Source organism: Saccoglossus kowalevskii, chromosome 2, assembly GCF_978046115.1.
Source record: "Saccoglossus kowalevskii chromosome 2, keSacKowa6.1, whole genome shotgun sequence".
NCBI classification, from domain to species: Eukaryota; Metazoa; Hemichordata; class Enteropneusta; family Harrimaniidae; genus Saccoglossus; species Saccoglossus kowalevskii.
In genome coordinates this window covers 13312285-13374497 of record NC_140642.1, presented here as the reverse complement: position 1 = coordinate 13374497, position 62213 = coordinate 13312285, and the positions used below count along the sequence as shown (strand labels likewise).

The following is a 62213-nucleotide window of genomic DNA, read 5'->3' as shown; positions in this document are numbered from 1 at the left end:
CGGGAAAGTATATATTTTTAGAATCGCCAGAATTCAAGCTTTTCACAAGTGTATTTTGCATGCCCGTATCTGCATTCTACGACGCGTTACTCAATCAAAGGTGAAAAATTACTTTTTCTGTAAAAAAAATAATTACGCATTTATGCTGGCGATAAGAAGTATTTTTTTCACTTTTCCTAGTTGTTCAATAGTCTGGTAAACTGAATGTGTCTGGTTAGTTTTATTCAAGCAACGCGTTTTAAAAAATAGTGTCCTGAATTTCAATTACTGTTTTAGTCGCATTGCCCCCAACTCAAACCACAACTCGTTGGTAAATAATCGATGAAATAGTTTGTCTGGACACATTCAAGTTCCTCTCATTGTCACCTTAAAGCTGTGAAAATTTGGTGTTAATCCGACGACAATAAGTATACGTTATTTTTTGTTAAAGACCTTGTATTTTGAAAAACATAAACTCCTAGAAAACCAAAAAAATAAAGGAATGGGATAGCTATAATTGGATAAATTCGGCATATGAAACACCAAAATCAATGATTTTTTTCAGTGGCTGTGTGACCTTGTGTCTGACACATTCATATGCAAATGCTAATCTGTGAAACAAACAGGGGCGGAGACAAACCACTCAAATGTTTGGAATTTCTCATTGTGTGTCAGATAGCTACTGATAACACGTCCTAACATTGCTTTGTCTTGAGTTTATCTTTGAAACTTATAGGCACACAGATTAAACCTGTGTTGTTGATTTTGGAAAACACTACTGAGGCTGCCTTGCTTCCCTTCAGAAAATCTACATTTTAACCGACTTACATGACATTCTATGTTATATTGACTTTATCATATGAAAGATTATGGTGCAGTTCATCAATTAATAAATAAATGTGAAAATTGTAATTTTCAAATAATAGTCTCGCTACCTTAATGGAACAAGCAACCAAATGTATTATCTGTCACTTGTAGGATGTCGTGATACTGTTTATCGCATAGGAAAATATTTGTTATGTTCATATCATTAATAATAAATAAAAAAAATACATAGTACTTTAAATCGTCAAATTGGTGACAGAAAGAGTGGACTGTAAACTACTAAAACAAGATACCTCATAACGATACGTTGATACGAAACGAAACAGATAAATAAGATGATTGTAATGGACAGACGGATGATTGTAAAACATGTAGGACACTTCATAGGTTCCGAGTTTCGTTTTTTTTTCCATTGTCAAGAAATATTATGTTTTATGTGTAGTTTTATCTATTTACAATCTGTCACAGATATTCCACGCATGTTATTGAGATTATTGATATGTTAAGTTGGTTCTATTATCACCATGTTCGAACATTTTGCTGGAGTGCAAATGAAATGAGATCTGTTTCTGTGTAATTTCTAATTTGGTATCGATTTCGTATATGACATTTCTACATTGTACAACACACAGTAGAATCACCGAATTTTGTGGATTCATAGAGCGCAATTTCGTCTGCTATTTTTGTCTATGATCATCACAATTCCCCCCATATAACGTTACACTGCCTCCCCGGGTGAGATTTTTTTCAAAAGAAACAGGTTAACCAACCATCATAGAAATCCATCAAATGAAACTCTCAATCCGTATAAAACTGCATAAGTGGCAAGTATCAACATCACATTGTCGTAGGAATCGGACGATGTGCTACCATGCTCCTTGTACTACAATTATAATACACATTGATAAGCCTTGGGAAAGTCCTTTATAGCTGCCTACTTCGTTTATTAATTTATTGTTTGGCATGGTAGTTTTATTCACTAGTTACAGTTTATACTCTCCTATCTATTTTGTAAATTTGAGAATGAGGGTAGGGGAGAGAGAGGGGTTACATCATCAATCAAGAAAATTACTCGTAGTTACTTTCAGTCGCCTCAGTTGTCACGAAACATACATAAGCAGTAATATTGTAGAATGTCATGATTTTCTAAATAAATAAATAAACATCCCACTAAAAGTCTGTACACTGACAACCTTGGTAACCATCGTAACTTTAACATTTGGGCAATTATATGTTCGTTTCAACGGAATGTGTTCATATCACCTTTTAATATCTTTTTTTTTATATCTGAGATAGTGTTCTATGTAAATGTGGTTACCATAGTGACTAATCCCATTCTCCTCAGGTATACCCTAGAGAGGAATAAGTGTTTGCAGAACATTGACCGTGACAATTATCTGCATTCTGATTTACGTGATTCGTTTACCAAAATATTTGCATCTAGCCAATTATGCATATAATTATACATATAAATAACATCAGTCGAATAATAATAATAATAATAATAATAATAATAATAATAATAATAATAATAATAATAATAATAATAATAATAATAGTAATAATAATAATAATAATAATAATAATAAGCAATGGATGTTAGCGCACACTTAAAGCAATTTGTCAAATGCCTACTAATTTAAAAACAAAATGCGTGTTAGTGTCTTGTTATCTCAAGTGATCTGGAAAAAGTACAACGAACCTTCTAGCTTATTTCCAATGATCATGACGGGGCTTTACAGTCGTCATCGCAACCTTCCTGTAAGTGTAACATTTAAAAGCAGGGTGATATTTCAGTTCAATCGCTCACTCACCCAATCCCTATCATTGCATTAACCGTACAAGTGACTTGGTTTCCAATACTAGTAAGGTAGAAGCCTAGTCATAATTGGTCATGAATCGCGTGACAGTGTTCATTACTTTATTATGTACAATCATAAAGCCAATGTCCCATGGTACAAGTAAATAACATTACTTTGTGTGTTACAACACACGTGTCCCAATGTTTCTTGAAAATTGCTATTTTTAGAAAAAAATCCACAGAACACAATGTTAAAGAAAAATTGCATTTTTGACACTTTTTAAAACCCCGATTTGTTGAATAATTCAGAACAACAAAAAGTACTCCATCATTAGCAATATATATTTTTTCAGCCTATGTCACCAGGTTAGATTTTGAGATATTGCATAATATCTCTGTCATAGAAACCTGTGGTAAAAGCGTTATGATAGTGTCAAAATGGCTACTTTCCACTAAAATACAACCATTAATTTCTCGAAAAAAAGGCTGGTGACTCCTAACTTTTTTAGCGCAATATCCTTAAATTACCTTGGAGTACATTTTATTGTAAAATGAATAAATTCTGGGTATTTTAATTTATGAGTAGGCTTCTGCCTCAAGTGTGTTTCGTGTTACCGTGGTCAAAAACAATCGACAACTGATGCCCATTTACTTTAAATTACTGTAATACAACTAGTGACCTCGCAAGTCCAACATCGCTACATTTATCATATAAATGATGGTAATAAAAAAAAACGTTCCGGAAATGCTCATATTGTGAGTGTTAGTTGTGTAATAAAAGGTTTTGGTAATTTTAATCGTCTACTGCAATTCAATTTCATTGGAAGGTTCAGATTTTTGTTACACGTTCACGGGTAATAATGTCTACACTCTAGATATATACATGATACAATCACAGGTAACAGCCCACAGCTTAACACAAGACAACTTACATAATAGATAAACTATTTTATAATGACTCGCGTCGAATGCATAGTTTACTACCCCCCCCCCCCCTTCACTCAATGACCTCAAAAGATTATATTTGAAAAGCAAAACACACTATTCAAGGATATCTAAATATATACCAAGCATTGCATATAAATACTTTATAGTTGCTGTTATCGATGATAGTAATGTAAATAATATACGTCATAATACACAAAATCAGAAGTATGTTCCGATTCTGTCTTTCAAACACATTACAACAACCTCTTGTATTATTACTAACTGTGCACAACGATGCACGCACACGTAACGGTTGTACTGAGTTTGTGACGTTGTTACTGGTGATCGGAATGCAATACACTCTGAGAAGCGATATATTTTGAAATAAATGTCAGAGGACTACATTTTATCAACTGGAGTCATCAGTTTATTGCGGAGATGTCAAGAACATTTTAGACAGACTATATCTAAAGTGAGTGGTGATCATCAGTCAACCACAGAGTTATCGGGTTGTCAAGTTGCACTTTTTTACATACGATCTACTTTTAGCAAGAACGAAGTGTGTGTTATTCACAGGCAAGTTATGATATCATTAAACGACTTACATTGCCTTTATCGGACATCAAAACTAAAAAAGGAACTATAGAATGACTGTCACATGTGAATATTTTAAAATATAATTATAGACTATTTAATAGCATCTGTGTATATTTTTCCCACCCGGTAGATAACAATTCAACTTAAGTAAATCAATTCGTCGTTTAATGGCTATTAAGTGAGTGAGGGTATTTGGTAGCGGTTATAAAACCTCTCTGGGGAAAATTAGTATTAGGCGGCGGATAATAACCGGACGTAAGTGGCTACGACCCATTCCACATAGCTTAACTCATCGATGGGCGTGTCGCACGACAAACAACTATAGTTACTTCAACTAGCGATAACTAGCTATAATACCGACCATAACATCATAAACAAAGGAAAATACAGCCCTTTAAGTGGTTCTTTGCACGTACGCCGATTTACGAAACTAAACGACATACCCAGCGAGTGGCAACGACGAACGCGTCGACAACGTCACGTTTTTATTCAAATTTCGAAGCGAGGTCACAGGTATTCTATAGCGCAAGATATAACACCGAGCTTCAGCCAATCAGATGCCTAGACTCAAACTGACCACGTTATAATTCGCAATAACAGATGATTAAATCAACACTCGTGCAGAACAATACCAGGAAACTCGCATTAGTGACTCGCCACATCCGTCGAGTTAGAAAGATAATTTTATTCAAATAGGATATATTTCTGTTCATTCATATGAAGCTAATTCCTTTCCCAAATTAGTTAAACACATATATAATAATATAAGTATATTATAAGTAAGTTAATTCCCACATTCCGTTGGCAGAGGTTCTTTCAACAAAGCCTAAAATGAGTCAATAGTTCCAATTATATTTTAAGTTAAACTGGGAGTAAGGAAAACTATAGAATAATAACAACCACCTATAGGGTGGCAAAGCTTATTTGCTATGCCAGCACAACACAGCTGGTGCATACATACAGTATGCATACTGAGTAGCGACATGGTCTTCTCTCCTACAAACTATTGATATTATTATACACATCATATATGTACACTCGAATTACAAGGAAAAATATACATGTATCCAGTACACCTACACATTTATAATGTTATATCGTCTTATGCATTTCTGTTACGGCGATAATTTACGGTCATCTGCTAGTGCCCATAGCTGTGTGATAGATTTGAAATATGTCCTTGATGTGAAATCTAATGGTTCGGATCGCTGGTTCGACGACTCCCTTAGTGAGCTGTATATTCAGCATCGACAAAAAGAGCACTTATTGCCCACTTGCCTTGCTCGCGATATCCTGGTTGGGATTATGGCGTCCAGTTGAAGGAGACGTAAAATTCGCGTTCTCGCGAGCTGTTCCCTAGTGCGCAGAGAGTCCTTGTTGTATTGAGTAGCGGATTACCACGGGATGACTATAACATACCCTAAATTAGGGGATAAATATACGAACTTTCGATACTCCTCGCTCGTGTGACGTTATCTTGGCCTCGTGACTCCCTGTACAGCTTCCATACACATGTGCACGTTGTCTCGACTGAATGGTGCTAACTGATAATATCTGTTTATTGATTTTAGACTGTTAATAGCCCCGTCCACACGACTACAATGCCGGACAATTGTGTCCCACGGTGCCGAAGCTGTGTTTGTTTTTATAAGATATTACATTAAACGATTTTCTGTGCCATGATGGTCATAAAGTGCTCTATTGACTAACTATTGTCAACACCACCAAGCCTAGGTATGTACAGTGAGTGAAGGGCGAATACTTTGTATATATTAAAGCGGGAGGGTCGTCACCTGCGAATGCTTGAATTCAAAGCGACGATCACAACACACGCTAAAAACGCAAAGGCTCATAGGTAGACGCTCGTTTGTAAACAATGGCTCGCTATGGCCATCCGACGCATGCGCAGGTGACGACTCCCTCGCTTTAAAACAAAAACTAAAAACAAAAGCTCACATTAGATTACAGAATTACCGGAGTACTTTCCAAGTTGAATTGCTATTTATGAACTGCCTTCTTGTATGTTATACATCATGGTGAGTGTTGTAGATCTTGACATGCTAGTATCGATTATATGTAAATTTGTGCATTGTGTCATGCATGTTAATATATATACACTTGGAAACGCAAATACAACTTGGCAAATAAAACGACTGGTTGAAGTTTACATAATTGATTCGTCGTGTGTGTTTTACAGTCCAATGTGTGCTATGCGTAACTACTGAATAAGCAAAGGGGTGTTCTAGCAGCATTCTGTTTACGTAAGGTTCGACGATATAATGATTCCTATTTCTAATAATAACATACGCTAAGGCAAATGAATACGTTTGGTGAACTCATTTTTAAATGAGGTTAAGTAAAGGACAAGGATGCACCTATATTTAATATTGATTCATCTGAGACTTCTCTGTGGCGTACGTGCTGTCGCGGTTATAATCTAATCTAATATAATCTAATATAATATAATTGTCGACATTTGCTGAGGGACGGCCGCTTAGGTATGTGCTCTTTAACTTGCGGCACATGAACCTAAAAACGTTAGGTAATCAAACAAAAATGACGAAAAAAGTACGTTCAAGGTCATCATTTTTTCTTAGCATAAAAACGATTTGCTCCCTCGCTTATTGTGACACCCTCAAATCAACTGATTTCCATTCCCCCCCCCCTAGAATCAACAATGGTATATGCCTCCATTTTACGCCGAGATCGATGCGCGGTGTACTGTCTGAGTGCATACTTTGAGGTATCCTCGAATAACCTTATTATTATACATTTTTTCCTTTCAAGGATACACCATGGGAATGCCGAATTCCAAATTGTTGAGAACAGAATCAGCGAACTTCTTTGTGTGTTGAATCCGGTCAAACTCTGGTGCCAGCCGTGTTTGTTTTTATTATTAGAGGACGCTTACGTGAGTAATCATTCCATATTTGGAATTCGCATTTCTTAATATGGTAAGATGAAAATACCCCGTAAAATACCGCAAAATAACGATACGCTGCAACTTATGGCATTACGGTGACATGTAGTATGTACGCCCCGTGTATGTACGTGTATCAGTATATGAGAAACGGAAAGTGGGCAATGGTTGACGTAAACTATCTAATATCAGAGAACTACCAGAATGACAGGCATACAGGAGTAGATATTACATGAATAAATACGATACGATACGATCGTTGTTGTCATTCAATTCACCGAGTGATATATGTATCACGGAAAAAATAACCATCATGCAATTAATAACGAATTGAAAAATAGAACACGGTAAGGGCATGGGTGGTCTACACGTCGATAGAAAACATTACAATATCAGTTACATCGTTCATAAATCCAAATCTGATTATTCACACTTTTTAAGTGTAAACTATATTTAGATACAAACGTTTTATGACTTATCATATGTCAATCCACGCCCACGTGCTTGTACATTTACATCTACAAGTCTCGAGGCTGCACAAGTTTTGTCATCGTCATCCATAATTGATAAATATATAGCATAAATAAAATAGCAAAAAAAATCGTCCATTAACTCAGAATGTTTATATTGGATTAAAACCACCATGATGGATCCTCACCAGGGCACCTACAACTCGTGATATGCGATTGATTGTGAACTCAATTTCAAATTCTTAATCTTTCTTCCCTGGATCTAATCTTTATTACAGTTCTGGTAACACTATTTTAATTAAAATAAATCAAATCTACTATAATCAAAGATTGTACACAATGATTTATGTATTTTCAAAAGAACTGTATTGTCCGTGTCAGATTAACAATATATATCTCATATCGCAATAAGATAGGCTTTATTATTGACACACAATTTTATTAGTTATCTAAGTGCTAAGATCTATTCACTACCAGCACAATTAACTACGGTTGAGTGTATACTAGAAAAAGCGAAGAACAGATTATATGTTTTCATAACAACAACTGATCTGAATAATGAACATACGGATACTACATTATTCATATTTAAAGTAACGTTGTATTGGGAGATGTAGTTTTAAAATTGTCTATACTAGTGTATATAAATACTAATATTCGCCCCATCGAATCACTACTGTGGTGATTAGTAAAGAACTGTGTTGTTATAACCTATGACGTCTCCGTGAAATAGAATACATCAGCCAATGTGTCTCCATGGCAACTCACAAGATCAAATGTACAGCATTAACCTAAAATAATGTTTAATCAAATATGAAGTACACAATCACCAAACAACCTTCAGCCGCAGATACAAATAGACCCAGTTGTTTAAATTAGCTACGGTAGTTGAATATCTCCTTCCGTTTGGGTCACGTGACTATGACGAGTCACGTGGTCACGCGAAATGATTCCACCTCAGGCAGTCAGTCAGTCAGTCTGTGTAGATACGTACACGCGAAAGGTTGGTGAACGACACCGCACGGATCTGCTGTAACTATATAAACTGTGTATTCGCCTCGATTCGAGCAACATCAGGGGTTAATACAAATGTGGAGAGCTCTTTTTTAAGAGAGTGGAGCAACGTGAAGCTAACCCGGACAGTAACTGTTTAGAGAACGGTTTACTACTGGTCTAACCTGCACCTCAACTATAGCAATTACTGCTAGTAATTTGACTCATAGACATGGGATGCAGCAATTCAACGGCAGACAAGCCGAAATTGACAGTTGAACAGAAACGCCTGATTATCGATTCGTGGAAAGAATTACACATCGATCTCGAAAGAATAGGAATGCTCATGTTCATGGGGTGAGTAATATTCCCGTGGATGTAAGATTTTAAGAATCAAATTCGTATAGAATCTTCGTAAAAAAAATATCAAAGATAACCGTACCAGCCACATATATGTATGTGTGACGTGGTTCATATATTTACATTGGGAATGGTCCCTATGGATACTGAAAAAAAATTAAGAACTAAAACAGTACCTGGTTATATGTCATTATAAAATTGGTTATTGGCAATTAATTTACCAGACTAAAATTCACTCACAAAAGTATTTGTGTAACAATAAAAACACTTTAAATAGATGGTTAAAAACGGGGTACTTCATACTATATCTGTATATCAAAAGACAACACGGAATACTAATTTTGGATTTCTGTTGTCGACCATGTCGACAATTAATACTTAAGTGTGAGTCCCGCTTTTAAATTTAACCCTTTTGTTGTGAGCAGCGAAATTCCGGTTAATGTCTAATGTGTTTCATACGATTCGTGCATAAAATAACACCAGCAAACTCGTAGTGCGCTTAATGCTTTTTCTGAACAGTTAGTCTCATTATATTTAAGCTTCCGCAATCGATATTTTGTGTGGGGATTGGGCAAACAACAAATTCTTGGTTTGGAGATATATAGTATGTGAATTGGGATGCAATCGGTCGAATTAAGTGTTTATCATGTCAGTACACGTCTACATCGAGGCGCTTTTACGTATAGTGTTGAGAGGGAAACATGACGCATACTACGTAGATTTGTGGGCGGATAGTTATTTCAAGGGTCACCTTCAACGAAGATCGATGTAACCGATCTACGTAACGTAAGACGAAAGCAAATTTTGAAACATAGAAATACATATAACCTAAATCTATTTCCATGTTCAAATCTATTATAATTCGGCGGCTGGTGTACCGCGTCACGAATTGTGATAATTTAATTTAAATAATTTAATATAATATAATAATTTAATATACAAAACATAATTGTTATACTAACAACTTTAATTTACATTAAATATATTCATTATTAGGGTTCTTTCGGGCACTGATTACAAATATGCGATCAGTCAAGTTGTCCCAGTCAAGTTGGCAAGTTGTATATTTCACAACAAAACACACTTTTAAACGTTTCGTTTTTGGCGCCGCCATTTTTGATTCATAATGCATCCTCATATTTTGCTAAGTTAATTGACACTTCAAAACACAAATGGTCCGCCAAATGTGCGATATAATGTTAAGAAGCGCAACTGCGTTTTCAGACATATTCGCGTCCTACCAGAGAAACTATTTTCACACACCATTGCATCTTTGCCAGACAAGAAAACAAACAAAAATATGATTATTTATTCATGTATATACATAAATAAAATACATACCTTACATTTAAAAACAAAATACAACGACCTTGCAATAATTTGAGCACTAGTATCAGCAAACGGGCGCCATTCGCCTGTAGTCTACAACGGGTGGGAAGCGGCATACGCCAGGAAAAGAAGCACACATCCAGAATGATTATATATATATTGCGATACTCGGTTATCTAAAGATGCCCTGTCAAAAACATCACGTAAAAGTCCAAACGCGTAATATAATACGTTACCGAAAATAGCATACAGCGCGCCAACCAGCTGATTATTTGCAGCTGACGCCACACAATGATGTGCGCATGTGCTGCATAACCTTTATACGTCTGGAACGTGGATTTCAGTGACTTCTGTATTATAAGGGCAACTCTTCAATATGTTTTACAATATTATAAATCTCATATAACTGACTTCGCAATTCCCACTACCTACTTCGCCTGTTAATGAGTTTCCAAACGAAAACAAAAACAAACAAAAAAACGTCAAAGCCAGAAACACCGAATTTCTCCCAAATTTCTATGATGTTCTTGATAAGAATATAAACTCAGTTCAGCGGCTGTTTATTGGAGTCTTTCTTGTGATAAACAATTAGGATGTACATTTTTTGATGACAAAAGAAAATGGCGATAATAGCCTTAATCGGGAACTGCATTTCAGAAACGTAATTTATAAATATGCATAACAATTTGCCAACATAATTACGTACATGATATGACACAATTGTGTCAATATTTCACTTTTATAAATATATGTTTCTTTGAAATGTAGAACAGTTGTTATCTCGCTAAAATGTATCAGAGAATTAGATAACGAAGCTAAACGGGGAATTAGTCGAAATCAATTAGCAACACCCAGTGGAACATAGTCGGGCTTGTACGTGACTCAAATATACTTCCTATACTCTAAGATGAAATTTTCATGCAAAAAACGTAATTTACACAAAACAGAACGTTTTTGTTAATTTTTTTTAGAACGAAATTGTCCAAAAATCAGGTTGGTGTTTTAAGATCGGGCGGCAGACCTCTGTCAACTTTCTGTGTATGTTTCATTTTGTGAGTATCCTATTGGTTATACATCGCCCAATATAACTCTATAGCAGAGTTTTGTTAACATCGACCTCGAACATATCAGTGAAATGAGAACGTGAAGGGCTTTAATTGGTGTTTAATTGGCATGGCCCATGCAATTGTCTTCATTCAATAACACGCGGAACTAGTTAATATATTTCTTAAATTTATTTGTAAAATCAAATAAAGTCAAATTATGTTCGTTTAGTTAAGGTGGCTTATTGTGTACATGTACAATACCCCGGGCAGTAAATCAAATCGCAATTAGATGTACATTCGTGTCGTTCAATGATACAGAAATGTTCAAAAGCACATCATTTATATATATATAAAATGATTTCTCATAGTACAAAGTCGTGGCTTGAAATGCAATTGAAATACATGTGTTACTAGGTCAGTGGTTCACTGAAATCGTTAATGGCACACCACAGGCACCATTTGCCCAAATAGAAGATAATCGATAAAATGAATGTACGTGGATGACTAGTATTGAAGTAGGTATGATTGATAACGACTGGGATCACGTCGATTTCGTCGCAGTAGAATATATTGCTCGAACGTGTGCAGTTTATGATGATTGGTTAAAGTATACCAAACTATGGACGAATCACAAAACTACAATATCAATATCGACTTTGTGAAATACAAGGGGGAAAATATACTTCTTAATTTATAGTGGAAGACAGTCTTGTTGATTAAGAAAACGCACGTGAATGTGCTTATCGGAACATTAGCCGCTAGGACAGCGTCGATTAATGCAATAATACTACTTTGTGCTCTTTGCTATTGTTCTAACAGTGCACTAATATCGATGGCAGGTCATTTCCGCTATAATTAACTAGGAAAGTACTTATTCTTTGATCTTAACAGAATCCGTTTATTAGTGTTTTTGTTCTCAAAAAACTGTTTTTCATTACGAGGCAGTTGTCACATGATTCAAGTGGAGAGCATAAGTTACCCCTCACTAATTATAAATGAGACATGTATTCACAGCATCACTCTCAATTGGAGCCAAACATTTCCAGCCCGGCAAGCTGTGTAGATGAATGGTAATTCCACTGAATTAGCTAAACGTGTGATTTACGGTTGAATGCAACACGTAGTTCACTATGATACCTAGTACGTAAATCAGATGTGGTTTCTACAGGTCATTGGTTCATTATCCTTCTATACAAATAGAGACACGTAACACACGTACGTTATGGTAGCACACAATCCGCTATGGGCCTGCAGAAAATCGCATAAACTCGCAGTATTGTTATATTCAAATAATGTAACTCGGACGCTAACGGTAGTTAACGGTCTGTGTCTGGTCTCGGTTCTACTTAACATCCTCGGCTCCACGCACGGGCCTTGGGCGCTTACTCAAACCTCGATCCCAAACAGGCCCTTAAATACCGTTAAATTACTGCACGCGATGTAACTCATTGTTTTCTCTAGATATTGCACGCACACACTCTTGACTGTTTTCCATATATTTATTGAAAATATCGCAACTACCCGGCTTAGGTTTGAGCTTGCATCCGCAAGCTCGAAAAGTAATATATTTTGTCATTTGATCTAACAGAAATTTGATGTCAGGGATCGGAAACTGGCGTTCAAGTGTATATTTAATATGTAAAAGTGAAATTGGAAACAAATCCCCAAGCCCAATCAGTTACACGTGATTGGCCAGTACAAACTCCAGAGGTGGTTGACGTACTGTAAATTAGATAATGCACTCGTGTCGTGCATCTGTTCACATATTTGACCTCCACTCGAGCCTACGTCCTTTGTATCGGTCAAATATGTGAACGAGTGTACTTCACTCGTGCATTATCATTTATTTAGCGTCCCCATAGCCGTTCTTATCATTGCAACACTGCGCGTGAATTAACTCCTTGTTTTCATGGCACATTCTCTTACCGATTGTCCCAGTGCGGTGCATTCCTTTGGAGCAGTCTGTCCACCCGCCATAAGGATACAACATCAACAATCGTGTCCATTTAAGATACCGTGACTGCCTGTGTATTTCATATTTTTGAAAAAAAAGTACCAACATTTGTGGCTATGGTACTAGACGTAATTGCAACGTTTCTGTTGGTTGAATATGTGAACAAATGCACTCCACTCGCGCATTACCCTTTACGCAATGCACTCAATGATGACGTTTTCAGGAAATAAAATTCATGCTAATTATTTTAATATGAAACCATATATTTTATGAAAGCTCACAATTCACACTAATTATTACTCCGCATGGTCACGTGACTTTTTATTTTACTTACAAAATGTAAAATAAATCACGAGAAGCATAACAGCGATTTTACTAATTTTGTTTTCAATGTTTATTTTTGTGTTTCCGCCAAAATATGTTGTTCATTTTTATATTCAGGTGAGTAAATTCACCACAAATCGGTTAGACTGTTTATTCATATATCTAACATCTACAATCTCCGAAAAATTAAAGGAAACTGATGATAAGTGACCTCATTGGATTGACAATTTTGATTGCAGAATATACAAGATATACACTAATTTGCATATTGATAGAGACATAGCGTAGTTGCTGCATAGATGTATTTCATACTTGAATGTAGGATGATTAAATGCAAATATGCAAATTAATTTATCATAATAGTACGGCTTGTCGATTTTGACCACTGTTTTAAGTATGCTTCATTTATAATAGAGCTCTGATCTTTTCTAAGAATATAGAATTATATATATATCTAATATTCTATAATGTTATCTGGAGCCAAAAAAGGTACGCTTGAAATAGACATGAATATAGAAGGAATATAACATCGAAAATCGAAACTTGATTTATATCATCAATCAATTTTAAATTGCAGTGAAACGATGTCGATTGGAAGAGTGCTACTAAATGTATAGAATATGCATACTTTTTTGTTTGTCAAATATACAGTGCGGTTGAATGGTCTTTTAAGTTGATGAATTAATATGACATGTATAACATATTTGACATTTGTGTAAAATATTCATGGATTGGATTGGATGGATTGGATTTTTTTAAATAAGATCATAAACCTTGATCACGTGTGTTCAATCTTTATTGGTAGGGTCAGTATCATCTAGGACCTCCGATTTTAGAGTCCAATCCAGGGCGAATTTAGAAGTATCAGTGCCAACTTTCACCTTTGATATGTTAAGTTAAACGTAACGATATTCATTATAAGCGTCACCGTACGCGTCGAGTAAGTAACATTTCTGTGCTGTTCTTGTAAATGTACTGATGAATTGCATGTTTTGATGACGACAGTTCTAAACACGTATTTACAATTACAAATATTGCCATTAACAATTATTTAATTAAAGGCATATTACGTGAAGTATAAATACGTAATACTCGAAATTGGACCTTTCAATCACGGCAAAAAAAAAAAAAAAAAAAAATCTTTGCCATTGTAAACAGACCTATTCGTATCTCACTACACACCTATAATGGTTTCCAAAACAAAGGACAGGAAATAGCGTGTAATAGAGTATAATATTATACACGATATGTCAGTAATATGAGTGATCACTGCAGCCTGTGCAAAAATAAAAACATATGATATTAAACCACGTAAACATGTTTGTTTTTTCTCCTCTTAATAATTACACTTTCCGGTCATGAATATATTGTGTTTCGCTGCTCTGTCGATAAGGCAAACGAGCGTCCGGTGATTTGGTGTACTTCTCAATAACAATGAATCGGTGTATATTTGCAAACATACAGTAAACATACTTATACTGACTTGTGTGGCAGGGAAAATATACCGCAGGCAAGATACACCAGCATATATTGCAATAATAACAAGCACGAGTCGGGGAATGGGAGTTCTCCGATCGATACGTGGACGGTGCCATTGTTGCCAGTATTATGCAAAACAAATCTGGCCGTTTACCTCATAATTTGTTTTTTCAGAAATATACTTTACTGACAAAAAAAAATGACGGAAATTTTGTTCAGCTCACCTCGTAATATGCTCAATAAACTGATTAATTAAATCACGATGTTCGCCATTGAATATTTTTTGCGCGCTGCAAACCTGCCATGATTACATCAGTTTTACTTTGAAGTAAATTGGCAGGAATATGTCAGTATAAACGGCAATTACCTACACCCAGTGTTTGATGGCTATGCACGTGTCAATCACAATACGATGCCGCCAAAGCAACAAGTGACTCGCAATATTATTTTACGAAGTCATTATAAGGTTGAGATCACTCTACTGGAAATGCAGGTTATTTACTCGCTTACTAATTTAATTTCAAAAGAGCAGTGATTGTCAAACTCCGGGTGAACTATTCGTTTCAACGAACAAAATATATATATATATACGCTTGTTACACAGATGTGTACAAATGACGCATTCTGGGTGATTAGTGAATTCTCTGATCTGAGAGAACAATACAACCAATGTGTTACACACTTATCCTGTCGTGCTGTCGTTTTGTTTGATCCGGATACACACTCTCTGCAACATGATTGACATCTTTAATACCCCATTATAGATACGATGAGTGGGTTGTCTGTTTCTGAATTCCAAAGGCATCTAACATCTGTAAAATAATATAATGTGACAGACGCAATTGCCTAATCGACATATATATATATATTTTGTTGAATAGATAGCAAGCGCGCGAATATGTCACATATACTGCTATATCTTTTCGATCTTACAACTGTTGCGCTAGACTATACATGCCCAACATCAGATACGTGTTCAGCATAGATTACATCAACAAGTAACTGAAACAGTTCTGCCTGAAATAAAGATACATTTTAGTTCGTTAATGTTCACGATACAACTCAAATCACTATAAACGATTCAATTACTGTGATTTATACGAGTTCTAAATGGAATCCCAAAAATGAACGATGATTAGTGATCGCAAGTATTGTTCAGTTCCATCTCAGCAAGGACATCTTATGTACATATATTTCATTTGCATATGAAACAGTATGTTGCATCATTGTAAACTGTCTTATGTTATACAAACTAGGTTCCGGATCGAGTCATGTTGTTCAACAGGTCACAACAACGTTACAGTGTTAAAGTAGTGGATTTGTAAAAATAAAATATCTGCTTTGTCTTATAGTTAAGTCTTATAGTGTGGTAATGGTTAATCACACCATTCTCAATGGATACTGAAACAATAATATTGGTATAACTTTGGTTATTTGTCATTAGTGAATTATGAAAATGGTTAAATTATACTTTGCACTATATAGTTCAATAGACAGTGCAGAAAACTAGAGTTGTCACTGACACGCTCTTGCATAGCGAACGATACACATAAAACACAATACGTAGACAACATGGATGGAGATTATTCACTTTAAAAGGGTTAAAATCGAAGTAGCTATTACCGACCTAACGACCTACATATAATTACAAAAACAAATCATGTAAATTTAAAACACATATTATCTAAATCCGATTCTATTTTTAAAATTTCATATTCAGTATGATTGGAACCCGGTTTACCTCATATATGCGAGTTATTGTAAGAATAATACTAATGCCCGAAAGTTGCTTGATTATAACATATTATATTTATATTGTTTATAAGAACATAGTTGTCCTAGTAACAACCTTCGATTTTAACCTTCGTGAAACAAGAATGCGAATTAATTTAATTGGTGTTTAATTGACAATGACGGTGTTGTATGTAGCTGCCTGAGAAATTTTCTCATTTGTCAATATACTCATTAAAGGCCCAATTCACTTGCCCGGGGCAAGTGTGAATTGGAGGTGTGGCTATTCTAATGCATGGTGTTAATCACTTGCATAGCCTAAGACGCATCCTGTTTCAGCGTCCAACATCACGTGACTTTGATTGACAGTAGTAATTATTCAAGATTAGTCGCGCATCCCTTTCCCCGGTTCATGTTTTTTTACTTTTATCCGCCAAAATCTCAGCTCGTACACTATTTATTGTCATAAATACTACACACAGTCACTGCTGTGATATTCATAGTCACATGCATCCACTTTGGCACGACATAATAGACATGTAAGTTTGAAAAAACACGTTTTTACCGGAGCTTGACTGGAGCTGTTTACTACAGCGTGACAAGCAAGGAAATAATCCCTATTGTTTAGGAGCGTATTTATAGTATACCTGGGCCTTTAATGTATTGAAGGACATGCTAGTTAGTTAATATAATTGTTATACTCATTTATGAAATCGAATAAATACGTTATATTACGTACGTGTCCAATCTCCTACGACAGTGAATTGAATAATTACTGACGTGTACGTGACGTGCAATAATACTGACATTTATCATATACGCAACTATGATACCCGATGTGCCCTGTTGTTTGTTGAGTGCTGAAATATTGTGCCAAGCGACATCTTTCAGCCCAGTATTAATTCTTTTACCCCAGTGTTGTTATTAAAAATAACAACGGCTCACCAAATCCAGTTTTTTGCAACCTTGCCAATCACTTCACTTCCGCTTTCTTGAGGTAATTTTTGTGAATTTATGAATTTATTGCTAAAAGAGTTAGTTGCAAATATGATAAAGGAGGCCATGACGGTTAATAACGTAGACGATTGGTATAACGCGCCAGAAAATATAATTCTTGTTCTAATTGGTTATCTCCGACATTTGTAATATACCGAGCAATCAGCGAATGATATATTTGTTACAGTTACGCTAAATATGCACACAATTTATACTAAAACCACTTCGCTGGATTTCTCTAAGCACATGAATGTAACTGAAATTATGATTGCAATTGTGAATGCAATTTAAATATGTGTAACATTTGCCAAATTTCAAGATAATCGATCGAGGGATATGAATGATTAGTGTCAGAAGATTGATTGATGACGATGGAGAATATAGCTTTTGAATTTCTAGTTCATTTTCCAGAGTGTTGTCTGATCCGGTTAGACGATCAAATTTAACATCGTAAAGATAATTATTGGCACATAGAGAAATGTGAAATTATAGCAAAACTACAGCCGAAGAATATCAACCAGGAAAATACATGTATTGGGAAAGTATTATAAGTTAATTGTATAATATTAGTTTAGGGTTGTCCGTGTTAATAGGGAAAACTCAAGATAATTTGCACATGCGTTCACTTGAACAATATAATTAGTTGGTAACCTCCATGATTGCGCATTCCACCATAGTAGTAATCGCGAGGAGACGGCTTACATCGATCACTTTAGGCTCAATCATTAAAATTCAAAAGAGTAATGCACTTGAAACAGTACGCTTAATATATGTACTTGTAGCAAGTAGATGCAATCGACAATCAAAACATGATTTATTTATAACTTTAATTCATTATAATTTAAGGCCGTAACGCAGATGCCGAACGTATACATTTGAACACATGGACAATATATATATATTTTTAAATAACATAACGACCTTTCATAAATTGATTTGACATATATATAATTTGTGTACTGTTTGTAAAGTTTGTTTGTATTATACTATAAGATTATAAACATGTGAGGTATGTCAACTTTTAGCCAAGTCAGCGCAGAATATTCGAGAACATTTGACCACAATAGTAGTAAGCCCGTGTCAATTGTTAGATTGTTAAAATGTGTTTTTGTTCTCTTCGTGGCTATGAACAATTGGTTGGGGTTCCCGAAGTTGTAAAATCGACCAACGAGGCAATCATGGGACATGCCCGGTCACCTCAAACCAGGGGATTAATAGTGCACGTACTCTGTTCATTTTATCCTTTAGATAAGCAATGTATTCATTATGTCTCTCAAAGAATTTGAGTAAGTTTTGTGAGTGGGTGAATGATGTACGTGAGCTTTGTCACGTTTAGCTGCGCAGGACTGCTTAGAATATGAACGACCTTAGAACATATAATATGTCACTTCCTCATTAAATCATTATACTAAAATATGCATTGATGTGTCAAATACCGAATACCTACACAGGAATGCAATATAATTAAACTCTAATTCAACTCAATTTAACTGCAACTTTGTAAATGTTTGCGTTTTATTTGAGTTCAATTGAAGTAAAGTAGAAATAAAATCGTACACATTCTTACTTGATTTTTAATAGTTGTGAAGCAAAGCTGAGCTACGCAAACGTGGATTGAAATTTATTAAATCGTAAATCGTGAATTGTAAATCGTAAATCGTAATTAGCGATTTAGTAGTGACCACACACAATGACGAGTATAATCGCTAGATCAATTTTATGAGAAACCTATCGGGAATTACGAGTACAAAACTGAGTCGATCAAAAGAATCGAATTATGAAACGATAGGGGGACCACTGCTACCAGCAACTGGCAACGATACGAGCAAAAAGGGTAGGCATGTTCTGTCGGCGCAAATATCAAATCAATGTTTCAATGTAAGATGACCTTTTTTGTGACGTTCTCGCATATATTCTGTCAATGACTGTTCTAAACACGCACTTTATCTTTATCAATACCTACATATCCTGTGCCATATTCAGGTCGACGTGATCCATAACTGTATGTAAATTTAATTTATATAATTAATGTATTTTGTTCGTCGTATTCACGGATATATTTCATTCTATGAAATATGCTTCCGGTGACATATGACAATGCTGGGTGATGGTTGATTCACGCTTAATTGAGTGTCGCCTTGAATACACAGTACCATATGCCGGTGTAGCTGCTGCATGTTATGTCAGTAATATGAGAGTTCACTGCAGCCTGTGCAGAAATGAAAACATAATATATCAAACTACGCTGTACATGTTTTTCATCGTAATAATAATAATAATAATAATAATAATAATAATAATAATAATAATAATAATAATAATAATAATAATAATAATAATAATAATAATAATAATAATAATAATAATATTTGAACTTTGCGCTATGTGGGAATCGGATTTGTTCGAATTAATTTGTTGTTCCACGGCTCGCTGAACCGACCATTGGGAACAAGCTACACAGCTATCGTGTCTATTCTACAGAGATGTACTTCACGGATAAGAAATTTTTTCGGAGAACAGGCACATGAATTTTAGCGCACATGATAGACGCTTATGTTTACCCCAGCTCTTTATATTGGTAAATCGGCGTGGGCGGTAAACATAGCAATTGTTGATCATATAAATAAAATTCACGATATGTCCCGTCAAATCACAAGTGATTCGTCAATATATGGACGAGGAAACGCTAATAGGAAAACAGGTTCTTGCAATACAATTAAATCCTCTCTTTGTATCCGATTGTTAGACAGATGTGAACAGATACATAATGGATAATCTCTTTCGCGACATTTAATATAAACAATATATTTAATCTTTATCGCTGTCGTTCTGATTTTAATGTGCACTCCAAATAACAACTGCATCTAATTTGTGTAAAATAATAGAATGTGACAGACGCAATAGTTGTACATTTATATTCAACCCACTCACCATACGTTGTTCTATTGAATTAACGCACCACGCCTCTTATGCGATGTACTGCTGTTCTATCCAGATAATACGACTGTTGCATTAGACTTTATATGTTCAAAACAACATGTTTCTATCAAATAACTTGCCTAATTCCATGGTGCAACGCAATATATGACAAATAGAAAAGCGGCACATTTCGACGTTACATATTGCCAAACCTATTCTTCATGTACGCGCTGCCTGAAAGTTGCCCGGAGTTTCTGGGTTCGTATATAGATAAAAACGGATTGTTCGTAAAAATGAGTTGGAAAGTTCATGTATGTATTTTCGGAATTAGTATTCAGTCTATCCAAAAATTGTTATGTGATGAAAGTATATTATCAATCGTCGATATTGCAAAAGAAGCATCGATTCTCGCCTGTGGTTCGGATTGACACTATTTTTATTATTAACAAGACTGTCTTGTGGCGGAGGTCTGATAAGTATCCGAGGCGCGAAGGTTATGAGTGCCCAAGAGTCCGTAGATGATATACTATAGTTATAGATACGACATGTATTTCAATTATGACACAGAATTCTAAAGGTTATGTATACCCTGTCCTAAGCCACCTTATATTTCTCTCCATTAGATAGGAATATACCAAGTTTTACCGATACTCTATGCACGGTGAGTCCAGTTTACCTCCCACATACATTGTCAGAGCGTCCGGATACACGTACATAACAGTGAATCATCTACAAATATCAATATAGGCCAATATCATATTGCGAGACATTAGTAAATTTCATTTCCAATGGCGTATAATGGTGGAACTTTAATATGCATACAACATCATGTATATTTCATGGCTTAGAGTATTCTGATACACCTCATGCCTAATAGTTTAAAATTACTTTATCCCGAAATAATGCTTACATGTTCATGAGAACGTAAATGCGCCCAAGAAATAATAACACTGACGGATAAATGACAACCTTACCTCTCATACGAATATTTGTATACGTTCTGGTATACATACAATAAATATGAACAATGCCGTGTTTGTATTGTATTTACTACTGCGAGCCAGCACCAATCATGCAAAGGAAACTTTATACTGAAAATATTATATTTCCTCGAACCTTTTCACTGAAAAGTACTGTTCAGCTGAAACCACATTTCAACATGTAAGTATACATAATTGTTCTCAGAAATATCAACTACAAAAATTACTGTAATGCTTCACGAAAAACACGGAACTTCGGTTAAAAGCGTTTCACCACAGATCCCAAACAATAAAATTGTGATGGGTACTGGGTAAACTAGCTTTTACCAAATGTGATAAAAAGAAATTGCAAATGTTAAACCAAGATATTCGCTTTGTTTTGCGTACTCTATTGAGTGCTACGCTACGCTGGTAATATAATCACATCTTTATTTATTCACAAAACATATTGTTTTTAATGTATGACATCGGAAGTGAAATAACGTAAGACAAACAATATAACCAAATAATTAACAGCCATAAACATTTCAAAGTAAAATAATGCATCAAGATAAAACAACACATTATTACCGTGACGGAATTACTAATTGAAAATCGCATGCTAAACCATACACGACAACGATTAGCTGGAATCCGACAACACAATTGGTTAACCGAAATCAAACGAATCAATGTGATATTACGTTACTGTAATCTACACATTATATTTACATGTCAGATGATTGGCATATTGCTTTCGCTTGTGAAATAATTGGTTATCAAACGTTGGAAAAGTAATCCTTAGGCTGTATCCGGTCGTGATTACTAATAATAATATTTAAAAATAAAACCCTTGTTCATATCCGCAGGCTATGTTAGAATGTTTATGGCGATAATACCAGGCTAATACCGAAATGTGCTTGATTGACTTTTATCATGAACGATATTAATACTTTCATTTAACACAGCGCGACATAGGATTAAACAATTATCGGAGAGAGTCGATTGTTCACTATATATATATATATATATATACCAGCCAAAGAGCTACGTTTTAACGACAATAACAAAATATTTACTTCTCGTAGTGTTTCCTAAACTAAACTACAAACACTGAAACGGAACGAGAGGGCGGAATTGAACTCATGCTATCAAAGTTGAGCAAGTAAGTCCGCTGAGCAAGTTGTTGTTGTTTTGAGGAGTCTGATTTATTAATAAGCAGGTTTTTATTCAATTTGTATGTTCGAGTGAAACAACGTTTTAAGATTGAAGAATTAACTTACCAATTTAAATGCCAGGCTATAAGTGTATAATTAATGGAATTAATTGCAATATTAATGAGAACGCATGTACTACTAAATGTTTATATCAAGGACACACCAGCGACACACTGACGCCATTTACTGTCATACTTGAGACGTCACGCGAGTTCACGCAATTGAACGCCGTATACCATGTATGTTCTATCCACTACATATCAGTTCGTGTAAGCTTTCCGACAGTGAAATTCCGCTGCGCGCTTATTGCAATATACATCGTCTCAATCGCGCGCAAGGGCAGGAGGGGTCACGGTAATATACTACGCCTCTCCGTAGGTAATTATTCACATTGGTTAAAGAATCGGGAGATCGATGAATCCAAACCCCGACCTTGCTTATACTTGCACTATCACACAAGTTATTTGTCGAGTTCTGCCACGCACACGGGTCACTGTGTTTATTAAATGTAACGCATATATAAGCACAAATAAATGGCTTTACCCAGCATGATATCCTTTTAAAAACGGTCTAATTTGAATAACAACTCTAATACTACGGGATGTGGCGTTTAGACTCTTTGCAATGTACACTAACTCTGTAACAGGTTGCATGACAAATTGTATTTTTCTTTTCACTAAATGTCGTCAAACAACTCAATACGGGTTTATAGAGAATATACAGAACATGAATGGCATACTAGATGTCAGAAAACTTCTAATGTAATGTAATATCAGTAACCATAACAAAACGTCCTTGAGATATACACGTTCTACTGTGATTCAATAATGAGTAAATTTATAGAAGCCGGGAGACGTATATCAGAGGAATGCCATAAAACAAATTGTAATATTATATTTTCCCATAAATGAATCGGAAGTGACTAAAATTGGCTGTTGATCCCACATGATACGAATGCCGAATGACTAATTTGAATTATTAATTGTTATTCTAAGCGGATGATTTAGTTCATGGTAAACTTGGTTTCGCATTTTGAACGAAAGGTTTAACGCAGCAGTACTATCTGAAAACACTTCGAAGCCTCATTGGAGTACGAAAAAGCCAATATGAACAATCGTTTTATAATTAGAACTGAACAAAAATTTACAGGTAGTACCAATTTACATATACATACATACACACACATGCAACGTAAATGTGTTTAAATCAGTAACACTCACAATCGGAATATATTTTGAACGCCTGTTAAGCTTACATACATATCAGCCAAACATATACGGAAAACAAACAACGAAGTATTCAGAAAACATATTGCGGAACGTTGGGGATTAATTGCTTATTGCTCAGTACTTCTGCATTAGACTTACATATTCCCTAGCGGGCTACCGGTAGTGATATCATCGTCGTTATCATGTTAGCAAATCATAATGAATTTGAATGTAGATAACAGACAGCAATGCCCACAGCATTCTTTTTTTATTTCACTTTAGCAGACACATGTGACAGTTTCGTTGATATACATAACGATAATTACCAACTTTGAATAACAAAATTGAAAAGAAATATATAAGTAAATTTGATTTTTTATAGCACAATTTTACGCTGGAGATTCGTGGTATAATTACCTAACATAGATAAATACTGGTACGTTGCGGCCATTGATTTGTAATAGACAAGTATTAAGGGTGACGCGGTGAGTCATAACTATCCGTCCCCGTTCCCCGACACCCTCGTTCGTATTTGTTCATTATAAACAATCAAATTCGATTTTTTCTCATGAACTACTGGATCATGCATGTGCAGTCAATCGATGCAAATGCCGGTATCCATGATTCGCTGATGATGCGTGTCAGCAACAGGAATAAACGAGTCTGTAATTTACTAACCTAACCAAGTAACATATCGCGGGCACCAGCAATCCACAAATTAATAATTTGTTTTTGAAATTTTACGACTTGAAATGTGAGAGATGGAAATTTGTTCGAAATGAATGTTTATTGTACCGTCTTAAACAAATCACAAATAAATAAGCATGCCAGACTGACAATAACTATTTTACTGCCAGTTATGCGCAAGTCCGACCTTCACATTGCGGCGTGTGTGCATGGTTGTTTTTAATTATCTTGCTATCTATTTATTTATTCCATAACGGTAAGACTGTTTAATTCCTGATTTTAATCAACGTCGCTTTTTTTTTAATTTAAATCATTTAAAAATAATGAGATATAATCACTGGACAAAAAGAAAATTGGGAAAACCCGCGATTTAATATCTAGATATTCCTAAATGTTCCCTGTGCCAAAAAATACAGCAAAGAAATTACTGCAAGCCATATGGTATAAGGTCGTTTGTCAAAACCAGCACGTTAAATTTATTCAAGTTATTTGTTTAATGTTTGGATATTTGTATTGCTCTTTGTAAACTAAAAACAACTATGTATGTTTGCGTGCTGACATTGTATTACGCATATGTGTACACCATTTGACATTATGGTACGTACTTCGCTTGGCTTTTATTGGGAAATGAGTTACAAAGTTTATTATTCAATTGTGAACATATAACTAGACAACCAGCATGTTTAATAACATACGCCATACATATTGTTATTGATAATTAGAAGATATCCTTACATTATATGTGCAGTCAGTGCAACTGTGACTTTCCAATTCTTTCGATTAAATTAGATGATTAAAATTTAACTATTTGTATACACGCATGCATTTAACATAAAACTAATCTGTTCTTTTGATAATCATAATCATTTTGGCACTGTATTTACAAAAAACCCTACCCGTATTAGTTTGAGCAAAGATTAAATCTTTTTGAGATTGTCATTTAGCTTCAGTTTAATTTACGCCTTTTCTTTGAATTTAGGCTATTATTATTAATCTGAATAAAGGTACAACAGGAAACATGAGACGAATGCTGACATGGCGTGACGTGTTGAATCATGTCAAACACTATTTAGTGTTTGATACTTGCTTCCTGTTCAACGGAATACGAAAATACAACGATGTGAAAAGAAAACTTCGTCGTAGATGTCCTGTGGGATGATAGCATGATCATTAGAACTGCTCTCATAGATATGAATTCAATATGAATTCATGTAATCGGAATGATACACTCATATTCTCACTTGGTGCTATTTATAATATTACAGTTTGAAATTTGAAATTATACTTAATTATCAAAATAATTGTCAATAAATAATTGTTTAATTAATTACAATATTTCAAGGGGGAGGTGTCAATGTCATTTCATTTGGCCATCGTTATTCTCCCCATACTTTGTTATGACAGCCTCGCTATAATTTCGGAAAATATCAAAATAGTGGCTTAGCATGCTTGTTGATAACTCATGTGTATATAACTGGTGAGCGCCTCAAAAATACAGCGCATCCAGTTAATGTGGTTGTCTGACACGTACAAACGACTTCTAAAAGCAACCGGACCAGTCGTCTTGCAGATGGCTTGACAAACTAATAGAACACCAAATAAAACTAACTCGAAAACAAAAAAAATGTCAAAAGAAAACAATCCTGGAACTAGAGATCTTACATATGGACGCAGTGAGGATTTGTTTGTGGTGTGCCGTGGTGTGTCTATTACTAAAATTGGATTGTATTGAACAAAGAAAAGCATAGGTTTCCGGTATGGTGGGCTTAGAAAGAAGGGATACAGCTCACCAACTGGCGTTATATAACAAATTACGTGCTCAATAACAAATCTGCTGGATAACATTTAATATGTACACATTGGATTGAAACTAGTACGAAACAGACGACTATGAATAGACTATACGAGACAATTTACCTTTATTGCGCCAGACATATCTGTGTCGGTTGGCCTGCGCTGAGAAAATTGTTTTGATGCAATACTATTATCGATCGTCACCATAAATAAAACAACAGTCGTGGACAGTTCTCAATTGATTTTGATTGTATATTGCAAAGCAGAATCGAACGACCCTGACCTCATCAACTAAAATCACTTAAATGTGCTTAACTGGCATGTATATTGAAAGAGCTTTCACCAGAACGCCATGGCAGTAATCTCATCGAAAGTTATAATAACCGCAATATGGTCATACCTTACGTGAGGTGGGAGGTCTGTATGTATGTTTGTTTGTTTGTTTGACACACGTGTTGATAATTATAAACACTACTTCCGGCCTTAAATCTTTATCTGTCGCATGTAACATTGAATGTCACCGCTCTTTACGCATCAAATATCAGACATCAACTGCTAACAAACCTGATATGGATTGTGAATAGTATTTTAATCACAGCTTGATAAAATGACAGATTATTTCACAAATGATATGAACGATTGACATAAAGAGCATATTCACAGCTTTGACGTCAGTACTTTCTTCAAGACATATAAACCAAACGACTAGTATGTAAGACAGATTAAACAGTATTAGTGAGTATTTTATCACTGGTCTTTTTTATAAGATCTCTGTATAAAGTTGTCATGGCAACGATCTTTACAACGATAACCCCCCCCCATCATTCTATATATCAAGTAAACGTACTTGATATTACTTTATATTACCATTCAGATTTCTCATCTTTCACAAAAGCAAGAACGGTACGAGTATGCTTGCCCGACACGTGGTTTCGACATTACAGTCACATCCCGAAAAAAAGCCCGTAACCTATACCGCGGCACTGCAATCCGGTATACTCACTTCAAACGAACATGACCGATGTATGGTACTACATAAATGAGAATATATGTAACCTTTGAACCCGTCACACATATGTATAAATAATCGACGATGCGCTTATAATGTGGTTAAGCATGGTAGTATTATTAAGTGGGTTCATCGCGAATGGCATCATGTGTGCATTATGTCAGTAACTCGGGTTTTATTAAACGGCAAAAAGAAAAACGTACTTTCCACATGTAATAAATATTACCTTCTGAATTAGTAAATTCAATCAATACACTCCCACACACACATACACAAAAAGCATGCGAACGTCGTGGCACCCGATGAAAAATAATTTAATAATCATACAATTCGTGAGTTATTACCCTGGTGATTTGTATACTATGGTGAAATAATGAGCATAAAATATTCATACTCTCCGTTGTTGAAGCTATCCCGGATTTGGAGAGCGTGTTCTCATAGTTTGGTGAATTGAACTGCACAAATCTCTCGCTAAGCTACTATCGCTAATTTCCCTTGTGATTCACATATGAATCATACATACGTTTTGAAGAAAAAAAAGCTTTTGCATAACATGCCTAGTCTAAAAGTACGATTCATGTACGACAGTATATTCTATGTATATTCTATGAACATTGGTCTCGTACTTTTAACAGTAAAACAGCTGCACCAGCCATACGCTATGTAGTGTGATATAGATAGATATAGATAGTGTGGATATCTTTTACCCAGCCATTCTCAAAGCTTGGAATCTGGTTTTGACAAAGGGAAACATACGTTTCTATATTTACATCCTTACAAAACAAGGTATATTTTTCATGCAATTGACTCGTGGTCGCTGGATGACTGTTTTAAGGTGCATCACGTGTTGTCTGACAATATAACTAAGCGTGCAAAAAACCAGTACTGTCAAGGACACAGCCATAGCTTCCGGATTCCTGAAATCATAGTGTGGAGTGGTCTATAGTATGCAAATGCGATAATTGTACATGACCAGATGATTTGGTTCGCTAGTTTTTTTTTTTAGAAAGAAGTGATCTTTTGTGCCAAATTGCCTTAAGGTGTTGTCACTGAGAATTTCCTTCTTTCCAAGCAAGATAATCGCTATACAATTGTTTTGGTAACTGAACACGAAGTATATTCTGATGTCCTGTGCGATCATAGGAGAGATAGTTCTTTATTTTCTCCAATATAAGCGGCCTAGTGCCGTCAATATCAGGCTCAAGAAAACAACAATCAGCGACAAATGTTACACCGCATCATAACCTTAACCAAATCAAATGTTCGAACTCGAATATTCTTTTTACACGTATAAATATCTTCACGTAGTGCAACTAGCCGGATGGTTCCGACTTGAGCTTCTCAGAGTTAAGGACAATACCTACTTCATATAGACATGATCGAAGCTAATACTAACAATAATGGTGTTAGGGCATACAAACATGAACCAAGTGACAACACTTTTTGAATCTTCCTTCGCTTAGAAAGGAGTATGACCGCTTTGGCCTACTATGACCAAGGTGACAATAATTATTTGGGGTAATGTAACCTTCTGAAGTCTTTTATGATTCTCAGCTTCTCCACGTCAGAGGTCGGTGTCAGTTTAATGTCAGATGCCAGGATAATGCAAAGATCAACGTGCTGTAAGCGTTTTTGAACTCACACGACGCGGATAATCGGCTTAGATTAACGTATTAATTTAAAATATATATTAGCCTTAGTTGGTTGCAATTACGGCAATGGCTAGTACCCTGGGAGAACGACATTGATTATAGTTTATACCATAGATTATTGTTGTATGATCTTTATAGCCAGAGGATATGACCAGCTTCAAGTTCACTGAGCATATCCGTTCTTTATAATAACGTGCCCATATATTAATGAATGGTTAAGAAAGACGTGTATTAGCCTTTTAAAACCTAGATTTCAATGGGTCAATTTTAATGTCGCTATTTGATAATGTACTGTACTTAGGTTAATATGTGACACACGGGGGGGGGGGGGGTGCGTACGTTACATATAATGGTTGCCGCATGCCATATGGTGAAATAGAAAGATAATTCATCATTAGCTGTCAATGTATATTTCAAACTATTGCCAGCTCGTCGATCTATCTAGGTGAATGAATGCAGTGTTGAATAGGCGTGAAACAGTTAAAATTAGGTGGTTATGAAGTAACGTATTGACAACTGTTGAACAAATATTTATTAATTTAAGAAACTAATCACAACAGTGTATGAATTTTACACGATCAATCATTTATTATACATTTATAAGATACATTCAGTTACAACGAAGAATGAAGTCTTCATTATTTATAATTATATTCAATTACTATGACACAATTGTAAGATTCACCGAACGATAATATATTATGCAGTAAGCTTATTGATATGTCACGAAAAACAAACTTTACTCAAACTATCCACGTGGCATACAAATAAATTAGGATTTAATCCAATGACACCTAGTTTATTTCTGACTTCCTCCAAGAAGTTGAAATTACGTATATAACATAAGACCTATTGCTGAAGAGAACAGCTTAGAGCTTATAATAAAGATTATAACCACTTATAATATATTCCATACCCTGTAGTAATAGACCTAGTCTCGCGGCAATAACATGGTGCAGAATGGGAAACCTTTGCTTACTCACTAGTACAATCTAGTACAAAAATGGTGCACAATTGGACACTTTTGATTACTGCCCACGTCCTAGTACAATCTCAAGACATGATACACAATTGGACACTTTTGATTACTGCCCACGTCCTAGTACAATCTCAAGAAATGGTGCACAATTGGACACTTATGATTACTGCCCACGTCCTAGTACAATCTCAAGACATGATACACAATTGGACACTTTTGATTACTGCCCACGTCCTAGTACAATCTCAAGACATGGTGCACAATTGGACACTTTTGCTTACTGCCCACGTCCTAGTAAAATATCAAAACATGGTGCACAATTGGACACTTTTGATTACTGCCCACTTCCTAGTACAATATCAAGACATGATACACAATTGGACACTTTCGCTTACTGCCCACGTCCAAGTACAATCTCAAGACATGATACACAATTAGACACTTTTGCTTACTGCCCACGTCCTAGTACAATCTCAAGAAATGGTGCACAATTGGACACTTATGATTACTGCCCACGTCCTAGTACAATCTCAAGACATGATACACAATTGGACACTTTTGATTACTGCCCACGTCCTAGTACAATCTCAAGACATGGTGCACAATTGGACACTTTTGCTTACTGCCCACGTCCTAGTAAAATATCAAAACATGGTGCACAATTGGACACTTTTGATTACTGCCCACTTCCTAGTACAATCTCAAGACATAATACACAATTGGACACTTTTGCTTACTGCCCACTTCATAGTAAAATCTCAAGAAATGTTACACAAGACACCTATTTAATGAGTTTTATCTAGTACAAAAATGGTGCACAATTGGACACTTTTGCTTACTGCCCACGTCCTAGTAAAATCTCAAGAAATGGTGCACAATTGGACACTTTTGCTTACTGCCCACGTCCTAGTAAAATCTCAAGACATGGTGCACAATTGGACACTTTTGATCACTGCCCACTTCCTAGTACAACCTCAAGAAATGGTGAACAATTGGACACTTATGATTACTGCCCACGTCCTAGTACAATCTCAAGACATGATACACAATTGGACACTTTTGATTACTGCCCACGTCCTAGTACAATCTCAAGAAATGGTGCACAATTGGACACTTATGATTACTGCCCACGTCCTAGTACAATCTCAAGACATGATACACAATTGGACACTTTTGATTACTGCCCACGTCCTAGTACAATCTCAAGACATGGTGCACAATTGGACACTTTTGCTTACTGCCCACGTCCTAGTAAAATATCAAGAAATGGTGAACAATTGGACACTTATGATTACTGCCCACGTCCTAGTACAATCTCAAGACATGATACACAATTGGACACTTTTGATTACTGCCCACGTCCTAGTACAATCTCAAGAAATGGTGCACAATTGGACACTTATGATTACTGCCCACGTCCTAGTACAATCTCAAGACATGATACACAATTGGACACTTTTGATTACTGCCCACGTCCTAGTACAATCTCAAGAAATGGTGCACAATTGGACACTTATGATTACTGCCCACGTCCTAGTACAATCTCAAGACATGATACACAATTGGACACTTTTGATTACTGCCCACGTCCTAGTACAATCTCAAGAAATGGTGCACAATTGGACACTTATGATTACTGCCCACGTCCTAGTACAATCTCAAGACATGATACACAATTGGACACTTTTGATTACTGCCCACGTCCTAGTACAATCTCAAGACATGGTGCACAATTGGACACTTTTGCTTACTGCCCACGTCCTAGTAAAATATCAAGAAATGGTGAACAATTGGACACTTATGATTACTGCCCACGTCCTAGTACAATCTCAAGACATGATACACAATTGGACACTTTTGATTACTGCCCACGTCCTAGTACAATCTCAAGAAATGGTGCACAATTGGACACTTATGATTACTGCCCACGTCCTAGTACAATCTCAAGACATGATACACAATTGGACACTTTTGATTACTGCCCACGTCCTAGTACAATCTCAAGAAATGGTGCACAATTGGACACTTATGATTACTGCCCACGTCCTAGTACAATCTCAAGACATGATACACAATTGGACACTTTTGATTACTGCCCACGTCCTAGTACAATCTCAAGACATGGTGCACAATTGGACACTTTTGCTTACTGCCCACGTCCTAGTAAAATATCAAAACATGGTGCACAATTGGACACTTTTGATTACTGCCCACTTCCTAGTACAATATCAAGACATGATACACAATTGGACACTTTCGCTTACTGCCCACGTCCAAGTACAATCTCAAGACATGATACACAATTAGACACTTTTGCTTACTGCTCACGTCCTAGTAAAATATCAAAACATGGTGCACAATTGGACACTTTTGATTACTGCCCACTTCCTAGTACAATCTCAAGACATGATACACAATTGGACACTTTTGCTTACTGCCCACTTCATAGTAAAATCTCAAGAAATGTTACACAAGACACCTATTTAATGAGTTGTATTCAACAGTTAAACGCAATTTTATATGACTGAATACGTGGCGTATAACATTTGAATTTATTTCAATTGTTGCGATCATACGATCAAGCTTGACTGTTTATACATGTTGTAGTTTAGTAATGTATTTTACGTAGTCCCTAACTGAAAAAAAAAACATTCATTCAAAGTCCATATTCTCAAAGACGGAGCTGCATCACTATCCCACAAAAGTTGTCAGGACCAATCACAAACAAGAATAGACAATGAATTTTCGGATAAACACCCCACTCTAACGAACAAAATCAATTCTCTTTTACTGACTTCCTGTTTCGGTCCGTCTTTGGCAAAGAAATGTAATCTGTAGGAACATTTAGTCGCGGTTTGACCCACATATGGACGCCAGCAGAAAATTAATAGGTTTCATTCATTAAAAACAATACTTGCTGGGAATTGCTTGCTTATTTCCATTTTCATTATGCATTTACAAATGGCCTTATGTTGCCTACGTGTGCCGCGCAGTCATACGAACAACACAGATAAAGTGTGTAATATTAAAAATATTACATTCTTGAATACTTCATATGATAAGTATATACCTAATAATTTACCAACGTTACTATTTTGTATTTCAGAATGTTCGGTACGCACCCGCAAACAAGAGAATTCTTCAATTTTCGTGGCACGTCAGATGATCCCAAGAATACTCAACGACTCCGAGAACATGGACTTCGATTTATGAGTTTGGTGAAAAAGATTTTGGTTTTTATCGACGAGAAACCTCGTCTCGACGCAATGCTATTAGATCTTGGGAGACGACATCAGGAATACAAAGCTGACTTCAATCTTATTGATGTAAGCGTTAAATTGGCACATTGTTGTTTTAATCAGGTTCTGTAATTCGTCTCTGAAAAAAAATTATATCAAGTTATCAACAAGTTAATACAATTATATTTTTTTTTTACTTCAGGTTTTTGGAGAGCAATTCATTCTTTCTGTCAGGCCCACACTAAAGCACAGCTGGAATCCAGACGTAGAGTCCGCATGGGCACAATTATTCAAATACATTTCCTATATGATGAAAAAAGGCATGATGCAAACCGATAAAAATAAGTAATTTACTGTGGAATCACGGCATCGAATCAGAAGAAAAAAACTTAACCGCTGGACGGATACTTATGACGATAGCAGTTCCGATTTCCGACGATACTTTTTTATAAATACAGTTAAATTGTCTTGAAGAAAAGACAATGAAGAAAATGAAACGACAAGGTGTATGATTTGTTAGTTACATTTGAACTGTGTTCAGACATGTGCGTGACGGTTAATTACGATATGTAATGTATTATAAAATGAGTAATTCCAATTTGTTGATTATTGTTTTACTCACTCAAATTGAATCTTAGTCTACCTCGAAATCTATATTTAATGTATTCGAAATAAGGAAAATATTTTACATAGCATTTGGGAAACAAATGAAACAAAAAAAACATTCCCCACTTAGCATTCAGTCATATACGTATCCATGCTGCGATATAGTAGTAGTACATTCACGTATTAAATCAATATATATATATCACATGTTTAGACAGTTAGATTTACAAATGACAGTCGGAATGACGTGTGTGGCAGGTAACGGAAACGTACATTTCAGTAGAGATGATAATGATATATTTCATTAGTGTAGCGTGTACTAATCTCCACGCATACACACAGAGAATGTCTTGCGTAATGCCATTTTTTCTGATATACATGATATAGGGGGGATTGAATAGTTAAATAAATAATTTGTTATCTTTTTAATCATAGAAAATGATATATGTAGCATGTATTTTACGTATTTACCGCCTTCAAAATTTCTAGACGTATTATTCACGTTATTACATGGTGGAGTTCTACTGTCATTGATTGACAAGAAGATAGCGATTGTTGTACATTCAACAACTTTTACCATTAACAGGTGCACTTCATTCATTTATTATCCAGCAATAAATTTACTAAACACTATTTTAATCGATATCACACTCCCACGTCAGAAGCGTGTTTTTTTGTTCACATTTTATTTTTCTAAGCAATATAATCCAAAGAATATTTTAATATTGATATTCTTTATTTTTTCTTAGCATTTTTTCAATAACACATTTCAAAGTACCAAACATTAAACTGACAGACAAATTGTAGAACACCTTTTATTTGTTGAAACCATTTATCGAATAATTCTCACAAGCTTTTTGTTTTTTTATTTTTTTTTAATTTGTTTGCGTCTCGAATAAGAATTAATGTTTTTAATAAACATGACACATCTTATTTGCATACACAATCGTACCGCGTTGTAATGACACGTGATATTACATTGTTTCGTCGCAGATTATTTACAAAAAATAGAGTCTTAAATGTTACACACCAGAGTTTTTTTTCAGAACAGCTGAACACAGCTCAGTCTAATTACTGTATATAAAGAAACACATGGACATCTTTCCGTTGCAAAAGCTATTATAAGACAAAATCTATAAAAACTCTACTGGGCATATTACTGCACATATTTGTAATGCAATATTTTATATAATGGGAAAATAATACCACCCTAAAATCTGACTGAATTTACAGTATTAGTATTCATTTATTTCATTTCATTATTTCATTCCTTGCAACGAGCACTCTTTTGAGATATGAAGAATTGATTTCACCATTTTTGTTTTCATTTCTAATATCCATACAATGAAAGTACGATAGACATGGCAAATAACGTAAATTCGACTGGAACCTTCTAAACCTTTTAATTATTCGTCCTAATGTTATCCGTCAAAATGTTAGTGCAATCTTTTGCATATTTGTAATTTTCAGTTTATGGTGTGAAATGTGTCAAAAGTCGACTTTGTGGTTAGTCCTGAACATTATGTATTTACGAGGTTCAACAAGCAAACGACATTATGAAGACATATATGTTGTCACTGTCATGCAGTGCCTATAAACGTGTATATGTATAGATCAAACCAATCAAACCAAACTGACATTGCCCTATTGATGGGTATAATAATCATTGAGTGGTCAATTCTGTCAATAACAATGTAAAGTAAAAAGTTTATTTGCATCCACCACATGTTTGATTAGTGCGGATGCAGGCCTAAAAACCATTTAAATACTAGTCGAAGCAATTGTTTCAACAATTCTCAGTACACGATAAATAAACAATCAACTACAACCATCTTTCCAAGTATGAGTGAACCACACTTGATTAAAGGAGCAATCACGCTTATGCGACAAATACAAAATAAAAATGGTGACATTACTAAAGAAGAATGTTGCAATTTACATCCGAGAATAATTATAGACGACCAAAGTGAAATTAATTATTATTATTATTAAAATCACAAATAGGTATGTATGATAATCATATCACTTTATGATAAATTCAATAATAATGTGGATAGGCGACTTTATTCAAATTCAAAAAAGTAATCCTATCATCCGCTGCTACGAAAAAAGAATTTATTTAACTAGTCCACTCTAATAAGTTATATTAACTATTATATTGAAATATAATATAAAACGTTTCCCATTATCCAGTGATACATCGTTACTCAAATATTTGCCAAAAAATCGTTTAGCATTTACAACCGTTTGTTTAATCTATATAAAAGCAAAAGCATGCTTTCGATTATACGTTTATCACCAGTTGCCCAGCATGATGTATTTTTCCCATCATTTCAAATTACTATTTATTACTTTCTACTTAAAACATTTGGACATTGTTTTTTTTTATATAAGCTTTATCCAAAAACGAAATATTTCCATATAAAGCACATAAACGTCTTCTTAGCTGTCACTGTATTGCAGTGTTTGTTACATTGTGATATCCATTCAGTATGAATTTATAAAACATTATTATGATATTTTCAACCAGTATGGTATTATTACAAGAATTTTACTATCAAAAATACGTAGAGCAATGACTGGATGACCCCCTCCCTCCCGCGCCTAATCTAAGTAGAGTTTCCGCTTGAAACTTATAATCCTCGATTGTACATAGTTATCTTTCAACCTCTTTTTGTCAAACTTTCACCCAGTTAATGCATTTTTGGTGTCGTTTTTCGAGAGACAAAGACGATAGAACCGAATCTTGTTGAAGGCCAACAATAATTTCAATAGTTTTGTGACACACTTGGGAGTTTTCGATGCTACTTGCACTTCAAAATCAAAGGCTTTTTACATTCAATGAAGGCACAAAATACTACTATTGTAAAGGTAGACATTGTTCTGATTTACAGTATTCGAAATTTTCCCGGAAACCCAACCAGTTCTTTCACTAATTTGTTATATTGGTAAAAGCCATGTGTATAATTTTAACACTAATATACCCCTATAATCTTAACACTAATATACCCCTATATTCTTAACACAAATATACCCCTCTAGTCTTAACACTAATATACCCCTATAGTCTTAACACTAATATACCCTTATAGTCTTAACACTAATATACCCCTATAGTCTTAACACTAATATATCCCTATAGTTTTAAGACTAATATACCCCTATAATCTTAACACTAATATACCCCTATAGTCTTAACACTAATATACCCCTATAGTTTCAAGACTAATATACCCCTATAATCTTAACACAAATATACCCCTATAGTCTTAACACTAATATACCCCTATAGTCTTAACACTAATATACCCCTATAGTCTTAACACTAATATATCCCTATAGTTTTAAGACTAATATACCCCTATAGTCTTAACACTAATATACCCCTATAATCTTAACACTAATATACCCCTATAGTCCTAACACTAATATACCCCTATAGTCTTAACACTAATATACCCCTATAATCTTAACACTAATATACCCCTATAGTCTTAACACTAATATACCCCTATAGTCTTAACACTAATATACCCCTATAATCTGAACACTAATATACCCCTATAGTTTTAACACTAATATACCCCTATAATCTTAACACTAATATACCCCTATAGTCTTAACACTAATATACCCCTATAGTCTTAACACTAATATACCCCTATAGTCTTAACACTAATATACCCCTATAATCTGAACACTAATATACCCCTATAGTTTTAACACTAATATACCCCTATAATCTTAACACTAATATACCCCTGTAGTCTTAACACTAATATACCCCTATAGTCTTAACACTAATATGTACCCCTATAATCTGAACACTAATATACCCCTATAGTTTTAACACTAATATACCCCTATAATCTTAACACTAATATACCCCTATAGTCTTAACACTAATATACCCCTATAGTCTTAACACTAATATACCCTTATAGTCTTAACACTAATATACCCCTATAATCTTAACACTAATATACCCCTATAGTTTTAACACTAATATACCCCTATAGTCTTAACACTAATATACCCCTATAATCTTAACACTAATATACCCCTATAGTCTTAACACTAATATACCCCTATAATCTTAACACTAATATACCCTTATAGTCTTAACACTAATATACCCCTATAGTCTTAACACAAATATACCCCTATAGTTTTAACACTAATATACCCCTATAGTCTTAACACTAATATACCCCTATAATCTGAACACTAATATACCCCTATAGTTTTAACACTAATATACCCCTATAATCTTAACACTAATATACCCCTGTAGTCTTAACACTAATATACCCCTATAATCTTAACACTAATATACCCCTATAATCTTAACACTAATATACCCCTATAGTTTTAACACTAATATACCCCTATAGTCTTAACACTAATATACCCCTATAATCTTAACACTAATATACCCCTATAGTCTTAACACTAATATACCCCTATAGTCTTAACACTAATATACCCCTATAGTTTTAACACTAATATACCCCTATAGTCTTAACACTAATATACCCCTATAATATTAACACTAATATACCCCTATAGTCTTAACACTAATATACCCCTATAGTCTTAACACTAATATACCCCTATAATCTTAACACTAATATACCCTTATAGTCTTAACACTAATATACCCCTATAGTCTTAACACAAATATACCCCTATAGTTTTAACACTAATATACCCCTAAAATATTAACACTAATATACCCCTATAATCTTAACACTAATATACCCCTATAATCTTAACACTAATATACCTCTATAATCTTAACACTAAAGTACCCCTATAGTCTTAACACTAATATACCCCTATAATCTTAACACTAATATACCCCTATAGTCTTAACACTAATATACCCCTATAATCTTAACACTAATATACCCCTAAAATCTTAACACTAATATACCCCTATAGTCTTAACACTAATATACCCCTATAGTCTTAACACTAATATACCCCTATAATCTTAACACTAATATACCCCTATAGTCTTAACACTGATATACCCCGTATATAGTCTTAACACTAATATACCCCTATAATCTTAACACTAATATACCCCTATAATCTTAACACTAATATACCCCTATAATCTGAACACTAATATACCCCTTTAATCTTAACACTAATATACCCCTATAATCTTAACACTAAAGTACCCCTATAGTCTTAACACTAATATACCCCTATAATCTTAACACTAATATACCCCTATAGTCTTAACACTAATATACCCCTATAATCTTAACACTAATATACCCCTATAGTCTTAACACTAATATACCCCTATAATCTTAACACTAATATACCCCTATAATCTTAACACTAATATACCCCTATAATCTTAATCTTAACACTAATATACCCCTATAACCTTAACACTAATATACCCCTAAAATCTTAACACTAATATACCCCTATAGTCTTAACACTAATATGCCCCGTATATAGTCTTAACACTAATATACCTCTATAATCTTAACACTAATATACCCCTATAATCTTAACACTAATATACCCCTATAGTCTTAACACTAATATACCTCTATAGTCTTAACACTAATAAACCCCTATAGTCTTAACACTAATATACCCCTATAGTTTTAACACTAATATACCCCTATAGTCTTAACACTAATATACCCCTATAATATTAACAATAATATACCTCTATAGTCTTAACACTAATATACTCCTATAGTCTTAACACTAATATACCCCTATAATCTTAACACTAATATGCCCCTATAGTCTTAACACAAATATACCCCTATAGTTTTAACACTAATATACCCCTAAAATCTTAACACTAATATACCCCTATAGTCTTAACACTAATATACCCCGTATATAGTCTTAACACTAATATACCCCGTATATAGTCTTAACACTAATGTACCCCTATAATCTTAACACTAATATACCCCTATAATCTGAACACTAATATACCCCTTTAATCTTAACACTAATATACCCCTATAATCTTAACACTAATATACACCTATAATCTTAACACTAATATACCCCTATAATCTTAACACTAATATACCCCTATAATCTTAACACTAATATACCCCTATAATCTTAACACTAATATACCCCTAAAATCTTAACACTAATATACCCCTATAGTCTTAACACTAATATACCCCGTATATAATCTTAACACTAATATACCCCTATAATCTTAACACTAATATACCCCTATAATCTTAACACTAATATACCCCGTATATAGTCCTAACACTAATATACCCCTATAATCTTAACACTAATATACCCCTATAATCTTAACACTAATATACCCCTATAGTCTTAACACTAATATACCCCTATAGTCTTAACACTCATATACCCCTATAGTCTTAACACTAATATACCCCTATAGTTTTAACACTAATATACCCCTATAGTCTTAACACTAATATACCCCTATAATATTAACACTAATACTAATATACCTCTATAGTCTTAACACTAATATACCCCTATAGTCTTAACACTAATATACCCCTATAATCTTAACACTAATATACCCTTATAGTCTTAACACTAATATACCTCTATAGTCTTAACACAAATATACCCCTATAGTTTTAACACTAATATACCCCTAAAATCTTCACACTAATATACTCCTATAGTCTTAACACTAATATACCCCTATAGTCTTAACACTAATATACCCCTATAATATTAACACTAATACTAATATACCTCTATAGTCTTAACACTAATATACCCCTATAGTCTTAACACTAATATACCCCTATAATCTTAACACTAATATACCCTTATAGTCTTAACACTAATATACCTCTATAGTCTTAACACAAATATACCCCTATAGTTTTAACACTAATATACCCCTAAAATCTTAACACTAATATACTCCTATAGTCTTAACACTAATATACCCCGTATATAGTCTTAACACTAATATACCCCTATAATCTTAACACTAATATACCCATATAGTCTTAACACAAATATACCCCTATAGTTTTAACACTAATATACCCCTAAAATATTAACACTAATATACCCCTATAATCTTAACACTAATATACCCCTATAATCTTAACACTAATATACCTCTATAATCTTAACACTAAAGTACCCCTATAGTCTTAACACTAATATACCCCTATAATCTTAACACTAATATACCCCTATAGTCTTAACACTAATATACCCCTATAATCTTAACACTAATATACCCCTAAAATCTTAACACTAATATACCCCTATAGTCTTAACACTAATATACCCCTATAGTCTTAACACTAATATACCCCTATAATCTTAACACTAATATACCCCTATAGTCTTAACACTGATATACCCCGTATATAGTCTTAACACTAATATACCCCTATAATCTTAACACTAATATACCCCTATAATCTTAACACTAATATACCCCTATAATCTGAACACTAATATACCCCTTTAATCTTAACACTAATATACCCCTATAATCTTAACACTAAAGTACCCCTATAGTCTTAACACTAATATACCCCTATAATCTTAACACTAATATACCCCTATAGTCTTAACACTAATATACCCCTATAATCTTAACACTAATATACCCCTATAGTCTTAACACTAATATACCCCTATAATCTTAACACTAATATACCCCTATAATCTTAACACTAATATACCCCTATAATCTTAATCTTAACACTAATATACCCCTATAACCTTAACACTAATATACCCCTAAAATCTTAACACTAATATACCCCTATAGTCTTAACACTAATATGCCCCGTATATAGTCTTAACACTAATATACCTCTATAATCTTAACACTAATATACCCCTATAATCTTAACACTAATATACCCCTATAGTCTTAACACTAATATACCTCTATAGTCTTAACACTAATAAACCCCTATAGTCTTAACACTAATATACCCCTATAGTTTTAACACTAATATACCCCTATAGTCTTAACACTAATATACCCCTATAATATTAACAATAATATACCTCTATAGTCTTAACACTAATATACTCCTATAGTCTTAACACTAATATACCCCTATAATCTTAACACTAATATACCCCTATAGTCTTAACACAAATATACCCCTATAGTTTTAACACTAATATACCCCTAAAATCTTAACACTAATATACCCCTATAGTCTTAACACTAATATACCCCGTATATAGTCTTAACACTAATATACCCCGTATATAGTCTTAACACTAATGTACCCCTATAATCTTAACACTAATATACCCCTATAATCTGAACACTAATATACCCCTTTAATCTTAACACTAATATACCCCTATAATCTTAACACTAATATACACCTATAATCTTAACACCAAAGTACCCCTATAGTCTTAACACTAATATACCCCTATAGTCTTAACACTAATATACCCCTATAATCTTAACACTAATATACCCCTATAATCTTAACACTAATATACCCCTATAATCTTAACACTAATATACCCCTATAATCTTAACACTAATATACCCCTAAAATCTTAACACTAATATACCCCTATAGTCTTAACACTAATATACCCCGTATATAATCTTAACACTAATATACCCCTATAATCTTAACACTAATATACCCCTATAGTCTTAACACTAATATACCCCGTATATAGTCCTAACACTAATATGGCCCTATAATCTTAACACTAATATACCCCTATAATCTTAACACTAATATACCCCTATAGTCTTAACACTAATATACCCCTATAGTCTTAACACTCATATACCCCTATAGTCTTAACACTAATATACCCCTATAGTTTTAACACTAATATACCCCTATAGTCTTAACACTAATATACCCCTATAATATTAACACTAATACTAATATACCTCTATAGTCTTAACACTAATATACCCCTATAGTCTTAACACTAATATACCCCTATAATCTTAACACTAATATACCCTTATAGTCTTAACACTAATATACCTCTATAGTCTTAACACAAATATACCCCTATAGTTTTAACACTAATATACCCCTAAAATCTTAACACTAATATACTCCTATAGTCTTAACACTAATATACCCCTATAGTCTTAACACTAATATACCCCTATAATATTAACACTAATACTAATATACCTCTATAGTCTTAACACTAATATACCCCTATAGTCTTAACACTAATATACCCCTATAATCTTAACACTAATATACCCTTATAGTCTTAACACTAATATACCTCTATAGTCTTAACACAAATATACCCCTATAGTTTTAACACTAATATACCCCTAAAATCTTAACACTAATATACTCCTATAGTCTTAACACTAATATACCCCGTATATAGTCTTAACACTAATATACCCCTATAATCTTAACACTAATATACCCATATAGTCTTAACACTAATATACCCCTATAATCTTAACACTAATATACCCTTATAATCTTAACACTAATATACCCCTATAATCTTAACACTAATATACCCCTATAATCTTAACACTAATATACCCCTATAATCTTAACACTAATATACCCCTATAATCTTAACACTAATATACACCAATAATATTAACACTAATATACCCCTATAGTCTTAACACTAATATACCCCTATAATCTTAACACTAATATACCCCTATAATCTTAACACTAATATACACCTATAATCTTAACACTAATATACCCCTATAGTTTTAACACTAATATACCCCTATAATCTTAACACTAATATACCCCTATAGTCTTAACACTAATATACCCCTATAGTCTTAACACTAATATATCCCTATAATCTTAACACTAATATACCCCTTTCATCTTAACACCACTATACCCCTATAATCTTAACACTAATATACCCATATATTCTTAACACTAATATACCCCTATAGTCTTAACACTAATATACCCCTATAATCTTAACACTAATATACCCCTATAGTCTTAACACTAATATACCCCTATAGTTTTAACACTAACATACCCCTATAATCTTAACACTAATATACCCCTATAGTCTTAACACTAATATACGCCTATAATCTTAACACTAATATACCCCTATAATCGTAACACTAATATACCCCTATAGTCTTAACACTAATATACCCTTGAAGCTTTTTCTTAATTAACAAACACGGAGAATTGCAAACCATTCAATTTGGAAATTAAATAATGCTCCTACCCATGTATCCACCAAACAACACAATCAAATTAATTAATGAACCCGTGAATGTCATGGTCTGACAGTTAGTGTACAAGTTCGTTGATGTCCCACGCTGTGCGTGTCTCTGCATACTCTGCTTTTGATGAATTCAGATCATGGCCAAACACAAAACGGCTGGCTCTTCTTGAGAGACATTAATGCGCATGCGTATTCACTTGATGGACTCGATATGCTCATCGATGTCTTACGTATGAACCGTTGTCGCAGATTTCACAACAACTTCACCCAGTTTAAGAATTAGCTTGGAAATCCTTACAAATGCGGCAGGATGAACATTTTAACTTAGTTTACAGCTTAAAGAGTTCACCACGCTATTTAAATCCCGGACACTCGACATTAATATGCAGTGATCAGCCACGGGCGTGATTAAGGTGTTACGTACACGCGTCCGAATTGCAAGTCAAGACTTTTAATCCCTATTCAACAGCAAAAGTTAAACCAGAAATTTTAAGTGATTACAAAACATTGGGCTTTTTGAGTCTCCGTCAGCTTCAAATGTAATCACTCTGTCAACAAGACCAATGTTTTTCCCCACACTCATTGAGACTTCAGACTTTATTTTCTTAACCACTTGCGCTCACTGCATTTATGCACTTCTAAGTAACTTTAGTACAAACATAATATTTACCAGGGTAATATCACTGTCACTGTAAACACTCCTGGTAGTGGCACCAGACTGACAATTGACAGTATTAAACAGTTAAAGTATTACGTGGGTGGCAAACGTTCGAAACTATTATCTCTCTTGTAGTTTAGGAAATACCTGTATTATGTTTTTGGCTTTATTCAAAAAGAGTTACGTTCAGTATCCCCACTTCCAGCCAAGAGCATATATATCATAAACAGACTGAGTGGACATTTATACAGAGACGTGTGTTGTCTGCCATCTTGGATTCGGGTAACTGACAGTAGCGGGATTATGTAGTTTGAATATTTTCTAATTTGGAGACGAGTCAAATGTATATTGTAGATGATCGAGCGAATCGTTTATTTTCTGTGACATGGTAGCATAACTCATATAGTTATTAAATTGGATGTATAATGCAACATTCAAACGAATGTTGAGTTGTATCGTGCACTTCTGGACGAATAACTAAGCCACATAAACCTCAATGACTTCAATATCACAAGACTGATGTACACGCTGTGTATGAGAAAGGGGATCTATGATTATGACTCAAAAGTGACATATGCTTGGTGACGAATAAAGAACAGGATATACACTCTATTTCCGAAACACCTGACATATGGATGAATGAATGCCTTGAAGCACGTGTTTCTCACTGAATAGATCGTGTATTGTAATATAGTTTGTCGTTCGCTCGTGTGTTCATTATCATTCACTTGTTGTACATTTGAGGTATTAGTCCGAGTTTTGTGAATAGTCATATTATTTTGACTCTCGCAACACAAATCATTAAAGCATACTTATCAGATCATTGTTACGCAACGTTATAGCACATTTATAGACAAATAATTATTTCTGAATAAAATAGGTGATTTAATATCATAATCTGTTATCAGCAGACACAAAACCTCACAGCATTCAATTTGCGATATGATTACTTCCTTTATGATGATTCCTGATGTCAATGATACCACATTGGTAATCGAATATTTGTTTCAATTATGATACAAAACACAAAAGCAACTCATCAGATGAAATGGACGCAAGGTTAATGGTATTCATTGTATGTAAGCGTTTCTCAACTGAAATTTGAAATGTGTGGAATTGTTATTAGCTGTGAAATAGATTCAACATGTTATATATAGTTGTGATTTGAACACAACTTATCTGTAATATTATAGTTATTATAAATCGTACGTCAAACATATTTAAATAATGAATTTAGTTATCGAGCAAAATGTGTGTGGAACAATGTCAAATGCAAAATTTTATATTTCATCCGTTTGCAGTACATGTCATATGCGCATGCGCAGTTTTATTTAAATTGAACTCAGTGGCTGTGTTGTAAATGCTCACATGTTTCGGTTCTATTTTTCTATACCTTCGAAGCTATTAATCATTTAGTCAGTATTTAGAACAATCGATACTGGTTGGAAGTATTAAGTGGCTTAAATACTTGAACTGTTCACACTCGCTCATCGTCTAGCGCGCCTTCGAATTTTGTCTAAACGATGTATTTCACACACGCCATGGAAGTGGAACTCGATGCAGTGTGACGTCAGAGACGCAATAACTCCCCTTTCGCTGCTAAACTACCTCGATGATATATGGCGTGTTATCTCACATGAAGTAGCTGACTAACTCGTTTAGAAACACCATTAAACTCTGAAACTGTCTTCATTTGTTTTATCATTATTGATATTGCGCTTGCCTAAACAAAATGCAATTTATTCACTGCGAGGGTACGGGCAGGTAGATACATGAAAATAGCTTGCAGCGTTATGTCTTTATATTTATCAATATGATCGTCTTTTTCTCTATAATTATCGATAATGGCCAGGAATGTATATTACAGTTTTGTTGACAGAGGGCGCTGTATTACAAGCATTTCTGGACGCATAATTTAATGAACTCATGATCAATACAATAAAACTGCTTATATCCCAAAATAAAAACAATTCTAAGTGACATTGCCTGTATGCTATTTGAACAACCTCGCATGTATCAAATCATAGCCCCATATATAGTCAAACAATTTTAAGAGGTACGCGTGACCGTGCGTCACTTCACAAACATTGTCTCTATGCAAACACTACTTAACTGTTGCTGGTATTACATGTTAGATTACAAATGAACATACACATTTGCATATTATGAATAATAATAATGTAATTGCTACTCGGAGCCACTTGCCGATGATTTGTTTTTTGCATGTTGATTGGAAGTTAGGGTTACATAAAAAAAACATGAAAATACTATACCAAACCGTCATCGTGGATCAATATACAAAAGTAGTTTATGAGCACAGTACAACTCCAGTAAATAGACGATACTTTGCAGCACGTGGTCAAATATGTGATATAATGGCATAATCGTATGTCACTTTACAAAGAAATAAATACCACTTAACCGATGCTGGTAGTGGGCGTTATGTTACAAATGTACATATATTTCTGTTCGTATTTATTCATATGGTCACGTAATAACAATGTCAAATGCGGTACTAAGCTTAAGAGTGACTTGCTGATGCATAGCTTGAGCTTGTGAACATGGATTGAATGTTAGGTTTACATAAGAAATTGGGAAATACACAACCATTACCGCAGATCATTAAACGCATGTTAAGAAATTGCCACAATACAACTATAATATACAAACTATACATCGCAAAACCTGGCTAAATTAGTGGATGAATGATACATGGACCGGGTGATATACAATCAAGAAGTGAAAATTGGGAAGTAGAGGGCGCAATCTGATTAAAATCTGATGTAGTGTACGGGCTTTAATTATTTTGGCTATAAACTTATTTTAATTTTATTACTTTTGTTATTAATGCCTTTATTTTACTTTGATTTTGAGATTTTTTTTCAATTACACCCTACCTACATCTGATCCGACGCCTATGCAAGTCCCGTTCAAATCTCGCGTAAGTAACAGCCAATCACAGCCCCCCCTTTTTGTACAGGCTGTCGGTTGCTTACTTTTCAGTGTAGTATCAGGGGGAAATTCTCTTTCTCGAGGTTCTCCACACGTGTCAGGGGGGAAACTCGTCTCGTCTCTATATCTCGTCCCCTTGAGGTACGGGATCGGGAATGTCACTTATACTTTACAGTCAAATAAGACACACACAACGAAATACGTTTCAACTCTCGTCTTAGTCGATCTTTCGGAGCACTCTATAAGACACAGCGCCCTGGGGAAAAGTCCCCAAGTCTCTCCAGGACTGGACTCGTCTCTCCAGGACTGCACTCTCTCTATTGCCTCTGTCGTGCTGTGTTCGTCAAGACCAACTCAAACTCTCTTTATTCATTTTCAAAACTCCAACCAATTACAAAGCAGTAAAAAGACTCTAAGGCGTAAACTTCAATCATAAAGCCAATCACACTAAGTACTGAATACGTCATATCTTTTGATTAATCGTTCACTACATTAATAACTACGGATGTCAGAATAGCGACGGTATCTTGTAATTAGTTCCAAACCACTGAGCCAAGTTCCGTCCAAAACTTCAAATAGACCTAAACGATGACAGACATAACACAGCAATTCGCTAATAATCAGTTAATTAAGTCGGTCAACAGATACGCGAAAACAAATTCATGACAGTAGCGATACTCTACGGGCAATCTTTCTGTACATTATATTTTGCCCACTTGAATAAACCATTAATGGAAAATTGCTAGTATATTTTTATTTACAAAAGAAATTCCACAGCATTTTACAATTTTTGTCATTAAATTGAATATTTTTTTCACTTCCAACAAATGTGTACACTTCCAGATACATCTTCGCCAGCCAAGGTTCGTTCATTCAGTCATCGCTTCAAATTTACATCAAACACTGAGCATAATTATCTAGAATGGAAGCAAAAAAATAAGTAAATCGTAATGATTAGAACACTGAAAACAGCTATAGTAAACAATGCAAACTGATTTTAAATTGTATAACGGTCACCGGCTCACGGCATCGACGCAGAAAATTGGAGCAAAAAAATATTTCCTGATCAATTGCGATGTGTTCCAACTAAAAAATATTCCAGTCCAAATCAGCTCAATTACTTTAATAAAGAGTTATTGTATAATGTACAAAATGTTGATACATTTTGATGAATATTTACAGCTACGGCTTCAATACCGTAGACGATTTTGGCCCGATCGTCAACAAAACATCAACCGTCTCCAGGGCAAGCGACTGGAAAAAGACGCCGGTGTTCGGTCGAACCGGTGGAAACAAAATCGTCACTCCCAGAATAACTACGCAAAATAACGATCTAAACTCGAACCATTCGAGCCACAATATTAACATAAAAATGACTTTCATTGCATTTGACAATGATAAACTTACCGAAAAGCCGTGTTATTTTCGGTCGCTAGCGTCGGTATAATCCGCCATTTTATTTGAGTGTGTTTGCCACCTGACTCTGCCCGGTGACGTCATCATGTGCGCTATAGAAGGAGGTATGTGATTCGTTGACTAAAATCGTCGATAGTGGGTCTCGTTGAAATCTCGTTACATAGGCATCGGGTCAGATGTATGTAGGGCGGAATTTAAAAAAACCTCAAAATCAAGGTAAAATAATAATAAAATAAAAAGGCATTAATAACACAAGTAATAAAATATTAAATTAAAATAAGTTTATAGCCAAAATAATTAAAGCCCGTACACTACATCAGATTTTAATCAGATTGTAGAGGGCGCTAATCCTTACGGAGATATTCGCGAAAACATTAATTATCGTAGTTGTTTCAATGTCTGGCGCCCCCTTTGACATGTAGTGTTCGTGCCATCGTTTAAGCAGATGAAGATTAAGTTTGTTTTATTTGTAGTTGTTTTATTTGTACTCGTTTGATTATCAGGCAGTATGACCTCTATCCTGGTCTATCCTGGTATATGTCTGATGTTCTCTATTTTATATATGTTTTGAAAGATTTGGATTAGTGTGAGCGGTACTCGACCTAGGCACATTGCATTGTGGGGCAATACCTATGAACAAATACGCTCTCAATTGACTTTATAGGCGTCCCCTCAAACGTTCGACTCTGCCATGTGAGGGCGCTGCATTTAAATTAAATGTCTTACGTGAAAAATGAAACATTGAATGTCATGATTTCCTATCTGAGGAAGACACACAGTGGTAACGGGCATTTGTATTCCAGACAGAATATTAATTACAAATGTTGTTGCTCTTTGATGATGTATGTTACGAGGATGCCAGAGTCGCTGTGTTTTAATTATTTGATTGGTGGAAATTTAGCAAAATAACAGCGTTTACATTAAGCAAAACGACAATCGTTTACTATTTATTGGTGTCCGAGACACAACAATTCATATGCAACGACAAAGAAAACAATAATTGATTTGACACGAATTCGACGAGTCAAAATAATCAAATAACCGAACAATCAGAAAATAATAATATTATTAAGAATGACTTTTTTACAAAGTATTTTATCATGTACATTTAGTGTGCAATGATACAGATTTATTAATAAATACGTTTTTCTATATCGCGTCCCGTGCGTTCGTATAGACGCCTACGGTAAAGATGGAATAAACTTTCCTTTTTACAAAAAACTCAGAAATCGTCTATTAAATCAGAATATTATTATTATTTCCAGTAAATGACAATTTCGCCTTTTTCACAGAAGATATCTTACTATTTCTCGAAATATTGCCTTGTGACATCATCAGTTCTGTCTTAATTTTCTGTGTTTTAATGTCATAGAACCAAATTATTGAACCTAACATGAATTACACTTTATTCCAGTAGTAGCAGTAGTATTGCTGTTCGCGTAGTAATGACGTCTGAATCGATGGTAGACGTAATTACGTAATACGTAATGAACTGTTGGTGAGGTCCAATTAAAGAAGTAGATACAATATAATATGACTTGGAAGGATCGCCAATGTGTATCTGTCAATAACATTTTACTTATGAAATTATGCATTTCATGTAATTATGTATTTAAATATATAAATTATTATCCCACTCTATATATATTATTTGTAGCATTTAGAACATTAAAATTAACTGTAAATTGTCACTACGTATCGAGGCATAATAACGTCCCGCCCAAATTACATACCAAATCGCCGTTTTTTGAACATAATTCATTGACAATTCAACCTTCTTGGAGTAGAAATATATTCATTTTTGTAGTCATCGGTAATTGTTCGGTTCCATGGTCACTTTGATATTGACCAGTTTTCGAAGAAATTGGAAATAACATATCCAACCGTAGATCATTGAACAAACGTCCTATAAAAGAAGAGTAATTACAATAACACATCATCAAATTCGCAAAATATCATCTAGAGGGCGAGGGAAAGAAGTACGCATGCGTTAATTTTAGGAGAATCAAATATGGCGGAGACCGTAAATATAACTAAAACGCGCTTTGGTTGATATCTGAAACAAGGTGTATTCCGATTTACGGTCATTACTATTCTTCAAGAAACATATTTCTTATAACATTTGATTTGTGTGCTGTTTAAAACTATGATCAGTTTCATTGGAGAAATTACAAGATGGGTATGTGAACAGGAATACACACACACTATAACATTGTAAATATAGAAATATTATTTACCTGTTACATTTATTTCCTGTTTACTAAACTACTTCCTACATCTTCGAAACTAAACGTGCCAGTGGAACAGAAGGAATTGTATAATTGTGCCACAGTTGATGGTGGGCTTCCAAACATTTCCCACATTAATGGTCCGGGAACACGTAATGATTAATTGTTTAAAAAATAAACTGTGTCACACATACCACTGCATATTCACGCACTATATTGATGAAACGTCAATGCCCCAAACGTCCTAGTGGTTATATTCAATAATTACCAAACACTACAACTACTACCCGTCTCTATCGTATATACTATATTTATCACTTCCAGCAGCCATTATTATGACACAAGACGTGACCATGGACGCTCTGCCATTATAATACATTAACCAAGGATACTCGTAATGTGAATGCTTGACTAACACGTTTTTAAAATTCGTGAATACAAGTGGGCAATGTTACAAATATCCTTTAATATTCATTTTCTTATATATCAAACGCTTCTTCAAAATGAATATTCAGCTTTCTTGTTTTGTTTTTTTTTTCACATGGATCGCATGACTACGATTCTACGATTGGTGATACCACCACAAAGGGCAACTGTAATGGTAGAATTAAGTTTATTCATTGAAAATAATGTAATTGTAACTAAAACAACACAGATACAATTTATCATATCAAACAGTAAGCTGGAAATGAAACGTATGTAAATCACCCGGAAATAGTTAATGCTTGCGTGTTGTTCTTCCAAAAAAATGTGTCAACACTATATGACACATTATTGATTTCTGAGTAGTAAAGTAATGGCATCGTCATCTAATAACTCACAACTATAGGACTCTGCAAAGCGATGAATGCTGATAGATTGAACAGACTGTCTACTAATCCAATCTTCTCAATTAACTATAGCTGCATTTACTCGTTCCGTACAATCTAACCCAGAATTGGTTTTCTCACTCACATATGACTGGTCCTACAAACCGAGCATGAATATATTCCAGTCCTTTCCCCTTCCGACATTTAAAACTTCAAAAAGCATTAAAATAGTAATTTGCATTATAATTGAATTATTCTGTAATCTCGCTATGTATTACTACTTAATATACTTATACGCCACAATATGTTCATTTCATTTGAAGGTAGTTCTATTCGTCATTTTACAAAATACAATCTACCCTTCAATAATTACATTAACGTTAGTACAGCGATAGAATTGTAGTACTGATTGTATGAGAACAATTGCGCTAACTAATCAGTTACATAAAATGGCAAGAACTTCAAATGGCCGGTAGCTGCTGATTAATGAAGTTACCCCAAGCATCTCTTTTATCCTATTTTGTTGTTGCGACTTGCACTATAATTAGAAAAGTCAGTATGGAGTGGTAAGTTTTGTATTTATTTCTATGTCTGTTCTTTTTTTGTTATAATTACATATATATACCCATACAATGCGTGCGACTATGCCGTTATTGTGCGTTACCTGCAGTGAACTCCCCAAGACTTGACTACTCCTACCGAAGATAATTTGGTTTCTTGCCGTAATGGACATTCGAAATGTGGTTATACCATACGACAATAGCCACATGCGGCTCGACGAACAAGGCCATTAACAGCAGCAAATTTCTTTTCGTCTAATATTCATGACGTTAAGGCTGCATCTAGGAACCCCACATAGATTTCCATAAATCGTGGCCTTGTGGCTAAGCTAATTGAAAAATATATATAAAATATAAATAGGGGTCATAGTTCATGAATGCATAACCCACACACATAATACAGACACCATGTGGATGATAAATTTATTATGAATGCCGATCGTTATTGCCAAGGTTAATATATTTATAAAATCCCGCATTGCAAGGCTACTTATAGCAGTCAACACGTCGGATGGCACTCGTCTCGGCATTAACTCAACAGCTGGTCTAAGTTCGTTTACATCACATTGATATGGTAGGTTCATTGTTCCAACGCATCAGTCGTACATACATTCTTGGATTGACGGTGCGTCGGTTAGTCATCACGCACATTGCATTTCCCCAGCTGACAGACACACGTACGAGAAATCAGCCCTGTTGAAGTTCACAAAGCTACGCGGGTTGCCCGTCATCTACCACGTCAGGCGTGTAGACCATATATATATATATATATATCTATGTTTGAAAATCGTGGGAGTCGAGCTGGGCTATATTTACTAAGGAGAAGAGCTACACACTGTCACAGCATACTGAGCAATTGATGGAGAATGGGGAACGAGGTCGCCAAATCAAGCAGGTCGAGTACAAGTCAATCGCTGTCGAAGGAACAAGAGAAGATACTTGTCCAAACCTGGCTGAGCATTCGAGGAGATTTAGAACGGATTGGATTATTAATGTTTACTGGGTAAGAGCAACTGTTAACGACCGCTTACCATGCTTGCTGCAGTGTTAATATTCATATAAGTACAATATAGCAGTCTGCTATACTGTTGTTTTTGTTTTTCACGATGCAGTTCATTCACATCTTTGTATTGAACAAGTATTGATTACTCAGAATATCGATAGTTGTGGGCATTTTCAACCTTGAATATAACAAAATCATATTCCCGGCAATAATGGCATAATATTTTTGTTTTTCAAATTTCAAATACAAATTTGATAGTTCATTGACCATTTCGATAAATGGTAACAAAATGATGTTAACTAAAAAAGTATATTTATTTGAAGACGTTATGAGTAGCCGATTATCGTGACAACAATTGCACTTCACGGTAATTTACTAAGGATTTACGGATGCTGTATGCATGTTTTGCCTACAATAATCAGTTAAAATAAAATTACATTTTGTTTTTTTCTCAATTCGCACCCATAGATGATTTCACTATGATAATTGCTACCTAATTTGACATGTTTTGCATATTTTCAGGTATTAAATATTGTGGCACATACTTTTTACTAAACATTGTAACAATATGCACAAACGATTTAAATAAGCAATGCAGCAACTCCGCCATTTACATATCCATATATAAAATTAGTTAAATGACTCTCTTCACTGGATAACTAAACTATCATTTCTATGTCTGCATACTCCTCACGTAACTACAAATATTGATTTCTACAAATATAGATATTGTTTAGATTCCCAAATCGAAAATTTATTTTCAAAACAAGAGGCATATATTATTTCCAAGCATTATTCGTTTTGAAGTGATAGGGTAAACACGCAAGTTTCAGATTACACGCCGTGCCCTCCACCAAATCTTCGCACGATTTTGCTCACTCAAATATTATGAATATCTGTAGTATGTTAAATGGGAAAACTACAGCAAAACAACAATTACGAAAATGAGATTGCTGAGAGACAATCATGGGACATATCCATATTCGAATGATTATTATTCATTTTTTCACCCAAAGGACTGATTTGTTAAAATAAAAAAAACTCACAGTAGTAGCCCATGGTCTAAGGATTTATGAACAATGTATTGAATCGAATACTTAGATTTCTACAAATTGCAGATAGCATCGTTATACAACCCATGGGTAACTGTTATAAATTGTTACTTTTTTGAAATTCAACATTGTAACTCTCCAGTCACAGCTTGCATATGCGTTATCTCATATCCAGCATTTTGCTGGCACAACCATATACAATGCAGATTCCCATCTAATGAACTGATAACATCGTCTATGCACTTACGACTGATTATGTGTGCCTGCTGTTGCCCAAGTAATTTGATTTTATAATATCACCACAAACCCACCACCCCCTGTTCCCGCACACATTACAGATAGTATTCATAATTATAATGTTTAATTTCTGTATGTACTATTCAGACATGCGATCCCCCGTGCGTTGATGTCGTGTTGTTAGATTACTCCCGTTTATCTCTGTTACCAAAGCACTATACATTGATGCAGATTGATCTATCTCTTCATCGTGTTCCCCGCCGAGAACTGCTTTGTAACCATGTTTGTCGAACTCGCGCTGAAAGCAAAATTCGTTATCTCTCCCAATACTAGTATACATGCAAGGTACGCCATTCAAAACAATGCAAAGATCTTTAAAAATGTATGTCGTGTCATCGTGATTGAATGTATTAACAGGGAAATGTACTATTTATTATGTGTCGCTAGTTTGACTGTCTTAAATCAACACAATTATTTTTAAAACAAATATTTCGCAAACAAAACGTCAACGTTTCTTTATAGTGGCGCATGCGTTATAAGTTCATAGCCATACATCTGTCATCTCGTAACGTATCATCTTGAAAAACTATCCAGCAAGTCAATTAAACAATCGGTCTAATTAAAACATTGTTACTATGCGCTTATTGGTTTTTATCGCATTCGTTTACGGAATTCTATTCCCAATGCAGCGAGATTTCTTGCAAGTACTCGTGCGTCATGCAAACCTGTGCAACTGACCCATGATAGCCAATTATATGTAAAAAAAAAACGTAAATCTACTTTACTCGGAACAAGTGTTGTTAATTATAGATGTCTGATATCATACGCATGCGAGGGGGAATTCCTACTACGCAAATGACGTTTTTTGGATAATTATTTGCAGTACGGCCAATTATTTCTATTGCTGTGAGGTATATTTCGACTTTAAACACCAGTTTATATCTTTTACTCTTTACTGTAGAAAAAAAAACTGACAGTGAATGATAACACAGTAATGATCACTACCAATGTGAAAATAAAGACAATTAGGAAATCTTATATTTTGTGAATAAACCTCATAAACTGGAATTCATCTAAAAAAGCGAGCGACGAAGAGTCATTACAAATGACCGTCAAAATATATTTGAAGCGATATTTGGCATACTTTTTACTAAGTATATTGACATTATTGATAAAGCTGACGAAAATGTCAAACTGTCAGATAGGCGTTTAGAATTACATTATTATAAGAGCATCCGATGCATTTACAAAGAAGGCGTTTGTCATATGTTGCGTTAAAAGGAAATTCAATTTTACGTGTATACTATTAATGCTACATGCTACGTGTGCTTTGTTGCGCCCCCTTGTTTATACGTTGTGGGTACAGTGATTAGTGTTTTAAGCCCTCGCCTGCACCTGGGATAGATGCTCAATAACGATAATCAAACAACCACTAGAGCACAAGTCTTGTTGAATAGACTACAGTCGTATCTAAGGTGACATTTGTAATTTTCTCTACAAATGACAAACTTTCCATCAAGAGCAGAATATTATTAAAAATACATCAACAATTTTAATTTATCAAAAACGATTGTTTTGCTATGGCGAAAAGGTTTACCACTTTCGTATTCAAGTATAAATTATGCGCATTTTATTATTATTATTTATCTATTTATTTTCAGATTGTTCGAGCACCACCCTGAAGCCAAAGTTATGTTTGGCTTGTCAGATACAGCTATGTCACCAAAGGACAAGGAAAACACAGCTCTAATAAAGGAACATGGCCTCAGATTTATGAACGTGGTCAGAGATGTACTTACACTTATTTCAGAGAAAAACGGATCACAAGCTGAATGTGTGTTGATAGATCTTGGGAGGCGCCATTGTTCATACAACGCTGATATTAACCTTATTGATGTATGTATTATTTTTTATTTGCACGTTTTACATCGTGTTTTGATTATTTTGTTTGTAGTATATGTATGTGTGTGCGTGCATATGGAAATATATTCATAAATTATGAAATGTATGTCGGAAACAGTTCACATTGGCACTTGAATCGACATGTTATATATAATGCAGGGCGACATTACAAAGGTCATGTTGACATTCAATACGAAATGTGAGAGACGACAGAAAAAATAGAACAGAATCACTAACATGTGTTAACGTTTGGTTCGTTATCATTTATTCGACTCCTCTTTGGACCAATTCTGCCGATTACCTAAGTTAATTAGCAGTGCATTATTGCATATTTGCTTCTTGGATTTTATTTCCTTGAGTATGTGAGACGGTCTGCTTGGCAAAACACAAAAGAATCACTTCTTGTTACATCACTGGCATCAGCAACATTAAAATTCATATAACTAATGACACAAGTTAATTTGTTAATCACCATTGTCTCCACATTTCCATGACAGACTACCCCAGTATCAACAAAAAAATTGCGTGGGCCTCTTCTAATAAATATCACTACTTTATCTGTGTGTATGTCAACAAAAAAGAATAATTAGACTATAGTACAAATAGCTAGTCTTAAAATGTTCAATATAATCAAATAGCTAAAGATCAATTCTCTAATTGAAAAAAAAAATAATCGGTAGTAAAGATCCATATTTGTTTTCTTATATTCAAAGGTCTTCGGGCAGCAATTTATAGCATCAATACAACCAACGTTAACAGGATCTTGGGATAAAAAGGTCGAAGATGCTTGGATACAATTATTTAAATACATAGCATTTACAATGAAGCAGGGATTGGCTGCAGAACTCATAGATAAGTCATTGAAGCTAAATGGCAAGCCTTAATTGTACGTACTAACTGAGACAACAAAGGCAGGCATCACTGCGATAAACTGATAGCTGCAATTGGAGGGAATGAGAAAGAGATAAAAACAGTCAGTACAGTATATTCACAATAATATTTTGTCCAACCAACCACACAGTATATATCCTTCAATGATTATAGCAGCTGAGTTGAACCAATTACTGTGTTGTCTGTGGACACAGCCACTCTTGGAATCAATTTGTGAATACATACACGTACATCTACCAACGAAATGTAGGTACAAATCGTGTAGTATGACAGCCGCTCAATCCAGAGACAACGGACTTCTTAAAATATTTAAAGGAATTAACCCTATGCGGTTTTATACACTATTAGTATCAACATTCTATCTACTAAAATACTTGTTACTATCATTTTTTGTCACAAAGTATTCTTCAGGTAACATCATATCATCATATTGACACGTGTTCAATATTATTATGTAAAACAGTACACAAAATATGTACAGGTGTCCAATGTCCAGAATCCACTACTATCTATCAAATACGTCAAACGTGGGCAAATCGCAATACGGCAGAAGTTAGAAAAAACTTCGGATGTTTCACTCATACGACCAAATGAACATTTATTTTTTGTAATGAAAGGTCATGTCATGAAATAACGTCCATATTTCTTGTTTCTTGTACTAAGATGAATACTAGGTGGTAAATTTAAGCATCAATCATAATTACAGTTAGTTGTCAATACAAACTACCACAATGTATTATACACAGGCCAATATTAGTATTTGACTTTGCATAACCTTTTATCTCCTTCTGATATTGGACGATTAGTATTCATTCCAAATATAAATTCTTCCCGGTCATTAGATTTGAATACGATGCAAATTTACCATTCAGCAATGTTATCGAATACAGTTATTATAGTATAAAGTGTTTCTCGGACAGATACTGGGGTATTAAGAGGATGAACTGATAATAGACCCTTATCACAATGAACAAAAAAGATGGACCTTATACTGAACAGATTTATAATGAAATATAGCAAAAACATTTGTAATGCTCAAATTATAATAAAGGTTATTATCAGCAAAAGAAATGATGTGCATTCATTGTGTTAATATATTTTTACCTAAAAGTGATAACGAAGTTAGAAAAGTGGTACATTGAACGGTGCACTTTGTTCAGACGACACTGCAGTTAATACCGATGATAACATCTGTGATAATCTGAACTTATCAAATGTTTTATAAAATTGGTGATTAAATATGAAGGAATCATTTTGTCTCGTCTTTTTATTCCGTAGTAGTTCGTGATAATTATCATTTGTAGACTACGCACTGAATGGTATCACGACCGTCCCGAATAAGTGTAAAATTTCAGACAGAATGGCATAAAGTTTCTCCTATCTTGCCGAGTTTCTCTCAAAAATACCCCCCCCCTCAAAACTATTGTTCGGATCACAAAGAGTTGTGTATAACTTGAATGATTGCGATGAATAATAATTGAGGTTAAGCAATACGGACGAATTGTCCCATCACTTTTCAGAAGGGGTTCAACATTGAAACCAAGTATCTGTCGTTTCTATTTTGCAAGAGATGTTGATCTGGTTGCTATGGAAACTGTAATTTCCAGAATAATCACATTATTTATTATCTCAAAAAATCTTAAATATGTATTCTCGTGATATTTTCTGAAGGGGTTCAAATTGGTAAGAGGTCGGGATCTCGTTGCCATGGAAACAATTTTCCCAACGACGATTTGTTGCTAAATAACTAAAAAGTTAATTCTTAAAGCGATTATGATACAGTTGCTTTGAATTTGTTTAAGTAATCTTCACAATTGCCAGATAGGGTCATTCTGTAGTTGATTGATTGAACAAATCAATTCAAGACTCAATTTCTTCCTTCTTTTGTAAAATAAATGAAAAACATATGTATGATATTTATACAATATGTTACAGGTACTATCTAATCACTTATGATGGATGAATGCCTTCCAACTATAAATAATTAATTTAAAATTTATTAATTGATTATTATGATTGGTCTAGCTGTTTTTGTGCTAACCCGTTGATCGATGGAAATCAGACGTTCTTACCGTGGAAATTTATGCTGACAGCCTTTTTGAATATCTTAACTTTTCCTGACGTTTTTTAAATTTGTGCGCAGTTTTATATAATTAAAGCATTTGGGATCATTTGAAGATTAATACAATACTTTTTCGAGGGTTAAAACTGTCATTCTTGTTGTTGTACACATTGTCAATGAGATTAGTTGTTTAGTTTATTATGTATGTACATACAAATATTCAATCTAATTATTTGTTTGTGTTTCTGCTAGGTCCCAAATTATGTATTTGTGTGCCAAGCAATTGTATAGCAAACGTCTATCTGTATAGTAAAACTCTTTCGGCATCGTGACATTTACGAACATGGAGAACGAGGAACGCTTAATGATTGTATCAAGGAAATATCAATAAATGCACACATTGCGTCGCCCAATTGCTGTCAGTGGACGGGTACATTCGCTCAAACACAATACTTTGTTCGATGTATTGTCCTGCATATCACGTGACGAGAAATATATTCGTCAAATGCTTACATCTGTACAGCCACCCCAATTAAATCCTTTATATAGTAGAGGTTATAGGTACTGACCTCTAAACTTTGATACCGGGCCAAAGAATGTACCGAACCGTAACTTTGTTTATAATTAATCTGTATGGGGAAACTGCGACAATTACTAATATGACACTTACTGCATATGATTAAAAACTGAGTCAACACAAATAAACACACGGCCACAACAATGGTTCATACGAAGTCTCATGAAACGAAATATGATTACTAATAGTAAAATAAGGCCAAGAAGAAATTTGAAACCATTGTCTTGTCTTTATTTACACTCAAACTTGAATGCGTGAAACACATGTGCTATCTCGTAAATGATGCTATAATCTATATTTCTCTGCAAACTAGAAGACGTTACAGTTATATTCATATCTTAATTGACCGTGTAAATGCCAGGATGTATACAAAAATAAAACAGTGAACCTATGATTATTTGAATCGAATAATATGACTGTTATGCCAATCTGCGCACATCACAATATAAAGGTCAATAGAATTTTCATCACCATTGGCCTTGGGATTGTTGCGTGACATTGACATATTGTACAAAATTGTGTAAAAGGAGTATTTTGAGTGTGTGTCCTTGTACTGCGCTTTCAGCCAACTCAACAATAACTATTATAATTTTAAAGGTTAATGGTAAATGTGATGGAGGCAAGTATGGTAAATGTGTATTGTACGTAAGGTCAATGGTGATTTATAAGTCTTTTTTGTTTAAACTTTAATTACAGTACACTCTCCGTATAAATGCAATTAAATAATAAAAGCACAACAATAACATTGTAATCCGATCACTCGGTCGAATGAGCAAGAATGATGTACGATGTGAATCTTCCACATGTTGCGTGATGAAGTACTTGGCAACGAATCAACACGATGCCAAGTGATGCGATCAACAGTGTGATATCGGGTCCAGACAGATAGTGAATTATTAACAGTATAATGGAACACTTTTCGCCACGTGCTATTAACATGACACCAAGGACGTGTTGGTGAGAATGTGATCAATTAAAAATCAATTTAACATGTATGTTTAATAATATAATAGTGTGATATCCACTCCAGACGGATGGTAAATTATTTACAGTTTAATGAAACAATTTTCTCGGCGCGTTATTAAAACGACACCAAAGATGTGTTGATGGGAATGCGATAAACTCAAAAAATTACAGTTCTACGAATTTGCCAAATAATAGTGTGATATTCACTCGAGATAGATGAAACCAATGACATAACATGATTGTTCATATCAATCATCTCCTCCGCTCGTTTGCATTTAAAAAGAGGATGACTAAAAATAAATATGCCAAGGCATGACGTATATTAATAATCAATTATCATGTATATTTTAGTTTACTGAGTGAATATTTAAGGGTTTTTTTTTTGTTTCAATTTGAACATTAAAATATATGACGCAATTGTTGTTTATTGCCATGTTATTGGATTGTGTAATTAATTGACCTTGCCTTTAAAAAAAGAAATATGACAACTTCCCCCTCCCGGATAAGAAATCAGATCAATACAACCCATCTCTTTGACAAGTATTCATCATATGATTATAAAACCTCAGGTTATATTCAAGTGGACGTCTGAGCTGCATAGAACAAAATTCATTGTGGAATAATCTGTTGATGTACGTGATTTATCATAACCTGTTCATGAAAATATTAATAATTTTTAGTAGAT

At 34.4% G+C, this 62213-nt stretch overlaps 2 protein-coding genes across 2 annotated transcripts; both read left to right on the top strand.

Moving 5' to 3' along the window:
* The first annotated feature begins 8512 nt into the window (after window positions 1-8512).
* Window positions 8513-33867, top strand: LOC100376130 (neuroglobin-like). The gene is made up of 3 exons (XM_002739183.4): window positions 8513-8869; window positions 33262-33481; window positions 33597-33867. Exons 1-3 carry the CDS (start codon window positions 8745-8747, stop codon window positions 33741-33743), a joined length of 492 nt encoding a protein of 163 aa, XP_002739229.1. The 5' UTR covers window positions 8513-8744; the 3' UTR covers window positions 33744-33867.
* Window positions 33868-53371: 19504 nt separating this feature from the next.
* Window positions 53372-58041, top strand: LOC100375983 (neuroglobin-like). The gene is made up of 3 exons (XM_002739182.3): window positions 53372-53841; window positions 56792-57026; window positions 57746-58041. The coding sequence occupies exons 1-3, from the start codon at window positions 53705-53707 to the stop codon at window positions 57914-57916; spliced, it is 543 nt and encodes a 180-aa protein (XP_002739228.1). The 5' UTR covers window positions 53372-53704; the 3' UTR covers window positions 57917-58041.
* Window positions 58042-62213: the final 4172 nt, after the last annotated feature.

Coding starts and splice junctions, on each gene's coding strand:
- LOC100376130 (XM_002739183.4), top strand. CDS start 8,745: ATGGGATGCAGCAATTCAACGGCAGACAAGCCGAAATTGACAGTTGAA. Junction 8,870..33,261: donor GGAATGCTCATGTTCATGGG/GTGAGTAATATT, acceptor TTTGTATTTCAG/AATGTTCGGTACGCACCCGC. Junction 33,482..33,596: donor CTGACTTCAATCTTATTGAT/GTAAGCGTTAAA, acceptor TTTTTACTTCAG/GTTTTTGGAGAGCAATTCAT.
- LOC100375983 (XM_002739182.3), top strand. CDS start 53,705: ATGGGGAACGAGGTCGCCAAATCAAGCAGGTCGAGTACAAGTCAATCG. Junction 53,842..56,791: donor GGATTATTAATGTTTACTGG/GTAAGAGCAACT, acceptor ATTTATTTTCAG/ATTGTTCGAGCACCACCCTG. Junction 57,027..57,745: donor CTGATATTAACCTTATTGAT/GTATGTATTATT, acceptor TTATATTCAAAG/GTCTTCGGGCAGCAATTTAT.